The sequence below is a fragment of the Drosophila ficusphila genome, unplaced genomic scaffold (genome assembly GCF_018152265.1).
Source record: "Drosophila ficusphila isolate 14025-0441.05 unplaced genomic scaffold, ASM1815226v1 contig_220, whole genome shotgun sequence".
Classification (NCBI taxonomy): Eukaryota; Metazoa; Arthropoda; class Insecta; order Diptera; family Drosophilidae; genus Drosophila; species Drosophila ficusphila.
Window position 1 is genome coordinate 299,015 of NW_025064118.1, and position 65,364 is coordinate 364,378.

Below are 65,364 nucleotides of genomic sequence, written 5' to 3' on the forward strand. Positions count from 1 at the left end.
TATTATTATTTGTAACATATTATCTATACTAATCTATACTAATATCTATACTAATCTATACTAATATTATATCTATACTAATAACTATACTATAACTATACTATACTAATACTAATATACTAATATACTAATAATATTATAATTATAATATTATAATTTATAATAATATTATAAAGAGGTAAAATTTGTTTGTTTGTTTGTTTGTTTGTTTGTTTGCAGGGAATAGGCTCCGGAACTACTGGTCCGATTTAAAAAATTCTTTCGCCGATAGAAAGCTATACTATAGTGGAGTTAAATAGGCTATAATTTATTTTGAAAAAAACTAGGGATCCGTAAGAAAATTGCAATATTGTCGCATATAAAGTGAGTTGCTACCTCATCATACTGACAAACACGCTCCCATAGCATTTTAACTCAATTTTTGTGTTCACTGTGAAATTGTGAAAAAAAAAGAATTTTTATTCAATTTAAGTTGAACTGTGAAAATTATGTGGATCGTGCATTTGAGGATAAATTCACCACTCTGTCCATAGTCCAAAATGCTTAGAGGACGACGTGCAAACATTGGCCGCAGACATCCAAGCCAGCAGCCAGTATATTCACAAAACTTAAGCGAAGAAAGACAAATGAGCACATGGAGATCATTGGCATCATGCAATCGCTTGGCATTCCAATATGACCCCACTGCGAACTACAGTGATAATGAAAATTTAGATATTGGACCAATGGCGACTATATACCGATATTGCAGTGCGTTAAAGTTTAAAAGAGAAACGGCTGGATTGTGCTGCGCAAGTGGAAAAGTAAAACTGGAAAAGTGTTAAATCACCATCTTTCTATACTTCCATATATTTGAAAAATGTTGCAACATTGACTTTTATGTTGTTAAATTGTGTTGACCAGCGAAGCGGACACAGGACCTCTAGTTTATTATATTTTGTTTGTTTTTTTATTTAATTTCAGGGTAAAGTGTTAAGTGTAAATGTTGCGAATAAAGTGGTTGCGGTGATTATCTTACTTCAAGAAGACGAAAGATTGCAGTGCAGATCAAGGAGCTAACTGAGTAAGTACCAATCTGAAAAGATTTATTTATGATAATCTCATAATTATTTAAGTAGTTGTTACATTAAGTTGGAAAATGCTTAACTTGGGAAGTATTTGGGAGAGTTAATATCTGTCTATTTAAATATAAACTGATTTAATTGGGCCGTGGTAAAGGCGGGATTTCTCTTCGTTTTTCTTCGATATACTCTATATGCAGGGCCGGAGAAACAGTTTTGAGTGGGGTGATGACCTCACAAATTTTCAATACCCCCAAAATCGGATTTTCTGTTTTTTCCCCCCTTTCGAAATTTGCACAAAATGGATTTGCAGAAAAATTATCAGATCCCAGCACTTTTAGGCGCATAACCTTTCTAATTTTTATTCGATTTACAAGTGGCATATCGCCCTTATGCATTTTGATCGACTACAAGGGTATATAAGCTTCGGCTTGCCGAAGCTAGCTTTCTTGTTTTTATTTATTTATTTATAAAGAGCTAACAAATGAAAATGATTTCTAAAGCCATTTATCACAAAGGACGTGATTTATATATTTTTTTTTCGATCTTTCCTATGGCAGCTATATGATAGAGTTATCCGATTTTGATAAAATTTAATTCGAAATTCGAAAGTAGTTAATAAACACCATATGAAAGAAACCAAGTCGATCCGATCAAAAACAACAGAGTAAGAATTTTATTTTATCAATCTCTCGTATGGGAGCTATCCGATATAGTCGGCCGATCCGGCTCGTTCCGACTTATATACTGCGTGCAATAACTACACAACTTTTGGGAAAGTTTCAGTAAGATAGCTTTAAAACTGAGAGACAAGTAAACAAACAGACGGACCGCCGGACAGACGGACAGACGTACGGACGGATTTCGATTCAAATCGTGGTGCTGATCAAGAATTTGTATACTTTATAGGGTCTGAGGTGCCTCCTTCACTGCGTTGCAAACTTCTGACTGAAATTATAACACCCTTTGCTCTGCAAGGGTATAAATATAATATTAAAAAATATAAAGTTTTCTAATGACTCTTGAATTTCAAATTTAATTTTATCAAAACCAACGACTATATATATCTTTCGCATGAACAATCTTCGCAAATACAGAAACTTCATAGAAAAAACGACAGAGCTTCGATGTTGTAGTACTTGATTCGACATATTTGATTACTGCAAGGGTATATACGTATATAGCTCCTTTCTTGTTTTATAGTTGTTATTAGCTGTAAGCAATGGAGTAATCTCTTCAAACCTACCTATTCTGGCTATCCTTTTTATAAAGGCTTTATTAAATGATATATTTGGGTTATAAGAACATGAACATTTTTTGTTGTAGGGGATATTCAAATAAATTAATCATTTTACAGTAGTTATGTCACGAGTTAGTTTTAACCTGGTTTGAGAAAATAACGATTTAATTGGGCACTCATGTATTAAAGCACGTGCTCTGATATGCAATGCCAAATTCAATTAACATACATCAATTTTGGTGGAAAAGTTAATTTAATTAAAAGCAGCATTCAACAGTCAAATATTTTGAATAGCTTTACATTCTCGTGGAAATATTGGGGTGAATCTCTGACACAAGAACTACGCAGGCGTAGTGTGTTGGAAACGCCTCTTGGTATTGGGAAAGTTTTACCTCATTGGCCTGTTTCTACGTCAGTGTATATAAATTCTCGTTCTTTTGTGGTGTTTTCTTTGTCCTTGTTCCCTTATTGGCTGCCATTTGACTAAGGGTATTTGGTATTTAAGATGTTTCAAGTCTGCATCTGATTTGGTCTCTCACTACCGCGTTGTCAATATCAACAAAAAGTGTGCTTCATATTCAGTTTTCAAAGCTATTTCGTGATGCGATATTCTAGTCCTCAGAGAAAAACGCGCCAGTCTCACAATTTTAAATAATATTTTGTGAAAACCTCGTTACATCGGAGCAAAACAATGTCATTTCGAAGGACTATGAGTGTTATAAAAATATAGAAAACGATGATATGGAAAAATATCATACGCAAAATGTATGATCTAAGAATGTACCCTGTAGGACTTTAAAGCAAAAAACACCTAATCCTGAAGCAAGGTGTTTTCACGCAAACATAAACCATAAATTAAAATATAACAAATCGCAATAAAAGCGATTTTTATGTGACTTATTATTAAAAATCGTATATCTCCATACTTTATACCAACTCGATAAATTTCGCTTCAAGCTTTTCGCCCTGTTTTATGTAATAAGAAAGAGGTTACAAGCCCTAAAAGTAATCCTTACGTACAGGAAATTCAAATAAAAATGACATCGGTAAGTGACCAGAAGCAGAAGTCTAAGTAATAAAGAATTTCGAATCGAACCAAAAACGGCTTGAGTGTATACATATATAAATTGTCATAGTTTATAATTTTGGTTTGTGTACCTCTCATATTGCATTTATGTCACATCTTTACATCGCAGTAAAGAAGAAATTTTCAACCAAAAAGGCTTTCTTGAAATAATAATAATTTATTAAAAACAAGAAAGGGAGCTAGCCTCAGCCAGCCGAAGCTTATATACCCTACCTACGTCGAACAAAATACACAAAGGCTAAACAACATCGAAGTTATGACTATTATTATACCCTAGCAGAGCAAAGGGTATTATAATTTAGGCCAGAAGGCAGTGAAGTAGTAGACACCTCAGACCCCAGAAAGTACATATATTCTTGATCAGCATCACGATCTGAATCGAAATACGTCTGTCCGTCTGTGCGTCTGTCCATCTATCCTCCTGCCCGTTTCTATACAATCTGGATGAAACTTTCCCAAAAGTAGTTAGTTATTGCACGCAGTATATAAGTCGGAACGGCCGGATCGGCCGATTATGTCGGATAGCTCCCATACGAGAGAAAATAAAAAAACTTAATATTTTGAAAATCCTGCTTGTGGGATTAAATTATCCGATTTTGATAAAATTTAATCCAAAACTCAATAATAGTTAGAAAACGCAATCTGGAAAAAATCAAGTCAATCTGATCAAAAACAACGGCGTTTTGCAAAGCAAAAGGATATTCTAATTTCCGTCAGAAGTTTGCAACGCAGTGAAGGAGACACCTCAGACCCCATAAAGTATATATATTCTTGATCAGCGTCACCATCTGAATCGAAATATGTCTGAAAAAAAAACACCGGTAGCACTCCGGGAGTGCCGGCAGAAGTGAAAACTCTTCAATATTAACGTTGTGTTTAATTAGAAGTATAAAAGTACTATCATTTATGAGAGAGGTAGAATACAATGTTTATTTATTGCGCTATCGTACACAAATATGGCAATTTATATGTTGTTATTTATAATATTATATCGTTATTTATATATTACATTAAATTTTATATCTCAGAAAAATCAACTTCCATCCATAATTTCGACGACTTTTACACCATCGTTATTATCAGAATCATCATCGCAAATTTTTGCAACTGATACAATTGGTTTATGATAACTGAAGTAAGAAACAAGCAGTTTTGATTCGAACCTATTTAAGTGTAAGTACAAGCATGGTACAACTACACAAGGTAGTCCCGTCGGCTCGTTACTCCCCTATCGACACTACAATTAGAGCGAGAGAAAGAGTGTTTTCCTACGAAAACCAGAGCGTTCGGGTCGATAGGGGAGTGAACCCGAACAATTCTGCTGCCGACGGGACTACCTTGTATAATTGCACCATGAGTACAAGGTAGTCTCGTCGGCTTTTTTTTCCCCTATTGGGCACTACAATGAGTGCGAGTGAGAGGGTGTTTTCCCGTAAGTGCGAAAGAAACAGAACAAGATGATGTCGTTTACCCTTATGCTGTGCACGGGGCTTAAAAAGGACTGTTATATGACCATGAGTATTAATTTTTCCGAAATTTTCGGTTTTTACACAAAGCTGCCCTTCAGGACTCGCTCCCATATTGTTCACATTTCAAAATATTTTTCTGCAATATTACATGTTACTCCTTGTATGTGCTTGCTGCAATAATTGCAACAAGTATTTTTCACAAGCACACAAGGGTTAACATTTTGCAGCCGACGAGACTACCTTGTATAATTGTACCATGACTCAGGCACGGTAGAAAGAGTGGGAGATACTATTTCCTCTCCCTTCCCCTTGATCTTACGCTTTTTCGATCAGCATAACGGGACCCTGACGCGAGTTTGAAAGTTTTTACCCATACAAAAAAAGTGCTCAGCGCCGCTAAGAAAGTTTTCACTTCAAAAACGCCATCTGGAAGAAATCAAATCAATTCGACGAAAAACATCGTCTTCCTTTATTTTTTTGACCTCTTGTTTGGGAGCTGTCCGATATAGTCGGCCGATCCGGCTCGTTCCGACTTATATACTGCGTGCAATAACTACACACCTTTTGGTACAGTTTCAGCACGATAGCTTTAAAACTGAGAGACTAGTTTGCGTAGAAACGGACAGACGGACAGACAGACAGACGTACCTGCGTATTTGGATTCTGATCGTGATGCTGATCAAGAATATATATACTTTATCGGGCCTGAGGTGTCTCCTTCACTGCGTTGCAAACTTTTGACTGAAATTATAATACCCTATTGCTCTGCGAGGGTATACAAATAGTAATAGTTTCGATGTTGTTTGGCCCTTATGCATTTTGATCGACATATTTGATGACTGCAAGGGTATATAAGCTTCGGCTGGTCGAAGCTAGCTTCCTTTCTTGTTTTTCAAATTAAATACTGCGTGCAATGACTACGCACCTTTTGGTTAAGTTACAGAAAGAAAGTTTTAAAACTTTGAAACTAGCTTACATATAAATAGGCAGACGAACAGAGGAAAGATGTAAACGTTTAGATCGATTTAGATGCTGATTAGGAGTTATCGAGTCTTAAATTACTACATATATCCTTTCCAAGGGAATAATTTCAAATGGAAAACATAACTACTATACTGTATACATTATTGCTGCCGTCGTTAGAATCAAGCTTACAACAGAGAAAACTTGTGTTGCTTTAGAATACAAGTGTCATGCGTTTTATTATTGAAATCTAAATGGAAGTAGGAAAATATTTTGCGACATCTGACTAAAATATTTCTCCCCTTGGACAACATTTTTACATTGGGTGAAGCCGATGCAAGCTTTATTCTAGTTATTTGTGATCATCTAGCAGATTAGATTAAGGAACGTAGAATATAGAATTGTGGATAACCCATACATTATCCACTTACCTCTATACTTTGGAAACTAAATCAAAAAGAACGCCATTAGGGAATCGGCACTTGAAATCAGTTATTGTTTCTGTGACTGCGAGCTTTTAGTCTGAAAAGCAAAACTAATTAGACAAGGTAAACTCAATTATCCGCACATTTCATTTCCAAATGTTAATCGCCAAGCAATTTAACCCAATTAAATATACATGATGTTATACGTGTAAACAAAAGGCCAACGCTGAGCCCGGCACCGGCACCAGCAGCGACAAGCTGTGTAATAAAGTTTGTCCGCCCTTAAATAGAACACCTATTATTTGCCTGTTGACAGTAACCACTCAAGCGAATTATTGCCAACTCATCAGTGGGCATTTTAGTCTATTTTTTATCTACCCCAGCGCATCTACATTTGTATTCACGTTCGTCAAATGGCATATGCTTCTGAAATCCACCCCCGGGCCTTTCGAAACGTAATCGTTTTCGATTTTAATAGGCCCTCGTGCATGTACAATTGGATGACTGTAGACGAGTGTACTCTTCCCATTTGAAATATGAAACCTGTACAAGCAATAGAAGTGAAAGTCAATGGCACTCCCTGTCCAAACAAACACTCAAATTAATTAGGGATAATTGAATTTATGCTCAAAACGCGCTTTTATTGCCAAGTTTCGAGATTATAGTATTTTCTTTACCCTTTTTAATAAGCAAGTGTAATCGTTTAGTTTTCTCTATACCTCAATTCAATAACTTATCTTATGTTATACAAAATACAACTAAGCAAAACAAAGGATTTTAATATCCTTATAGAAATAAAATTTTAGGATTGCTACCACCCCATAAAGTGAATATATTTTCAATTAGCATCACCTTTCTTGTAGATATAGACATCTTAGACTAGAGATGTATAGTAATTCGCTTATTTATTAACAAGAAAGTTATCAAATATGTCGAACAAAATAAACAAAGGCTGAACAACATCGAATCTATGTCGGTGTTTCTATTAATTTTCCATATTTTCGAAAAATATTTATTATGGCAACTGTATGATATATTATATTCGTCCGATTTAAAAAAATTTTTGTTTTAATTCAAAAGTCTAATTTCCAAAAATCATGATTATCTGATGAAAAACAACATTTCATTTTATTCCCGTTAATTCTATATAGATTTATTCCACGAGATTTTTAGAACATAAGCTTTCTTAACTACCCTTGATTCGAGAAAAAAAATTTCATAAAAATCTGACAATTCTATAAGACAGCTACCATAGAAACGATCGAAAAATCTATATAGAATTAAAGGAAATAAAACTACTACATCGTTGTTTTTCATCAAACAAGCATATTTATTGAATTATAGTGTTTCCTAATGAATCTTTATTTTCGAATTAAATTTCATAAAAACCGAACGACAATATCTAAACTATATACTACTATATAAACTTGTTTCTTGTTTTCCATTATTTCTGTATACATTTTTCGATCTTTCCTATGGCAGTTATATGGTTTAGTTATTCAATTTTGATAACATTATAATACCCTCTGCAAGGGTATAAATATTATATAAATATAACATTGTTTAAGTATACTCCCAAAACAAAGTTTTAGTCTTGTATTTACAAACAACCCTGCAAAAAATGCGCTAACCTAAGGCTCTCGTTCCAGAATACTCATTTTCCGCCGAATGTCTGAGTACATCTGCCAGATTGTTAACAATCTGCCGTTTTTCTAAATACTAATATAATTTTGTCATTATTTACCTCACTGGTTTGTAATTCGTTCCACCCTCGGTTTCCCTTCCCGTTGAGGAATCCCTTAATCATTTGTTCCCTTTCTGTTGGCAATTTAAGCGTGGGCATGCCGTAACAAAGGCATTAAGCTTAACAATCTGTACTTTATAACTTTTTGCTAACCTTATTATCTCTAACGAAATGGTCTCTAGGGACAGGCTCCTTTCAATTATGCCATTCACACGCATTCTTTAATTGAATAAGGGAGTTTTCACATAAGAAGTGAGAGTTCTGATTCCAATTTATGTTGAATAAATTTGTAGTAAAAGGTAATACATATGTATATGTATATATAAGGCTAACATCACATTTTGATGTTGTTATTTTGTTAACGTGCTATAAAAACGAACGTTGAATCTTAAAAACAGTTAACAGTTATTTTCTAAAATCTTTGATATCAAAAGGTCTCCTGTTATTTGTTCAAGGCCACTATCTTACACTTCTCAAATTATTTATGTCTTGTATCGATTTTATTATGGAAGTTCAAATTTCCATTATACCTACGTTCTTACAAATATATTGTTGTAATATATCTGTATCTGTATATCTGTATCTACATTAACTAGTCTCTTACTTTTAACGCCATCTCTATCTTGCACGCAGCTTATAGGTCAGAACGGGGCGGATCGAGCGACTATATCGGATAGCTTCCATAAAAGAGATTGAAAAAACAAGAAAGGAAGCTAGCTTTGACGAGCCGAAGCTTATATACCCTTGCAGCCATCAAATATTTCCCACAAAATACATAAATTTTTACCAACATCATAGCTATGACGATTTGTTTATTAACTTTCTATATTTTCGGCGATTGTTCATATGGCAGCTATTTGATACAGTGGTCCGATTTTTATACCCTTGCAGAGGGTATTATAATTTCAGTCACCTCGCCCCATAAAGTACATAAATTCTGGATCAGCATACTAGCTTCCTTTCCTGTTTAATTATTTTATTTCTTTAAAATTATTTTAATATATTTCGTTCCTGATTTCTCATCAAAGTATTTCATTTTGTTTCTTCTAGTGCTTGCTAAACAAATTTCCTTTATCACTCCAACCGGAAGCATAGGGCCTCTACAACTTATAGTGGATTCAATAATCATTGGTATTTTCGATCGAACTGGTGATTAGCCAGAAGCGGCTTACCCTAGTGGTGGGGTTGCCTAATCTAATTTGTGTTGTTATTGTTAAGTGAGCGGTAGGGCATAGAAGTGATGGAGTTTGGAAAAGGAGACCGTTTCTTTTTGTCGGGGAGCCTGGGAATCGAACCCAGGTCTTCTCGGTTCGGAAAGCAGCGCTCTACTTGCTGGTCCACCGACTCCCCCAATATACCTACATATACAGGCGACAGCCTAATTTATTATATATAAGCACATCGGTTCTTGTCTGAAAAGATGGCTCGAATAAGTTTAAGGGCGCCAAACCACTTAAAGCAGGACAAATGTTTCCTCGGGGAATTAATTGCTACGTGCTCGGCTTTATTATTTGTATGTCTTTTAAGAAAAATTTCAATTGAGAAAAGAATCTAAGCCCTTTTCTAAAATAATCTTACCTAATATTCTATAAAATTGCACGATTTTATTTTTGAATTAAAAAAAAACAAGAAAGGAAGCTAGCTTCGGCAAGCCGAAGCTTATATACCCTTGCAGTCATTAAACATATCGAACAAAATACATAAAGGCTAACAACATCGAAGCTATGACGACTTTTCTATTAATTTTCCATATTTTCGACTATTGTTCATATGGCAGCTATATGATATAGTCGTCCGATTTTGATGAAATTTTTTTCTCGGTTCAAGGGTAGTTCATAAAGTCGATGTTGTAAAAATCATGCTCGTGGAATAAAAAACAACAACGTTGTGATTATTTTGCCATTATTTCTATATATATTTTTAGATCTTTCCTATGGCAGCTATATGATAGGGTTATTCGATTTTGATAAAATTTAATCCGAAATTTAATACCCGTTAGAAAACGCCATCTTGAAGAATTCAAGTCGATCTGATCAAAAACAACGGCGTAATAATTTTTTATCCTTTATTTTTTTTAACCTCTTGTATGGGAGCTATCCGATATAGTCGGCCGATCCGGCTCGTTCCGACTTATATACTGCGTGCAATAACTACACATCTTTTGGGAAAGTTTCAGCAATATAGCTTTAAAACTGAGAGACTAGTTTAGGCAGAAACGGACAGGAGGACAGACGGACAGACGGACAGACGGACAGACGGACAGACAGACAGACGGACAGACGTACAGATGTATTTCGACTCAGATCGTGATGCTGATCAAGAATATATATACTTTATGGGGTCTGAGGTGTCTCCTTCACTGCGTTGCAAACTTCTGGCCAAAATTATAATACCCTTTGCTCTGCAAGGGTATAAAAAACATTTTAATATAAAATCTAAGAGGTGTTTTATTTTTAGTTTGTCCAATTTTCGACGATTGTTCATATAACAGACATATGATAAAGTCGTCCGGTTTAAATGAAATTTAGTTCAAAATCCGCCAAAAAAAATTTGAAAATCTGAAAACATAATGGTTTTGATTTTGATTATTATAATAATGTTGAACATCGTGAAAAAATCTGGAATAATTAAAGTTAACTATTTCAGGTAAGCTCCGTTTTGCTGTACGGAGTGCCAATTGTGTCGTTGTACATCGAGAACCAGGAGCGCCTCTGCCTTGCACAGATCTCGAATACTTTACTAAAGCAATTCAGTTACAATGAGATACATAACAGAAGGGTTGCGCTTGGCATCACATGTGTCCAGTGTACCCCCGTGCAATTGGAGATTTTAAGAAGAGCTGGTGCCATGCCAGTGAGTTCCCGACGCTGTGGAATGATAACGCGAAGAGAAGCGGAGCGACTGTGTAAGAGTTTCCTGGGCGATAACACACCGCCGCGACTTCCAGACGATTTCGCATTCAACGTCCAGCACAAATGTGCTTGGGGCTGCCGCGGATCATTCCTACCTTCTCGATACAACTCGTCAAGGGCAAAGTGTATAAAATGTTCATATTGCGGAATGTTTTTCTCGCCAAATAAGTTTATTTTCCATTCGCATCGCATAACAACTAATGACCGGTATGTTCAGCCCGATGCGGCGAACTTCAATTCCTGGCGTCGGCACATGACACTAAGTGGAAATGCCTACGATGAGAAAATTATTCATGCCTGGGAAGATGTCAAGGCAATGTTTAATGGTGGCACTAGAAAACGACTTGTTAGCAGCACCATTAGTAATATAAACCAAGGCTCGCCAACGTCACCATCGTCCGTTCCTGGAATTGGCGGAAGTTCCTGCAGTTCACCAACGAACTTCGAAAAAGATGTCAAGGACAGTGAATGCGAAAGGTGAGAATCAAAAAGTTTATAGAAACAAAGTGCCTACATCAAATGTGCGATCGTTGATATTTGTGTAGAAACTCATATTGGTCATCAGATGATTTTTTACTGGTCCGTCCGTCTGTGTTTATTTTCAATAAATATATGAAATTTTCAGAAATTCTTTTTTAAAACAAGAAAGGAAGCTAGATTCAGCGAGTTGAAGGTTATATACCTACCCTTGCAGTCATCAATTATATCTAGCAAAATACACAAAAGCTAAACAGCATTGAAGCTATGACGATTTTTCTGTTGATTTTCTATATTTTCGATGATTGCACATATGACAGCTACATATATGAGATATAGTCATCCGATTTTAATAAAATTTAATTCGAGATTCAAGAGTCATTAGAAAACTCTATATTCTAAAAATCATGATTGTCTGATAAAAAACAACGATGTTACAATTTTATTTTCGTTAATTCTATATAGATTTTTTGTTCTTTCCCATGACAGCTATGTGATATACATAGTTTTTCGATTTTTATGATTTTTTTTCCTTGTTTAAAGGGTAGGTAAACAACTTGAAATTCTAAAAATCATGTCAATATGATAGGAAACAACAACGTTATGGCAGTTATATGAAATTATCCGATTATCCGACGTACAGACGTACAAACGTATTTCGATGCAGATCGCGATGCAGATCGCGATGCTGATCAAGAAGATATATACTTTATGGGGTCTGAGGTGTCTCCTTCACTGCGTTGCAAACTTCTGACTGAAATTATAATATCCTCTGCAGGGCTATAAAAAATGACATCATCGTTGTTTTTCACTAGACTGTAAAGGTGCAGTCTGACCGCCATACTCATATTATTTACTCGTTGTCCTAGTTAAGCAACAGATCATCATCATTTAAGAAAATAAATTTTTTCGAAATTTTCATGGACTCCCCCTGTTGGGTCAGTAAGCTTTTTTACTAACCGTTACCTTGTGCCCAAGTAAATAAAAAACGCACAAATTTTAGATTTAAATTGCACTTATTTATTACTGGCACCAAGGCCTTAAATTCACAGAGTTATTGTTTGTTGGTTTGAATTAGGCAGGCAGACCGAATTGTCTGTGCCTTTTTCTCAACGAAAAGGGATTTGTAGCAGGCAGACCGATTTGTCTATGCCTTTAGCGAAAGTATATAGACGCGAGAGATTTTAGCAAGCGATCAGCGTTCGTGCCTTCTTGTAAGCGAGTACAAATCGAATTAGTAAAGATATGTTGGGCAGGCAGACCGATTTGTCTGTGCCTTAAACGTCGCGAAGAGTATACAGCCGAAGAGAATATAGGCAGGCGATCAGCGACCGTGCCTTCTATGAGCGTGTACAAATTCGAACTGGGATGAAGCTTGCCGTGGACTAAGGCCAGGAAGCGATAAGCGAAAGAGTGCAAAAGTAGTTAGAAATGACGATTAGAACAGTGTTGCCGCGCAGGGCAAATAGCAAAGGAGAACATCGAGAATTTCGTTTTACGTTACGATTTGAAATTAGTGGTTTGATTTAGGCTGCGGCATGACCGAACATACCCCCCCTGTTGGAAGACCAGGGCTTTCAACCAGATCCAGCTTCGGCAGCACGCACAGCTTGCGGACAGCCCTTCGAGAGATTCGAGCCACACGAGCAACTCCATCAGATCCAGGCACCAATTCCATGATCCTGGCTAATGGCCATTTAAATGGAGGCAGAGTGAAGACGACCTCGTTGATTTGTAGCACAGGTTTGGGAGTGCGCCACTTTGACCGTTGCTGTAACAGGGTCAAGTACTCTTCACGACACCGTGACCAGAAGATTTGTTGGAAGTAGGAAATTCTCTGCCAGCGGTCCAAACGATTGAAGTTCAGCTTTGTGACGTCAGGCTCAGAGTACAACACCAGTGGAACTGTGCCAAGAAAGTGTGCAGAAGTTAGCGCCTCAAGATCTGCCGGATTCTCTGAAAGAGGGAGTAAAGGCCGTGGATGAGTTTACAATCGCCGCAATGTGGCAAATGAGAGTGCGCAATTCATCGAACGATAATAACGATGGGCCAACAGAACGGTAGAAATGAAATTTGGCCGTTTTTACTGCAGCCTCCCAGAGACCTCCAAAGTGAGGTGAACGAGGGGAAATAAAACGCCACTCAATCGAATCTTCAATCGCTCGAATGTGGGGGCTCGATAAGAACAGATTCTTCAGCTCAGTTAGCTCGTTCTTGGCTCCAACGAAGTTCGTGGCATTATCCGACCACATTCGGACAGGTTTGCCTCTAGTGAGAATAAACCGCTTCAGTGCTCCCAAAAATGCTTGTGTCGAAAGATCCTGGACAAGCTCTAGATGGATCGCTTTCGTCGCGAAACAGATGAAAACGCAGACGTACGTTTTCACAGGCACCTTGCTTCGAACTCCGGTTTTGTAATAAAATGGACCGCAGAAGTCCAGACCAGTAACCATGAACGTAGACGTGGCGTTTACACGATCCTTGGGCAAGTCAGCCATTATGTGTTGAGAAAGCTGTGGTTTGGCACGAAAGCAAATGACGCATTTTGACGTTGCAGCTGACACTGTTTTCCGGCCACCTATCGGCCAAAACTGAAGGCGCATGTGAGCGAGCAGAGCTCGTGGACCAGAATGCAAGTTCCTCCGATGCAAGTCCAGTATAATGGCACGTGTAACTGGATGCTGGCGTGGCAGTATGACAGGATGCTGCGCATTGTAATCCAAGGACGAATTCTGTAGACGGCCACCAACTCGGATCAGACCGAGGCTATCGATGAATGGCAATAGAGAGGACAACGGGCTGGATGATGAAATTTGCTGCTTAGAATGCAGTCTCCAGTAGTCATCAGCCAGGTTGCTCATTTGGATACATCTGATGAGCATCTGAGTGCCCATTTTGACATCTTCGACGGCAAGACCAGGACGTCTTATACGGTGTGCAAATTTGTATACATATCCAAAGGTGTGGGTCATCTTTTGCCAGGAATTCAAAACCTTGCGCCTTTAAGTCAGATCCACTTCGGTAGAGACGCCAATCAAAATGCGCTTTCTGAGCTCGGGCAGAGTCTTCACAGGCAAACAAGATTCAGGCCAATCGTGCTGATTATTGAGAAGAAAAGCTGGGCCTCTGAACCAAAGGGCAGATTCGAGAAGCTCAGTCGGGGAAGCACCTCTTGACAAGATGTCGGCAGGATTACAGTCAGTCGGTACATAGCGCCAATTCATGCCACTGGATAGCTCTTGAATTAAGGAAATTCGATTAGCAATAAATACTTGGAAACGTGAAGGTTCATCGCTTATCCATGATAAAGCTACAGCAGAAACGATGAGCTTCATGTTGCGTACGTCCCGCATCAGTTGCGCTAGTATCAAAGCAGTGCAGAACTCCAATAGCAAAGCCTATAGCATATGCAATGAACCCGCGCACAAACGATTTGTCGCCGCTGCAAAACGTTCAAAGCGGGAACGAAGGCACAAAGCGAAAACGAAAATGCACTTTACGATGCGCGGGGGCGGGCGTGTGCGAGACTCTAGCGAAGTTTATGTTGCGCTTATGTTCTGCTGTTATGTAAATGGTTCGAATTTCTATTGGTGGGTCAGTAAGCTTTTTTACTAACCGTTACCTTGTGCCCAAGTAAATAAAAAACGCACAAATTTTAGATTTAAATTGCACTTATTTATTACTGGCACCAAGGCCTTAAATTCACAGAGTTATTGTTTGTTGGTTTGAATTAGGCAGGCAGACCTAATTGTCTGTGCCTTTTTCTCAGCGAAAAGGTATTGTAGCAGGCAGACCGATTTGTCTATGCCTTTAGCGAAAGTTTATAGACGCGAGAGATTTTAGCAAGCGATCAGCGTTCGTGCCTTCTTGTAAGCGAGTACAAATCGAATTAGTAAAGATATGTTGGGCAGGCAGACCTTAAACGTCGCGAAGAGTATACAGCCGAAGAGAATATAGGCAGGCGATCAGCGACCGTGCCTTCTATGAGCGTGTACAAATTCGAACTGGGATGAAGCTTGCCGTGGACTAAGGCCAGGAAGCGATAAGCGAAAGAGTGCAAAAGTAGTTAGAAATGACAATTAGAACAGTGTTGCCGCGCAGGGCAAATAGCAAAGGAGAACATCGAGAATTTGGTTTTACGTTACGATTTGAAATTAGTGGTTTGATTTAGGCTGCGGCATGACCGAACACCCCCCTTACACTTTTTGCAAAATCGGATTTTCCATTTTTTCGTACCTTTTTTTCGGTAAAACCTGCATAAAATGGCCAAAAACGATTTTATCTTGACGGAGAAGGTGTTTTCTTTCATGTTTCTAGAGCTATAACAAAGTTGCATACCAGCTTTTTAAATTTCAGAAAATAAATTGTTTCGAAATTTTTTAATGGACTCCCCTCCTTACACTTTTTGCAAAATCGGATTTTCTATTTTTCCGCCCCATTCAAAATTTGTGCAAAATGGATTTGCAGAAAAAGTATCAGATCCCAGCACTTTTAGGCGCATAACTTTTCTAATTTTTATTCGATTTACAAGTGGCATATCGCCCTTATGCCCTTATCCTTTCTTGTTAATATAGACGTTTATTATAATTAAGCTTTCTTAATGCCGATTTTCAGAAATCCAGAGTCCCCGCAACCAAAGAGATCAATAGATAGTCAGTATAACTACAGTACTGTGGCTGCAGCTGCAGCTGTGGTCGGAGTGACGGCGGTGGCAGCTGCAACAGTGGGTGTACCTTTTAATTTGCATGGCTCTACCGTCTTGTCACCTTTGCATTCTCTTCGCAACGAGCGGGAGCTATCCATAATGCCAATTTCTAGAAACTTTGTAGTGGACTACATGTGGCAGCAGAAGGATCAACATTACCAAGAACAGTATTCGAAAAAACTCATCAGTGGCGACAACAACGAACAAAGCCAGGATTTTGGCTCTTGCCCACGATCGTGGTCTCGACCCGACGCGAATCTCTCATTGTCGACTGTTAATGCGGTTCGACTCTCCGATGAAAGTCCAATCAATATAAAAAACGAGTCCCGTTCATCGCTATGTGGCGTTATGAAAAGCCGTAAGCTGTCTGGAGTTGCAAACAAGGGGCTAACCCTCGCCGAATACAACATTCCTTCGATAATAAACTGCTCTGCATTTAAGCCAGTCGTCGCTTCAACAGCAATTGTATCCACATCTTTATACACGAGATCTAGTGATTCAAAAAGATGCCATTATATTCACCCTGCACAATCAACAAGAACAACAACGGTTCTTACTCATAATAGTATATCGGGTTCTACTCACCAGATAGTGGGTCATGAGGCTTTTTCGCCACTCCTAGAAACAGTGGAATCTAGTTTTGAAAGTAAGTATAATAATAACTTTACGCTGCTTATAATAAAAAATATCGTTTTCAGAAAAGTCTTTAAGTGTAGTCAGAAGTACAGACGATAACGACGATGACGACGAACTGGTGGACATCGAGACAACGGAAGACGAAGGTAAACTTTTAAATCAACATGTTGATGTTCCCCAAACACTTGGCAACACTGTGTCTGAAAGCGAAAGCAGTATTCTTTCCCAGTCAAGCAGTACAAATATTGATGAAGAAGCAGACATCGATATAGATGTCATTTCCACAGATGCCGAAGATCAACTAGATTTTAATGACAATGAATGCTCAACTAAAAATACGAATTCTGTCTCAATGTTTCAATTTGAAAAAAAGAAAACGTCAGGTGTATCTCCAATAAGCAAGCCGTTATTGTGCGAAAACAAATTAAAAAATCCAGAGGTAAGAGAACTACTGAAGGGCTTAATTAAAATAAGTTTATTCTTTTCTTATTCCGAATAAAGATTGTCTCCTTAAAAAAATTTGACAAAAAATATTTATCAACATTTTTTGTTTCAGGATTCAAAAGGATTTAATCAAAAACTTTTAACTCGTCGGAAAAACGATAACACTCAACTGGAGCGAAACCTTTTAAAAAAAGGTGTTCCGAAATTAATTGGCGAGAAATCAAAGTGCTTAGCTGCAAAAGATGTATCCTCCAGCCTGCAAATACAGCAACGGGTTGCCTTTCCAGTATTCTTGAAGTCTCACTTGCACTCGTTCTGTCCACAACAATCTCGGCAGGCAACCTTTAGTCCCAACTCTTTGACGGAGCCCAGCACATGGAGCTATCCAATCGGCAACATTGGACCACTATGTTGTTACGAAACAGCCACAAGTGAAAATTGTCTAGACCTTAAGTAAATTTTTAAAATATAGAAAATCTGAAATGTATTTTAGTTTAAACGCATTTGAGAATATTTTATTATGTACTTTAAAGCTGTTATAAGTTCCGATTTTTTTATGGGTGCCTAAAAATAATTCTAGAACTTGAAAATAAATTTCTTAACAAAATGTGCAAATACTGATTAACAAAAGGTAAGGCTTCAGGGCTACTGGATGTATAGTCAACTTTGATAACATGAAACTTAATTTTTTTATTTTAAGAAATGACAAAGATTAGGTTTCGGTTTAGCAAAAGGGGTTGAATTTATTGATTTAGGTTTTTGTATTTTACTGCTGTTCTCCGCGTCGAAGTTAATGCTCTCCTCGGAGAAAAGAAACTAGGATTGGTTCCGGTCCTGTCTCGAACTAAATCTCTCTAACGAACGAAGGTTCATTCAGACATTCTTTAGAATTATATCATGCAGTGGGTAACCTCTGTGAGGACAGTTGCCCTCTTGGCAGACAGAAAAGAGAACGCCAACATGGAACGGCTCCGCATCTCCACCGCCGACTCTTCAATAGAGCAGAAATGAGCGAGGAATAAGAAGTAACGAAACAAAATTACGATTTATAAGAGGTTCAATATTCTTTGCTTCAAAACAGGCAATTGAAAATATAAATGCAAACAAGTCAGCTGTTGAAACGATGTGGGAAACGATGAAAAAATGAAACGTTCCGATAACGAAACGATGTCAAAGAAATTGTGAAAAACGGAGCACCTAAAACGAAAACGTACGTTTTCGCCCAAAAACGAAAACGAAAAAAAAACTGAAAACCGGAGCCTGCCTGATAATTTCAAATTTGACTAAAATGTGTTTTTACGGATGGACTGTGTGGGAATAAACTGTTAATGACTATGTTAAACATTTCGTTTATTTTTCAACGTTCCAAAATCAGTGTTAACTCCGTAAAACCTGGTAGCTCGATAAGAACCGATTATTTTCACTGTCAATAAAATCCCGGAAACAATTTCTCTGATTGTCATAAAACATGAAATTAAACGAATATATTAGTAAATGATTTTTGACATACTTTTTGTCAGAACTCAAAAACTATCTGCAGTTATTTAAAAGATAAAATTGTATATTAAAATCTATAGATATACAAATTAAAGTGTTTTTGTGTGTTTGCGTAAGTGGTGCGCAAAACTCTTGTGTTCATCACAAACATACACAAAAATTAATATATCTTTAAAGAAACAAGTTTTTTGATTTGTTTTTCGTTAATTTTGGAGTAAAACCTTAGATTACTGATTACTGATAATATTAAAGAAATTATATTCAGAAATGGATGTAACGAAATCGAAATCAAGGTATGTGTGTGAAACTTTGATGTGTTTTTAATTTTTAAAAACTTATAAATATATCAACCACGTATTTCCGAAGGCATACCTTCTTGTGAAAATTTTTTTAAGGTTTATTAAAACTGGTTTTCTTTGACTTTAAGGTACACAAGAGCAGATCTGTTGGCTCTGCGATATGAAAGTAAAAGTCGACAGCGCCCGCAATGTACAAATCGAACTGAACTTCACACATTGGGCTTTTGGAAAATTAATTTTAACGCAGCTTCGTTAAATGTCGTAAACAACTTTTTAAATCAAAACAAACATCGGCTGTCCCCTGAAGCAGATAACTCGACTCTGAACTGTTCCAACAACGGATCAATAAGCTCTCGTCGCGCCCTGAGAAATCGTGAACGGGCGAATAACTACTACCAACGTTTTATACCTGCGGATTCTCTCCAAGCAGGAGGGGGTGAGGAGAAGGATAAGGATTCACAGGCAGATAGGCAGTCGTTTAAATTACCCGTCATTGATCATCGGAGCATATCATCGTCACACCTGATGCCGGCGTTTGCCAAGAAGCGTTTTGCAGCAGTGACCGGTGGCAATGGCGTGGAGAACAGTGAGGCGACAGTAGACACAAGTGCATCCTACAGAAGGGAAAGCAAGGGGACACCCGTATCTCCTAGTCGAAAAACAATCGAGTTGGATAGTTTTGAAACACGTTTAAATTACACTCCTGATCACGACGTGGGCTCATCATCTTCCCCAACATTCTCGACAACCAGACAGGAAAGGAGGATTGGCAGTGGTCGCCTTTTGCCCAGGAATGACAATTGGGAATATAAAGGTCAAAAGTCAAAGGAAATAACCCTTGATGCTGAAAATGACAGTGCACCCATTGAAAGCGGAGGAGGAAGTGGAGTCAATCAAACTAATCAAAGCCAACACCGCCATCGCACGTTTAGTGGACGATTGGTTGATCGTGTTCCTGAACCTACAGACCGTCGTTTTCAATATGACACCAAAAGGACACTTGATCGACAGGGAGTTAGTGGTCGACGCTTGTCAAATAAGGAGTCCAACAATAATCAAAGTCGTGGGAAGCGCGGTAACTCGTATCAGATCCTCGAAGAACCAGAATGGTTTAGCGGCGGGCCAACATCACAGCTTGAAACCATTGACCTGCACGGCTTTGATGAGCTGGAAAACACTGAAGAATGCTCCGGTGAAAAAGATTACGATCAATTTTCTCACAAAGATAAAAAGTTGAATGTGCAGGCAACCAACGATAAAAGTTCGAGGCGAAGTAGTAATGCCAGTTTGAACGACCCAAGTCCATTGGACGATATGAAACATATTGGTGAAAACAAATTGACATTTACTCAAAATTTATCAGAAGCGACAAATCAGAATAACCATTCGAGTCAGTTGCACTACAACCAAAGTTCTGAAAGTGAATTTAATTTCGACGCCTTTCTCAACATACATCCTTTGGATCATTCCCTTATGGTAAATATGCAAATAATTTATTAATTTGTATGAATTTGCAAAACGGTGGGGTAAGGTTTTAATGGCAAAAAAGGGTTATAGTTGTGTTTTCTTTTTTTGCGGCGATACGAGTAATATATTTGTTTTAAATTTAATGACATAGTCTACAACTTCTGAAGTATAAGTATTATAAAAAATTTTTGATATTTTTTTTTTATTGTAGGTCATTGTGTAGAAAATATTATATAGTTTAACGAGATTTTTTTTTAATTTCATCCACGGAGAAGGCCGGAATCACTGCAGCAGTTAAGAACCTTTTTTTTAGCACCGTTGAAGATCGGCTCTAACTTAAAAAATATTTAATTTTTTTCTTTACAAATTTCACTGTATATTCTTAAAACATGTATAAATATCTTCTGAAAACTTTGAAATAATTGATCAAGAAGTTTTTTTTAATAAAAATTCCCAAAAAGCACCTTTTTTTTTGGCGGCACACTAGTTGTGCCCCTTAATAAATATTTTATATCCGTTGGGACTGTTTTGTGGTTTATTTCTATCTATATCTGCTGGTCTTCTCTATTGCAGTCCTCCGCAGAGGATTAAGCTTGTTATAAATACAATATATATGATTGTACACTTTTTAATGTCTTATTAATGTGTATAGGTAAAAAGAAAATTTACCTCTGCGCATTTAATTATTAAGTCAGTGATTAATTTATTCATTTATCCGCTTTATTTCATGTCTATCACTTATATAGATAAATGATGGAGTTGAAAAGGGCGAAACGAAAGGAACATCCCGTTTTACACGATGGTTTCGAAATAAGGAAGCTGCAAATAATCACGAGCTTTCAGGATTGCGGGAATCACAAGCCCAAGAAAAATTAGGTAAGTGAAGTTCTTTACATATAACAAATTTGATTACCTGGCTGGATTTATTGAGCGAAGAAAAACTTCTGTGCGAAATGAACAACATAAATAAATATCTTCAATTTGTATCTGAAATCTGGGTTGAGAAATGAATCTTATAAAAAGTGATTGCCATATATTTGTTTGATGTGAATACGAGATCTGTCAAAACGCCGTACGAGAATATGAAGCAGAAATCCTAACTGAAACCCGAAATAAATCCAGTCAGCTTGAATTATTTTAATATTTTAGTGTTACGTCTATTCAAATAACTAACATGTACCATTATTTTGAAGGTATTCCAAGTGTCAAAGATTTGGAAGCACAAATGACTAAGGTGGAAATGGCGACAGAAAGTGCGAGTCCAATGGCAGGACCATTCCCTAATATGGTGCACGTTGAAACCCCCATTGCCCGAGATACTGAGGCGTTCAAGAAGTTGCTGCAACAGTTGGGCTCTCAAGCAAGGCAGCCCAATTCTGGCAATGATGTATATCATATGATAAACCATTCAAATGTGGCAAAGCCAGACCAGTTTGAGTCAAGTCAACAAAATAAGCTGAACGACGGCCATCAGCAGGAAACTGGTTTGAATGTCCGCGCGCCAAACATTGCGAACAGTAATCACATCTTTACGCAAAAACAACATCTAATTCAAAGTAAGATATTAAAACAAATTCGGGGTTTTTTATTTTTTTTTAAGTAAATAATTTCCACTTAAAAAATGTTTTTTTATAACTATTAGGCCTTCTTTGCGGAGAAGTTTCTATGGACTTTCTGGAAAAAGAGTTTGGCAATCCTAGCACTCCAGCACCCACAAGGGAGGCTATTGCAGCCGTCCTTCGTGATTATTCTCAAACGAAAAGGAACCCTGTTTCTCCTGCCGATCATCAGATTAGCACACATGCATCGTTTCTTCAAGCTCCACCGGTTCATCAGCATTATTCTGAAGGTTTGTATTTTCAGAAGAGAACAATTTACAATTGACTGTTTTTAAACTAAAACTGGATGCATAGACTTGTAGACTTGTGATTTTTTGAAAATGACTGGAGATACGCATTTAAGCCATATTTTTCTCTTTTCCAAACAAATCTTTTCCGACTTTGAAAAATCATAAAAAATAGAAGAAAAATTATTTTTGAAAAATTGTTTTTGCATTTACTATTATTTTTGTTTGAACAACCTTTTTGCTTCAAAATATTTAAATTTTGAATTATAAAATACTAAATTGTAAACTTCTAAAGACTAAATATGTTTATATTTTCCAATTTTTTTCAGAATTGATTTCGCAAAATTGTGCCAACCAAGCTTTTAATCAGCATATTGGCCACGGTAATTGCCCAACTCCTCTCGCATTTACGCCTACATCAGTTCTTAGGAAAATGACTGCTGATAAAGATACAACTCAAACCCCGAGCACATCTCACAGCCAATATCAAATGCACCTACAGCACACTAAACAACATGGTACGAACTCAAACATGGGGCCTGATACGCAACCGACGGCAGCTATGGCCGCACAGCCCCGAATGATATTAGGCGGAGGCAACTTTACTATAAACCCGAATGCCCAGCAAATGTCTTCTAATCTGCCGCAGTGTCGTAGCCATCCGGTGGTAAAATGGACCTCTGGTAATATGCAAATGCCGCAGGGAAAATCATTTGGTAAGTATATTTGTGGATTTATCAAAAATTTAATTAGAAATACTTATACTCTTACGGCCTTATTTAAAGGCAACCAAATATTTAAAGTGAGAGTTACACAAACAACAAGTGCAAGTGGGTTTCTATTGTGTTTTTTCTTTATATGGAAATTGCATAAAATGATCAAATTCGCGTGAAGTTTCCCGCGACGTGTGATGTTGTTAAAATTTTCAAGGTTATCCTTATCTGGTACGCAGCCTTGCATTTTTAAAAAGTATTTTGTTTTTTATTTGTATAAAAAGTATAGAAAAATCGTCGTACCTTAAATGTTGTTTATCAATGAAAAAGTTGCAAAATGTAAAAAGGTTTTATGAATTGTAAACCAATTTTTTTGCTTTTATTATAGGTCGACCTATTCTAAAAGGAGGACTAAATTCACTGCCTCAACAAAATCCAGCAGCTTCTTTTACGCCCCATAAAATCGAAATGCAGCCAGTGCTGCAACAGATGCCGCAGCAACAACTTCGATTCAAATCCACCCAACCTGCGGAATCAATTTTAAGTACTGAAAATGTGCATCAGGACATTCATTCTCCTGCGGGATGGCATCAACTTTTTTTGCAACAACAGCAGCAACAGGCACGTCAACAACCTAGACACAGGGTTATTTATGGGGAAATGCATCGCCAAGCAAATCTACCAATGTCGTCACCCATACCAGGTAAAAAGACGGACTCTTCATTTCTGACGTAATACATTTTCTTATATAACTTGTAGGTTATTGTGACAGCCCAGAATCTGTAAATGGAATTAAAAGTAATAGCATCGCAGCTTCCGGCTACCACAGAGAGGACCAAGTGCCGTCCCCAACCACTAATCAATTGGCACAGTGGTTTTCTCCGGAACTTCTTGCTAGAGCTTCAGCTGGAAAACTTCCTCTCTTAAATATGAGCCAAGCGCTTAGCTTAGAAGAATTTGAGCGTAGTATTCAGCATTCCTCAGCCGTTGTGCACAATTAATTCTTTAAGAAGTATTTAAGTTTAAAGCAGTGTAATAAGAAATTTAATTAAATCCAATTTTTAAATGTTCAAAATAAATGTTTGGTTTATGCTTAGGAAAGTTCTGGTGTATTGGCCCGATCACTATTTTAAAATGGAGTTTTGAGCAAATTACAATTTAATAAAGTTTTCAATAATATTTATTAACATAGCTCTACCATTTCCAGCAGCTTATTATCCCTCGTAGTTGGAAAAGCACTCACAATTCTCACTAAGGTTTGTGCAAATATTCCATGTTTTACATCAAAACAATTTCTTTATGGAAGGACGATTTCAAATAGGAATTTTAGTTCGTCGCAATTTGCTTGCAGAAAATGTTATTCTTTTTATCAGGGGCGGACGAAAGGAGGTGAGCCAGGATGTCCGGACTCCCCCCAAAATCTCTGACTTCTTCAAAACCTCTTTCAGCCCACGGTCCGTCAACCATGTCTTAATATATATAAATCTCCTGTCACGATGTTTGTCCGCGATGGACTCCTAAACTACTTAACCGATTTTAAATTAAATTGGCACACCATGAGCAGTCGGATCCAACTTGAGAGATAGGACAGCTTAGATCTTTAATTATAGTCGCAATTTTATATTATTGCAAATTATTTGTCTAATTTGTAATTTCACAACCAATTTCACACCAATTGGCCGCAGACATCCAAGCCAGCAACAAGTATATTCAGCACCTTATGACCACAGTTAACGAGCCCAATCACTTTTTGGACGATTAAAAAAAAAAAATGATTTTTGGCCATTTTTCAAAATTTTCTTAAGGGGTAACATCGTCATTTTTTGCGAAAATTGTGCTTACTGACAGAAGCTTTCTGCTACAATTAGGAGACTGCATTTTCAGCCAAAATCAATACCAAAATAATTGCTTACTGACAGAAGCTGTCTGCTACAATTAGGGGGCTGCTTTTTCAGCCAAAATCAATACCAAATAATTGTTTACTGACAGAAGCTGTCTGCTACAATTAGGGGGCTGCATTTTTAGCCAAAATCAATACCAAATAATTGCTTACTGACAGAAGCTGTCTGCCACAATTAGGGGGCTGCCTGGTATTTCATTTTCAGCCAAAATCAATACCAAATAATTGCTTACTGACAGAAGCTTTCTGCTACAATTAGGGGGCTGCCTGGTATTTCATTTTCAGCCAAAATCAATACCAAATAATTGCTTACTGACAGAAGTTTTCTGCTACAATTAGGGGGCTGCATTTTCAGCCAAAATCAATACCAAATAATTGCTTACTGACAGAAGCTGTCTGCTACAATTAGGGGGCTGCATTTTCAGCGAAAATCAATACCAAATAATTGCTTACTGACAGAAGCTGTCTGCTACAATTAGGGGGCTGCATTTTCAGCCAAAATCAATACCAAATAATTGCTTACTGACAGAAGCTTTCTGCTACAATTAGGGGGCTGCATTTTCAGCCAAAATCAATACCAAATAATTGCTTACTGACAGAAGCTTTCTGCTACAATTAGGGGGCTGCCTGGTATTTCATTTTCAGCCAAAATCAATACCAAATAATTGCTTACTAACAGAAGCTTTCGGCTACAATTAGGGGGCTGCCTGGTATTTCATTTTCAGCCAAAATCAATACCAAATAATTGCTTACTGACAGAAGCTTTCTGCTACAATTAGGGGGCTGCCTGGTATTTCATTTTCAGCCAAAATCAATACCAAATAATTGCTTACTAACAGAAGCTTTCGGCTACAATTAGGGGGCTGCCTGGTATTTCAAATTCCCCACCCGCCTACCACATTAAAACAGTCAATAATTTCATTAGTTAGTTTTTATTATATTCAATAATTCAGACATAATATAATAATAGCTAAGTTTCCTACTATAAGTTTATCTTAACTTATAGTATAGTTTTTATTATTATAAGTAAGCTATTTATGCAGGGGCGGATTAAGACAATTTGCCGCCCTAGGCAGTTTTGATTTTGCCGCCCTAGACTGGAGCCTAATTTTCAAAAGTAGTATTTTATGTAGTGTTAACAGTCGAAATTTGCCGCCCCTAAAAATTTGCCGCCCTAGGCAGCTGCCTATGTTGCCTATATGGTAAATCCGCCACTGTATTTATGTGACTATTCCATCTTACTATTATTTTATATTATGATTAAACATTATGCTTTTAGGTTTGTACAATTCAAATAAATTTTCTTATCATAAAACTAATATCTGCTCCTCGCTCTGCTCGTCCAGTAATAATCGTCCGCGAATAAGTTCCGGAAAGAGAGTAGTGGAGAAGTAGAAGCCCTCGCTGACCTGCTCTGCTGTGGATCTGGCCCAAACTTGGTTTTATGTGCCAGGGAGGCAGGGAAGGCGCCCAGGCTCCAGCTGCTCTCGTTGATTCCTGAAAAGAAAAAGCATAGTTTTTATAACTCTTGTTCGGTCGGGGTTTCTTTTGCCGCACAAGTGTGCAACATGTTCAGCAATTACGGAGGAATTTAATTGGACTCCCAGGCCAAACTAAAAAATTGTTCGATCGGATCCCCCCAATTTTTTTTGCATCCGCCCCTGCCTTATACATAAAGGCTGCTGCTGAGCACCCACCTACTAAGCCTTTCTGTTTGCCTGGTGTTTGGGATCTTGAAACCAGCCAATTTCAATATGAAATTCGATTTCTGACACCAGGCCAACATAATCAATAGCAGGTTGCAGCTGGTACAACTGAATTTACTTAAGTAACGGTTCTTTTTTAAGTTAACTGTCCTTGGCACACTTTCCCTCACTGTTTCCACCAATCAGAACGCCGCATCACTCGAAAGAACCGTTATTTCCAATTAAACATCAGATCAGAGATGCGAAACCACGCTGATTCTTTGTGCGTGTCACGAAATAGCACGCCGCGCACAAGTAATTAATTAATTTCCATGTGGTTGTTGTTGGCGTGACAAGAATAATTTGTCACGAGCTCAACACTGAACAAGCCAATTTTAAGCTGATCAGCTGATCGATTTACACCTGCTAAGCGGTTATGTTGGCCTGGTGTTTAAAATTTAGAATTTTAATCTGGTGGGGGGGTTTTCGATTGAAAAAAAATACGATATTTTTACGGCTCTGCGGGGCTTTTTGGTAGGGGTTTGAACCCCTAAAACCACTCCCGTAAATCCGCCACTGGCAAGATAACTTTAAAACTGAGAGACTTGTTTACATAGAAACAGACAGGAGGACATACGGACAGACATGCAGACGTATTTCGATTCAGATCGTGATGCTGATCAAGAATATATACTTTATGGGGTCTGAGGTGTCTCCTTCACTGCGTCGCAAACTTCTAACTGAAATTATAATACCCTTTGCTCTGCAAGGGTATAAAAAGGGAACCAAAGAAAACAACACCCGAATAAAACACAGTAAACGAGGGACTTATTTAATATATACATATAAATATATATATATATAGGGGAATGTTGTCAGGGTTGGGCCATATTTTGACCTATGTCCATAAGTTCTGAACGAATGACAATTTAGATTAAGTTTACACATTTTTGGAAAGGTACAAGCAAGACAAAGTGTTCACCAAAAATAGAAAATAAAAAAACAAAAACAAAAAAAAGTTATAGGCGTTTGAAAAAAAAAAAAAATGTAGTCAGCGTTGGGCCATGTAGTCAGGGTTGGGCCACCTTCAGAAAATCGTTGACAATATCGTAACGTGGTGGAATAAAATTGAATTCAGGTAAATCTGACATTATTTTGTTCATTTATTTAATTATTTGGGATTTTACTGTAAATATCAAATTATTCAGAGTTCTTTTTCGTTGGTAGAGAGGAACACTAAAGAAAAAGATAAAAATGATTCATCTTCATTCAATCCATCAAAATATTTTTTTAAGGAAATCTATTTAATTTATTTTGCATATTTTTGCTACAAAAAACTTAAATATTACAACAAAAATCGAAAATACACGAATAAAATGTAAAAGTTATGATGACCCAAGCCTGACTACAAAAGTGGCCTAACCCTGACGACATGCGGTATTAATCTTTTATGGTATGATATAGCCAAACTATATCTATCAATGAAACTATATCTTAGTATTTTGTTATATAGCAACTATATAACGTATTTTTATGCTCACTTTGCGGATGACGTGTTGTAATCTTGTGTTATTCCACATTTTCGGGCAGGTTAAAAAAACCTTTTCGAGCCTTTTGTTTTTCACAGAACAACGACACGTAGAAAAATTAAATCCCGAAATAAGTAGTCACGTGGAAAGTTTCGAGTGACCGATAGAAGTTTCTAGACACCCACTAACAGATGGTACTAGAACGAATATTCAAAATATTGAGATGGCCCAAGCCTGACAACATTCCCCTATATATATATATATATATTATATATGTTATTTGTTGTATATATACATATGGTTATTCATTTTTATGTTGATAGGTCCATTTATTTTGTCTATAGAAACTGAAAAATAGAAAACCACTATGTACACCTCACGATAACGGGCTTTATACGATAAGCAAAATCCATTTATAAGTCTAAATGTCCTTTAGGTTCGCTTTATTTTACATTTGTTATACACTTTTAAATCGTTGCATATACTTTTAATGTGTGAACCAGAATATCTTTTGAATAAGTCCATATCGAAATCTACATATAGTGTCAATGAACATTCTTTATCCACCAACTTTCATTTTAATTAATTTTATTACAAAAGGTAAAAGTTTGCTGTCTAGGGCAGCTACTTTGCGATTTTAGTTGGCTTCATCGTTAAATAATGAGTTAATGAAAGGATTAAGACTTTTCACGGCAACACCTGTAATTGAGAAATAAAAAAGTAGATTTTAATATGTACAACACAAGAATATGTTTTAGAATTTACCCTTTCCAGCTGATTGATCCTTTGAATCTCGCCACTTACACAGCGATTCCTTTTGTATTACATACGCATCATAAAGCTCGCCAATAAGTTCACTTAGCAATCCTAAAAAAACCAAATATTGTTATATAAGTTACCATAGCCAGATGTTTACAATGCTTACCTCTGGGATGCTCTAAGCCATGCACTAATAGTTGCAGAGCATATAAGCATTCTAGTTGATGATCTTCTTTAGAATCTATATATCGCTGCAAAACTGGTATGCATAACTTTTGAAAGATTTCGGACTCAAGTTTATAACTATGATCCTTGTAGAGAATCGAGAAATTACTCAAGGCTTCGGTCAATCCCCGTATAAACAACTTGTCAACCACCAATATGTTTCCCTAAAAAGCAAAAGTCATATATTATTAACATAATATTATATACGAAAGGGCATAACTTACGTTGCTATAATCAATAATGCAATCTGCTGTCGTTCCTTCCTTCAGCAAGTGCTCAATATGGTCTATCACATTTTTTACGTGCTTTTCTGGAGACTCTCTTCGCTCAATTACTGGCGATTTTGACACGTCTTCAACATACTCCAGTCTCTGTAATTATATCAGTTAAATATAAATTATATAACATAGGTATATATGAAATATTTCATACTTAAAAAATATTCAGTCTGCAATTAAACATATGTAGCTATCAAATTTTTTAAGGATTTGCCTGCTGAAATACTAAATCCTTGAATTTTTAATTAAATTTTAATAGAACAGAATATTCTAAATATCTTTGTTTCAATATATGTACATTTAAAAGTAATTTATGCACAGATCGAAATACTATAATTAGAAAATAATAAACAAGAAAGTGGAAAACTTTTTAAATGGACAGATTAATGTTTTATTCCTACTGCAAGGGTTTCACCGAGTCTTTGTTACTTTCTTGTTTTATTAATATTTTTTAAAGTTTGTCAAAAATAAAAAAAAATGTAAAAAGGAAATATAATTTTTCGAGCCTTTCTCCAATTATGTAAGTTTCAGCTGCAGTATTGCCTTCAATAAATGTTGCATACCTCAATGCGTATATTTTATTTATAATTTTGAGCTTATCTTTGTGCAAACTTGAGACATAAAATAATTTAAAAAAAAAAAAATAGATTTAGAAACTTACATTGTCTTTTATAAAGTCAGCGACTTCATTTTCAGGCATAAAATCAGACCACTTTAAGTTGAACTTGGTCCACATGCTGCGAGTGAAGTTCGGTCCAACTTCCTGTGTGCAATATATCAAGTAGGTTTTAAGGAACTTTTTCGCCATGCGGGATGGGCTGTTGTCTTTTAAGTATTTGTTCCACAAATCCGATACAGTCAAGATTTTCTTCACAATTAATGGCCCTGTAGGTTAGCAATATTTGTATTAAATACATATACGATAAATAGAATGTTATTAGCAGGTCACCAGCAAACGATAATTAATGACTATTCAAAATGACTTTAAACAATTTTTCAATTGAAAGTATACGTTATCATGATTGAATGATTGAATTGTTGATATAGCACTAACACAATGCTGGTGAACACAACTATGACTGTTGGCAATATTACCGGCAAATTGAAGAATATATAGCCAGAGCTCTGGAATATCAACAAATAAATCGTTTGCGTACTCGCTAAATTCGTTGTACGCCAGTCTGAAGTGATCCACAGAGATGTAATTTTGCTGAATAAGTTGGGAAACCGCAATGGCCAAATATCGCCTGTACTGTTTGCCGACATTTGCTAAATGCAAATAATCTGTTAATATGTAATATAAAAAACTACAGCGCAGCTCCTCTGGTACTCGTTTAATGCACAAAACCACGCCGGGCGTTACTGCTTTGGAGGCTGCGGCCAGCTCAATCATTTCTGAGACAACCGATTTAATGGCTTTAAGTTCTGTTTCACTGGCCTGATTTAGCACAGCCAAAGGTGCCACAGATCGAGCACCCTCTGGTGACGTGGAACTAAATGTGGATGAAGACGCAGTTGCCGGTTGTTCACTGCCGCGGTAGAGTACTCCCGCGTTCATGTTCGAATTTCCCAGCGATGACTGTGCCTAGAAGGAAGCGAAGATAATGTATTAATAGGTATATATTGTAGTTCCTACAAGTAAGCTTGGTTTTTGAATGTGTATGAAAAATGATTACGAATTATTACTCACTTTTCCAGTATGTCGTGCTGGCGGTGCCTGTTGTATGTATTTCGAATGACTAGCAGATTTTTGAACTGACGAACTCAATAAAGTGCGGGCTTGGCCGCGGGATGTCGAATTTTCTCGGGACCCCTGTGATGATCCAGTTCTCGAATGTATACCTTTTTTAAAAGATCTCAGTATATTTTTCAAAACAATTTAGTTATAAACAAGTAATTACCTCTATCATAACGATCGCGCTCCATAGATCCTTTGTTATATGAGCCTTTGTTTCTTGGTCCACTGCGATCTCTATCGCGATCCCTCTCAGTGTTGTTTTTATCAATTAACGAGGACAGCACAGCGAAGGGATTGGAAGGGGTTGATGTGGGCGCAGATGATTGTTGTGTGATTTTGTTATTCCAAATAAATTGCGTTAGGCCTCCCATCTTTTTATTTTCTAAGTTTTGGTCAGAAAGTTTCGACTGAAAAATAAAAAATGGTTAGCCAAACTGTTCGTATGTTTTTACAACAAATAACAGAAAAACTAATAAATAATAAAGCATTTAAAAATAGTTTTTTTTTAAGTGTTAAGCAAATATAGGGTAGGATAGGGATGTAAAAATAAATAATTCTTACCAAACCTTCAAGTTTATTACTGTCAACTGCCTGAGAGCGGCTACCTTTGCTGGTCTGAACGTGCCAAGTATTATCATCGTTGTTTCCGTTAGAGTGACCAGCTCCGCCAGAGCCACTGCCTCCGCTGGTGTTGCTCTGCTGTTGGTGTCGCAGATTTCCGTTGTCACCGCGCTGACTGTGACTGCCACCATAACCGCTTCCCGAACGAGATTCGCCGTATCGGGTATTGACACGTTCATCTCTCTTACCAGAGCCGACCTGAGATCCCACGTTTGTCGATCCAGAGAGTGTGCCAAAATACTGCGCAGACAGCTGTTCGGTTTTCGCCTCCTTTTCTATTTGCCCCATCGTCTTGGGTGCCTCGTTGCGCGAAGTTTGCCACTTGTTCTTACGCAAATCAATGACATCTTGAAGCATGAAACGCACTCGAGAGCTCACTTTGGCACCATCCTTGTCGGTTTTCGAGGCGATTGCCTGCATCCTGATAATGGATTTTTCCAATGAATAACAGCGTCCTGGTTCCTTCGAGTTGACTGGGGTCTGCTCAAACTTGGCACCCACAGTGGTGAGCAGCTTGCACAGGCATTCAAGCATGTCCTCAGAATGGGGATTAAGAAGTGTATCAATGCAAGAGTATATTATCTTTCCAGTTAACATTGATATTTTAAATAGTTCGCCGATAAACCGCACTGTGCCCCCAGAGCGGCGACGTATCTTTCGTTCCTCTTCCTCTAAAAATGCCTCAAGTTCTGCCTTTTCGTTGGCATCAGTACATTTCTTTATTTTGTCAACAATTGGCTGTAATTTCTTCTCCTTTGCGGTGCTCTGGGAAACGTTCTGGGTGAATTCCCGTTCGGTTTTATCTAACAAAGCATTCCTGAAGTGCGCCAAATTGGATTTGGTGCCACTTTCCATGCGTTCATCGCGCGCCTTCACTTCGGAAATCAGACGATGGCATAGTCTGGCGTACGACACAGAGAAATTTGGCTCATCAATCGCCTTTTCAAATACCAACACTATTACTTCGTCCATTTTTTCTGGCGTATCAATTTTCAATTTAATGATTTCCTCCACAAGCGTGTCAAACCTTTCGGGTGTTAACTTGTTCAAAATACCCCGAACTCGACGTATTAATTCATCCTTTTCCTGTGTTGCCTTTGTGTCACTGTCAGCATCCGACCTATTTAGGGCTCGTGGACGCCACGCGTTCTCGTTTTCACTTAGTTTCACATCCTGGTTCAGAGATAGGTTTACGTGGATCATGCCCTTCATACTGCTCCTTCCGCCGCCACCCTGCACACCTGACATCGATATCTGCTTGCCAACATAATTTCCTCCTCCGGATTCGCTGTTTCGATTGCCAATCATACCGACCATTGATTGTACGCGCTTATTGTTATTGTTATTCCGGATAAATGATGGCATTAAATTCGGTTGGGGAAGAATAGACAAATTTTTCACCTCTGGCTGCATTCGCGAGGCCTTCACCTCCCGCAATTGCAATAATTGATCTCGATCGTATTGTTTCTTACCGTTTGGGTTGCTCGGAGACCACTGACCTTCGTTATAGTTTATAAAAGAGGAAACTGTCGTTCCTACTCCTTCAAGTTTAGTATTAGCGGACATTCTTTTCTCGTCAACGTTGTCCTCAGGCTTTGGCTCTGGATTTACATCAGCCTGAGGATCTACGTCATCGTTATTCGGTTTGAGAGACTCTGTTGCTTGTTCGCCTGTAGAGTCATTATTTGAAACATCTACATCATTTATATCCGTTGCTTCATTTTGACTATATTCTAAACAAGTATTTTCCTTCATTACCATTGTTGATAAACTAGCCACATTAGGGACATCCCCTGAAGTAAGTTCCGACTGAATATGTTGCTCTTTACTTTGGACATCAAAATCATCTTCTGAAGGCTTATCTAATGTTTCAGTCAACGGGCTGGGTTCAGATTTTTGTATATCTGTGTGCATATTGGGCAAATTTGCGTTCAATTCGAAAGGTGAAGCTTCGTCAATGCAATCACTTTCGGCAACATTCGATAATCGTTGACTGTTCTTGACATCAACAACCGAATAGTCTGTTGAAGGACTTTCAGAGGATACACCAGAATCTAAATCACTGACTTTAGTTCCCTCTGGTGCAATTGGCTTCTCCTTTGTAATCTCAGTGGTTGGTACAGTGGGTTTCTGTTGCGGTGATGCGGAATTGAGTAATTTTTCATCCGACAGATTTGGCAGTAAAGATTCCTTGGTGATTGCGGCAATCGGATTTGACACTGCATCATCAGTTTCATCTGAAAGTATTGAAATAAAATTAATCATTTAAATTGTTAATATCAATAAAATTGTTTGCCAATATAAAAATTAATAAAAATAACAATTTCGGGATGTTATAACTTTAGAAACTACAAAGACCCATCAAAAATATATATTATTAACAATGGTTTCTTTCTATTGTTAGTCCGATCCCTACATCGTCAACAATTAAGTGTATTATTATTTTTTTTTTCCTTTCACCAATATTAAGTATTATGTTAACTATTCCTGTTATTGTTGCAAATGAATGCTTGACAGTATTACAGGTATGTATAAGGATTCTTGTATAATTTATCCGATTGTTCCTACGGAATTGCATTTTAATTCTTTATGCATTATTCTTTAAAAAGCATGCATGTATGCATGTATTATTAAAAACAACTATGTTGTATTTTATACCAATTATTTTATATAGATTTTTGTTTAATTAGTAGAAGATTTCATGTGGATCAGGAAAATATGCGTTGACAACTTTTGAATGAAATTTTAATAGCCGTCACAAGATGAGGAAAAAATTAATATATTTTTTTGTTCATCCAATTAAGTTATTTTTTCGGATAGACTAGTTTGCGTAGAAACAGACAACAGAATAGCCTGAACGTTCCTATATCATCCCGTATATCTACATAAACGGCTCGGCTTGTACTTTTTCGATAAAAAAAAAACGTATTTGGTGAATGATAATAAATTGTGCTTGGTTTTCTAACAAATTTTCTATTGCTCCTACATCAATATGGAAAAATAAAGAGTAATTCTATGTATCATATTGAAGATGGAGAAACCACAATAGTTCTCAGTTTTGTTAGGCCAACAATTAAGTTAATCACTGAATAAATGTTCAAGTACATACATATATTTATATATAACACTTTTTAATCTTGTCCATTTTTTGAGCTGTAAAGCTTTTATTTTTTTTTTATAGATTTTACTATTATATTCTTAGTAATTCACATTCAATGAAATCGTTTGCAATTATTTTATTAAGCACATTTTTTTTTATATATGTAAGACGCACGTTTCTTTTACTTGTATGTATATTTATTTATTAAACATCAACGCAAGATATCTCACCGACCACCTTTCGCGCTGTTGCCTAGTTGCTATAGATAGATTCTGTTGATGTTGAACAACACTAATACAAACACATGATCAAGTTGAGCTACCATATATATTCTACAAGCAACAAAACGAACAGATTTATCCCACCCGTCAACCGAAAGCCACACAAGCAAATAAATTTAAAGAAAACAATAAATAAAGCTATTTCGTTGGCAAGAAAGTAATGTCGTTTTTTTAGTAATCGTTTTTAATCTAATTTATTTACGACTAATCGAGCACCAGGGTCACACTTTTTAGTATCTTTTTAAAGCTTATTGTCTTAGGTACTATCGACGAAAATTTGGTAATTATTCGATAACATTTGTGGAAGCTATAGCAAATTAAACATGGAGGACCAAAGTGAGCATTTTCGGCATATTTTGCTGTTTGACTTCCGAAAAGGAAAAAAAGCGGTCGAAGCTCGCGAAAAACTGTGCGAAGTGTATGGTAAACTAAACTAACTAAGCGTATCAACATCTGCTATTCTCTGCTGCAACGGATTAAAAACGATCCTTTTTTGAAGCGGATCATTACTGGCGACGAAAAGTGGGTTGTTTCAATAATGTCCAACGAAAAAGATCATGGAGCAAGAAAGATGAGCCAGCCTAAGCCACATCAAAGGCCGATATCCATCAGAGGAAAGTTATGCTGTCTGTTTGGTGGAATTGGAAGGGTGTAGTGCACTTTGAGCTGCTGGGACGGAATGAAACCATCAATTCAGATGTGTACTGTCGCCAGCTATTCAATTTGGCGGAAAAAATTAAAGAAAAGGAGCCGGCACTAGCTAATCGCAAGGGTATAGTCTTTCACCATGACAACGCTAGGACCCACACATATTTGGTCACTCGGCAAAAATTAACGGAGCTGAAGTGGGAAGTGCTACCACATCGACCTTATAGTCCGGACTTAGCACCTTCAGATTACCATTTGTTTCGCTCTCTTCAAAACTCTTTGAATGGTAAAAACTTTGATTCAGATGAGGCTGTCGAAAACCACTTGTCTCGATTCTTTGCTGGAAAAGACCAAAAGTTCTTCGAGCGCGGAATTATGCAGCTGCCCGAAAGATGGTCATTAGTGGTCGAACAAAACGGCCAATACATAATTGATTAATTACAGGGTCCGGCACTCGAAGTGTAACCAATAAAAATGGTTCTAAATTAAGTTTGGAAATTTTGTTTTATTTAATTCCCAGCTCAATATGTGTAAAAATAATCCTTAATTTAAGAAAAATTCATTTTTGCTCGATACGACCACCTTTTGCCTTAACTATAGCCTTGAGACGGTCGAAGAAAGAATCGCAACTGGCCGAACGTGACTTGCCGGTATTTTTGCCCACTCGCGGACAATAGCTTTTTTTAACGCCTCTAGACTGGTGTATTTTTAAGTTTAGACCTTGCTCTTCAAAATAGCCCAAAGAGAATAATCCAGCGGATTCGCAGCTGATGAATTCTAGGGCCATTGTGTGGACGTTATGAAGTTCGGAACATTGTTTTCCAGCCATTCTTGGTTCACTCTGGCTTTCTGAAACGGTGCTGAGTCCTGTTGAAATGTCCATGGTCTGCCATCGAAATGTTTGTCTGCCCACGGCTTCAAGGCAACCTGCAGAACACTTTCCTGATAAAATTTTGCATTTACCTTGACGCCAGGCTCGATAAAAACGAGTAGAGAGCGCACATCTGGGGTTACAGCGGCCCAAATCATTACCTGTGGCGGGTGGTGGCTCCTGGTTGCCAATCGATGGCTCAAATTCTCGTACGAACGGTCAGTTAAGTAAACCCTATCGTTTTGGGTGTTTGTCAATTGCTCAATTGTAAAAATTTTCTCATCAGAAAACACAATGTTCGGAAATTGCTCACTTGCGGGTCAGCGAAGCAACGTTCTTCGACCGTTTTAAGGCTATAGTCAAGGCAAAAGGTGGTCATATCGAGCAAAAATGAATTTTTCTTAAATTTAAGATTATTTTTACACATATTGAGCTGGGAAATAAATAAAACTAACTTTCCAAATTTAATTTATAACCTTTTTTATTGGTTACACTTCGAGTGCCGGACCCTGTATAAGTCCTGATGTAAATAAATCATCTTGCCAACCCAATATATATATTTTTCGAACTCTCCTATGCTATATGATAGAGATATAGCTATATGATAGAGTTATCCGATTTTGATCAAATTTAATCCGAAATTCAATAAGAGTTAGAAAACGCCATCTTGAAGAAATCAAGTCGATCTGATCAAAAACAACGGCGTGAGAATTTTTTATTTAATTCTTTCGTATGGGAGCTATCCAATATAGTCGCCCGATCCGGCCGTTCCGACTTACATACTGCGTGCAATCACTATACAACTTTTGGTAAAGTTTCAGCAAGACAGCTTTAACACTGAGAGACTAGTTTGAAAAGAAACGGACAGACGTATTTCGATTAAGATGGTGATGCTGATGAAAACAGATTCTTATATACCATATGGAAGAAGTATTCAGGAAATACATGAAAGGCATGACAGTCAGTGGTGAATGACACCAATTGTTATATTATTTTAAATGCACTTACCAGTGGATGGAGCAGCGGTAGAATCAGATACAACTTTGGGAGACACTATGGGTATTCTGAAACAATCAAAGTAGGTATAAAATTAATATAAGGACTAGATTATAAAAAATAACGTTATCATTTATTTTCTATTAATTATTTTCTTATTGCAGCTATATGATGTAACCACAGTTGTCGTGATAATGTGAGACCAGGACCAGTATGTTCAAAAACAAATATGAAGATAAATTGTGTACTTACTTTTTGCTTCTTCCTCGTGGAGGCGTGGGTAATATTTCAACCGAAGGAGCATCAGACATAGCGGATACAATGGGAGTCTGGCCAACATCTTGACGGCTTGCTGATATTGGTTCTGCAAACAGAACAAAAATGTAGTTGCATGATATTGGGAAATCTAACAAGAAACAGGATATATCGGGAATATTCCTGATATACCCTATGAGGCAGGTAGATAAAATTACTCGTTAATTTATTTAATATGTACCGTCTGTCTTTATTATCAGGTTAGTCGAATCAACCATGTCTGTCTAACAGCCCAGATGAACGTCGAGATCTAGACGCTGCCTAAGCATCGCACGGTTGTTTCATTTTTTTTTGCCACGCCTACCTAAAAGTTTCTGTGGAAACCGCAGTTTTTACAATACTACATTTGAATTGCGGCTTCCACAGTTTTTACAATACTACATTTGAATTGCTAATTTGAAAACCAGTAATAAAGCCCGAGCAAAAGGTGTTTTTAAAAAATGTCCCACGCCCACTTTCAGGCTTCAATGTTTTGAAACTCTTACTGCATTTTTAGCGGAAACTCATTATTAATTGAGCTGGCATCCGAAAACAGTACAGTGAAGAAAACGAACGAAAATGTCTATATTAACTTGGATACTGATGTTGATTAAGAAGTGTATACTTTAAAGAGTCTGAAATTGATCCTTATTTAATTACAAACTATACCCAATGACAAAAATTCCATAAAAATAACAATAAATAAAGATTTTTAAGTACATACCAACAGGGTTGTAAGGCGCATTGTTTCGTGACTCAGATCCTTGTAGTGGTATATTGCTTAAGTTATTTATTTCAACGATGTCCTGCTGTGGAGTACGTATTAGACCTTCTGAGAGTACTGCTCCGGATGTGTTGGTAACCTGCTCTGCGAAGTCGTTATCCGTGTTTGAGTTTGTCTTTAAAAATAGAATATAAAAAAATTAGTCTATTAAAGAGAAAAGGTAGTTTATTTATTTACCTTATCGAAATCGTCTAATATATTCTTCTTAGTTGTCGGATCGATAATCTGCAAACGATGTTGATGTCTACGTCTTCCGGTGGGCGGCACTTGCACAGCCTGCGGTTGTACACCTGCGGACATAACTCCAACCATTGGAGGCACACCCACCTGTCCCATGCCACTGCTAGGACCACCGACCCCCATAACACTGTTGGTTCCTGGCTGCACTGTACTTGTTAACAACTGAAGCTGCGACGAGGTTGTTCCGGGACCAGGCAACGAGCCATTCGGCCCGGACTGCACTGGTTGTAGAGAGTTTCCAACATTCACGTTCGCATTCACCGTGACGGCACTGCGAGTATGTGGCGGCGGCTGCTGCTGGAGAGCTGGCATGTATTGGTACTGGTAGTACGACATTGGGGCGGGTGCATATTGCAAGTGAGAGGATGGAAATGTCTGTTGTCGCGGGTTGTATTGTGTAAATGGTTGTATCACCATGTTCTGGTGAAGGGGCTGTGAATACATGGGTTGTACATGGACATGGCGTGTTGCCCCTCCACTGGCACCACGCGCTGCATTCGCCGTCGGCGGTGGTCCTCGAAATATTCCGCCACTTTGTGGATTAGATCTGGTATTTCCGGTACTGTTGTTTCCCGTTGAAATATACTAGAAACAGGTAAAGGGGAAAATTAGTTGTCAGTGGCAAGGGATCAGTGTTTAATCATTTTTAAAATTAAAGTTTATAAAAAAGAAGTAAACATTAAACATATAAGCCTAAGTCTTATTATTTGCTTAACATCAACAGTTTTAACCACAAAAGGGGGTTACTCATACGAATAAATTTACAAGTTTACATTATTATTTCCAATATACCCTTGTGATCTTTTTGAAAAAATCAATCTCATGAGTAATGTCTTCTATCCCAAAAAATGATCGCTCGACTTTAATAATACATTTTCTTACTCAACAAATGTTTAACTATTTTGAAGTAAAAGAAATAAAAAACTTAATAGATTGTAAATCTGTTCCTAAAATCACAGTATTTCCGATGGTTTACCTCTGCTGTCGACGCTTGAAAGCTATTATTTGATATCAAACTACTGCCTTTGAAATCGTACTTTCTACTAGTATCAACACAATTAACGCTGACGCCAACAATATTGCTGTCATGCATGTAGGGTGTTCCTGCCGTAGTCGTCCCCAGGGCGACTCCTATAGTGTTTCCTATGTGCGATTTGGGCATCGTTATTTGGCTATTGTTACTGCCTCCAGGGCAATTGTTCGTTCCAGTTCCGACTGCGTTATTAGCAATGTTGTTGCCATTCTTCGCAATATCCGTGACACTCAGAAAGCGAACATTTCCATCTAGGCTTCCGGATAGTGCGCGGTGACTGGATATGTTGTAAATTGCGGTCGAATTTAGATCACCAGAATTGAGTTGACAACTGTTCACGGTCATTATGTTGGAGCCGTTGCAAATAACCGTCGACTGCTGGGCCCCAACTGTTCCAGAGCCAGATGATATAGACCTATTTACAACGTTTGCATAGCTCTGTTGATGCTGCTGTGTTTGCTGGAGGTGATGTGATGGCTGTTGTTGTTGCTGATGCGTCAGGTGTTGGGGCTGTTGGGCATTTTGTGCTGTTGTCTTTAGAATGGAGACCACATTGTATGACTTGTTTATCTGAAACTGGGGCTGTGACGTGTGGCTATGCTGCTGTTGCTGCAGAGGCTGAAGGGACTGTGGCTTTGAAGATGGCACCTGTTGAGCATACTTTTTTGTCTTTTTATTAGCTGGCAAAATCTACAACAGATCACAAGAGTGAGGGTAGTTTCGTATTGTAGAATTTATTAGCAATTGTTTTTCAACTTAAAAACTTGGCAATTGGCACAAATCAAAAAACGGTCGAGCCCACAATTCTGTAAGAACCGATTAACCAAAGTAAAAGAAAATTGTTTAAAAACATGCAACGGTGTATAGGGGCTTCAAATATTCTGGGGAACTAGAAACTTTCGGAAATACTTTGCAAATTTCCGGAAATGTATGTAGGCTTTCCTCAGAAGCCACCCGGATGACTACACTTTAAAAAAATTAGAGAAGCAACCAAACTGCTATTTTTATGCTATTTTTCATGTTATAAAAATTAATCAAATCAAATCAAAACAAGCATTCAGATACCTTCATAATGACTGCGATTGTTTTCTAAGAACCTATTCAAACTTGTTTTTTTATGGAATTATTTATCTGCCCTTACACTGATTTATATAGTTCAAATAAATTTATATAAATTCAATATTCCCATTTGTAAAGCCTTGCATTGGCATACAAATTTCAGCAAAATGTTATCCCTGCATTGACGGAGACACCATACAAAAATTATTCTCCATACTCCGAATTTTGAAACTATATCTCTAAAAAGTCTTGTATCCATTTTTGGGTAGTAAACATATTTGTTAAGAAACACATGCATTACCAATGTAGTGGTTCTATGCCAGCAGGAAATTTAGATTCTCATAAGAATGCCCGGTAAAATTTTACCATTACCATAGAGAAGATCAATAAACGTATATAAAATTGAAAAAAATAATAAAGATATAGTATGCCGATCTTTATAAAAACAACTTCAGGAATATTATCTTTCAAAATGAATTTTCTATACATTTTCTGTTTGTATTTCTCCTATTGTTGCTATGGCAGATATATAACTATAACTATATTGATAATAATAGCTCAAGACTCGTTAAAAACTTAACAATCCAAAAATTGTATAAAATGACAAGAGCTCAGAATTCTCAGTTTATTATATCCGGAATATAAATGCGTTATCGTTGCAAGCTTCTAACAGAAATTATAATACCCTCTGATGGTAGTCTGCAAGTTACCATCGGAAAAGTTGTAGTAAATAAAATGAAAAATCGTGAATATTTTTTGTGAATAAAAGCTGATATAGGTAACTTTTTAGATACAAACAAAAAAGGAAGCTAGCCTTGCAATTATCCAATATGTCCAACCTAATGCACAGAGGCTATGTCAATTTTTCTATAAAGTTTCTATATTTTCGAAGATGTTCATATGACAGCTGCATTATATAGTGTTCTGATTTTTATGTAATTTAATTTGAAATTCAAGAGTCATTAGAAAACTCTATATTTCAAAAAATACCCTTTTTAGGTGAAAAACAACGAAGTTATCATTTCTCTTTTTTAGAGAAATAGTTGTCCGATTTTTATGAAATTTTTTCCTCGATTCAAGGGTTATTAAAAAACTCAATGTTCTAAAATTTATGGTTGTTATCAATTTTTTTTTCTATTATTTAGAGAAATTTTTTCTAACTATTGAATTTCGAATTAAATTTTATCAAAATTTGACGACTATATCATTTAGAAAAATCGTCATAGCTTCGAAGATATTGTTTAGCCTTTATGTATGTATTTTGTTCGACATATTTGATGACTGAAAGGGTATATAAGCCTCCGCTTGCCAAAGCTAGGTTCCTTTCTTGTTTTTCAGTTATGTTGTGTTCTATTTTTCTTCAGTCATTGACCTATCCATCTAGAATCGGTGAAAAACATTTTTTAAACAAATAAAACTAGTATTTACTACATATGTACATACTTCAGAAAACATATTTAACAAATAGGATTAGAAAATACGTAAGTATTGCAAAAAAAAAGGATGTGTTAATTTGTTGTTTGGCATCAAGATTGTAAACTTACCATATTTTGAGCTGAATGGGGCTGCATGACTTTGGCTATATCTGACTGTGATAGAGTTGGTATAGCTTGTTGCATTACGTAGGAAATTAATTGTATGGGATCGCCAGAACGGTTGGCCGTTTCATAGACGATTTTAGGGCGATTTTTGACCCACTAAGAAAGGTCGTCACACAACCATTTGATTCTGCAACAGATATTTATTTTATTGTTAAGATCTGCATTACGGTCACTTTTCGGTTGGCTTACCTGTAAATAGATTAATGCATCACTTCCAGAAACTTATTTAAATTGTTAAAAAGACGTTCAAATAAAACAACCACATTATTAATGTAAACTGGCCAAGCATAAAATACAAAATTATCAATTTAATATAAGAATTGCTTTTTTATACTCGTAAAGGATATTATTAAACCTATTATTTTGACTATTATTTTCCTAAATTTGCAGTCTTAAAATCGACGATGGCAGTAGTTACCATTATATATTTGCCGACGTTGCTATTGTGGCGACGTGAAAGCAAAATTATTCCCAAGGTGCAAACAGTAAAAACGTGCCACTGACTTTAACCATCTCCAAAATGATTCTGGCTTTTCAATAACAATCACTTGTTTGTAGTTAAAACAGTATTTAATTTGCAATACGGTTAAGACAGCCAGCACAAAATGTCATCATGTAATATTTGATTTGTTGCCCACTCCTTATTATGTCTCCTCCATTTACCTGAGCAAAAGTGCCTTTGCAAAGAAATTATGTACAAAAAATAACGACTTTAATCGATTCCACTTTAAGTGCAATGTTAAAAGAAACAAATCAAGCTGTAATTCTAGCTTTATATTTTACAATCAAAAAATATTTTTCTTTGCTAATTTCCACATGCAATGTGTTCTGTTCATAGGCAGAGTTGTAGTAACTATTCGATACATCGATACATCGATAGCAATTTACCAATGCAAGACCAAAATCGATTAGAGACGGTCACGGTTTTCTTCACATTTAAAAATATCACAGATATTTTCAGGGTATTTCGAAATTGTTTAATAACTAACAGTTTTTTTAATTGTTAATAACAAAAAAACGGTGCAAAATTTTTATTCTCCGCCAACGGATTTCGAAGTTTTAGAAAAAAACACATCGTTTCCATATTTTATTTATTTTTTTAAGCTGTATTTACCGTGCACCGCACTTGTAAACAATTACCCTTAAGTCTCTTAAATAATAATCTGCAGGTTTTTCTGTTAGCCAATTTTGTTTTAAGCCCTTAGATAAAAAAAATATAAATTCACGAGCGGAAAAATGTTATGTATTGTGACTGACTAATTATAAGGTATTCATACTGTAATTTATATGGTTTTTTGAAACCAATCAAATCACTTAAATCATTTAAAAACAAACAAAGGGATAAGTATGGGTGCAATAAGATATAAATTGTATAGTTTTTATTTTAAGAAATTAAAAGTTTTAGGTCCTGCTTGTTCATTGCTTTGAATTTAACTCATACACAATGAAATGCTGTTTACACTAGGGTTGATTTATCGAATTATCCGCTTAGAGCGTTTCCGCTTTTAGCGACAAACCGCTTAAACGAACGAAATTTTTCAAGAAAATTGAACAATTTAACCGGATATTGCGTCGTGCAGAAAAAAATACATTGCAATAGTGCCAAATTTAAGCATCAAAACACGCTGTTAGAAATTTATGTATTTATTAGAGATCGGCACCTTTGCTTGTGTGCGTGGCAGTGACACGAAGGATCTTACACTGCCACTACTCCCTGTTAGTCTTAGCTGACGCCTTAACAACGTTGCTGCAGAGAGAGAGAGAGAGAGAGAGTCGAAGTGCAATGCCGACGTCACACTGCGTGTGCAGACCTCATAGCCTATTCCATGAGATGTCCCGTTATAATTCTAGTTTTTTCTGCTTTTCTCCGAGTAAAACTAAAAGCGTAAATTCGGCAAATGCAAAATACCGATTTCTAAACATATGAAATTTGTATATTGTAATGATAGTAGTTGCGAGAAGAGACTCTTTTTTAGTTGCGGAAATACATATCGCCAGAAAATATACCCCTAGCTTGCTGTGTAAACATTTTTTGTTGTTCTAAAAGTGCTCAAATTGATTTAATTAATAATTGTCAAGGAATCCAGCTGATTGTTAATTTATCTTCGGACGATCTCCTTAAACTTCGTTCATAATACAAATCATAACATTTTTCCGCAAGCGAACTTGTTTTTCAATCAATATAATCGATTATACTTTGTTCAGAGGACCAAACTATTTTGATAAGAAACCTTTTCAGTTCGAAAATGCTTATGTAGTCTTAAGACGGACACTATTTATATTTGTTGAAAAATATCAAACAGATCCAAGAAAGCACTTACAGTAGAATCCGGTTATAGCGACTTTCAAGGGACCGGCGGTTTTTCGTCGTTATACCCGGAAGACGCACTAAGCAAAAGGAGCAAACAAAAAATTTTTTTTTGATTATTTTATGGTTTTTGTGTTTGTAATAGGTTTTTAAAATAAATCAAATTAATTTTTTAATTAAATCGAAAAATTTAATTAATTAAATTCAAAAACATAGGTTTTTTTTAATACTGAAAACTAAATGAGCTTATTATTATTGGACATTTTGCGTTTGGCGAATTTACGAATTCAGTTTTACTCAGAAAAAAGCAGAAAAAATTATAATTATAACGGGACATCTCATGAAATGAGATAAGCTCATAGGCTATGAGGTCTGCTCACGCAGTGTGACGTCGGCATTGCACTTCGACTCTCTCTCTTTCCCGGCAACGTTGTTTAGGCGACAGCTAAAACTAACAAAGAGTAGTGACAGTGTAAGATCCTTTGTGTCGCTGCTACGCACACAAGCAAGGGTGCCGATCACTAATAAATACATACATTTCTCACAGCGTGTTTTGATGCTTAAATTTGGCACTATTGCAATGTATTTTTTCTGCACGACGTAATATCCGGTTAAAATGTTCAATTTTCTTGAAAAATTTCGTTCTTATAAGCGGTTTGTCGCTTAAAGCGGAAACGCTCTAAGCGGAGGCCATTTCATATAAGTTAGTATGGGGACCAACCAAACCATTGAGTTTTCGTCGCACAACCCGGACGGACACTATAAGCGGAGTCGGTATAACAGGATTCTACTGTACTTGCTATGCATTTATATCATTTGAATAACGATATCGATAGAAATTCACGTTAGTGTGCCTGCATGTAAAACTGGAATAGTAGTAATTCAATCGAAAAGAGAGACACAAAAAGGAGTGAGCAAAAGAGTAATGTCTTAGGCACAATGCTCTCTTGAATAAATCGTTTTACCGTTATCAAACTTTGAAGGAGAGCTCTTAATTTTTTGTTTCTTTTTGTATTCTCTTAGGTATGCTGCTGATGAGGCGCATTTGCTCTTTCGTGAGAGATGGACAGTTAGAAGGATTGTTGTAGAGTGCTGCTGCTATTGTTGTTCTTTTCCTTGGCCACCGCTGCTGGTACTGATTTCCTTGTTGTTGTTGTGCTGCTGCTGCCCCTACAAGAACTGAAATTGCGTTGGCTTATCATGGATATATCAGTCAACATACTGAGAATGCTAAGACAAGACGTACGCGTATCACAAATTAGAACAATTTTCGGTCAAAGTTGTATAATAATTTTCTAGTTTCTATCCAAAGAGGTAAAAGGTAATTTAATTTACTAAATAGCAGTAAAAACGATTCCTTAAATAAGTGATAAAGTACATTTAAAATTCGCAATCTCTTGGGTTTTTGGACTATTCAATGTTGAAAATCTATATTTATAAAAACATTTTCTCTGATATGGAACCGTTTTTAAGAAGACTTAACAATAACGTCGGGCATATATAAATTTATATAAATATGTGTATAAGTGTAATTTTTCTTTTAGGGCTTTCGCTAATACATTGCTTCCACAGCTTCAAAGCAACGCCATCATCATTTTACCATTCTTGTTGGTACTTCTTTAAGCTCTTGAGAGCAAAGCTCCTTCTCTTTCGTTTAACGTGTCCCGTAAGCTTCTGTTAAAAAAGGTCCATTTCGCGCTTTTAGCACAGACACGAACCGAGGGTAAAGGATATAAGTAACAGAATGTTAATATATTTTAAAAATATAAATAGCTGAAACTAAAACCCTTGAGCAGTATAAATGATAGCAACACCGTATAAATTACAGAATGTAATTTAATATTAAAAATATAAATCGCCGAAACTAAGACATTCGAAACTTCTGTCGCTATTAAAAATATAATTAATTTTATATATAGTCAGAAGACGAAATCAATGTTGAAATGTTTGTGATCACCAGGGAGTTAATCTTTTTGATTTGTTAGTCTTTTTTTTAACAACGTTTAATAAATTGAGTTTAATTGAGTTTTCCCAGTACAATATTGAGGAAATTAAATTTAAATTAGTAGCAAACACAAAGGCAAGCGAGAACTAAATGACATAGGTCATGACATAGTGACATGACATAGTGGAAAAATGTGCAAACTTAGTCTCCGCAGACGAAACTGATATTATTAAAAGTTTAAGGTAAAATTTGTTGCCCATAATTAGGTATTAAATGTAATAAAATTATGCAAGGTCAACTTTAATTGATGACAAGTGGTATTTTTCTTCTATATTTTCAGCATAAACTCAAATAAGTTCTTCGATGATGGCATTTTTCTTTGGGGCTTAAGAAAAATTACAAAAAAAAAACATCAAGTGCTTTTGCTAAGATGAATCGAAAAACTACTATAATTGTAGTAGTCGGAATTGTTTTGTCCTGGAGCCGAATGGTCGATTTAAGAAGTCCAAGTAACGCACATTCTCAGGATACTGTATCCGTTTCCCTGCCTGGAGACATAATACTCGGAGGGTTATTTCCCGTTCACGAGAAAGGCGAAGGTTCTCCATGTGGACCAAAGGTATATAATAGAGGAGTTCAACGCCTGGAGGCAATGCTGTACGCCATTGATCGCGTCAACAACGACTCCGATATACTGCCTGGCATAACGATAGGGGTCCATATACTCGACACCTGCTCCAGAGATACATATGCTTTGAATCAGTCGCTGCAGTTCGTTCGAGCATCTCTCAATAACCTCGACACGTCGGTATTCGAGTGCTCGGATTCGTCAAGCCCACAGCTGAGAAAAAACGCTTCGTCGGGCCCCGTTTTCGGAGTTATTGGCGGATCATATAGTTCTGTGTCCTTGCAAGTTGCCAACTTGCTGCGTTTGTTTCACATTCCTCAAATTTCACCAGCTTCAACCGCCAAAACGCTTTCGGATAAATCACGCTTTGATCTGTTCGCCAGAACTGTACCGCCAGACACATTTCAATCCGTAGCCCTTGTAGATATACTCAAAAACTTTAACTGGACATATGTTTCAACGATACATTCCGAGGGATCTTACGGTAAGTTTTGAGAATAAGGTTGGCAAGACTAATGAAAACAAGAAATGAAGCTAGCTTTGGCAAACCAAAGCTTATTTACCCTTGCAGTTATTAAATATGTCTAACAAAATTCATAAAGGCTAAAAAACATCAAAGCTATGACGATTTTTCTATGGTAGCCATATGAAATAGTTGTCCGATTTTGATAAACTTTAATTCGTTATTTGAGAGTCGTTAGAAAACTCTATATTCCAAAAATCATGCTTGCCTGATAAAAAACAACTATATTATAATTTTAATATTGTTATTTCTATATAGATTTTTCGATCTTTCCTATTGCAGCTATATGATAATGTTGTCGGATTTTAATGAAGTTTTTTTTCTCGATTCAAGGGTTGTTAAAAAATCCCATATTTTGAAACTCATGCTCGTGGGATTCAATAATTTTTGAAAAAACACAAAATTCGCGATACTTTTTGAACGCACCTCGCAGTTTGCTCGCTTGGAGGAACCTTGTCCTGTCCATTTCCTTTGCTGGACGGCGGTAATTTTAATTTTTCGAGGTCATCCGTGACCTTCCCAACTAAGGGTTCGGACATTCCAGGTGCATATCCTGAGATAGCATATTCTACATATATCTGTAAAATACATTTTCTACATGTAAATAACTCCAACGATGTAGAGCACCCCGAAATCAACTGAAATATTTATATATATAATATATTAAATAATTACATATATAATTATTTTTATTGCAATTCGGGTTCATACCAGTTCTCTTTCTATGGGTATTCCATTCTCTACATCATTATTATCGTTATTGGATGTTTCAAATTCATTCAAATATATCATCGAGCAGGTTCCTTATTATCTCCACCAAATTCTGACTACAAATTTCTGCAGGTTTATTTTATGGGTGATTCACAGCACGAAGTAGACCAGCGTTGTTCAGAGAACTATTAAGTGCACAGACCAATTGTAAAACATGAGAGCTAATAAAACTGCTGTGGGAGAACGTGCGAGACGTTTTAGTGCACCGACAATTGATGATGAGGCTATCGTAGTCGTTGGTGACAATTTGGATTCTCGTGACAAACAAATTGCAGCATGTGCTCGAAACACATCGATTATATAATGCACTACAATATCCTATTATTTTTTGGCAAAGTGAAGATGGTTATCATTTTGTAATCAACATGATAATCCCTGTTACAGGTATTATTATACATATTTTATATCCACGCTCCGCAATACATATACGTACTATATATTATTTTATAAAAATTAGTAAATTATTTACCTGTCTTAATTAATTTCTAGGTGAATATGGAATTGAAGCTTTTCACAAGGAAGCCACCGAGCGGCATGTCTGCATAGCGGTGGCAGAGAAAGTGCCAAGTGCAGCAGACGAAAAGGTTTTTGACTCAATTATAAGTAAACTTCGAAAGAAGCCCAACGCTCGCGGAGTCGTCCTCTTCACAAGAGCCGAAGACGCGCGCAGTATTCTTCAGGCAGCTAAGCGTGCCAACTTATCACAGCCGTTTCATTGGATAGCAAGTGACGGTTGGGGGAAGCAACAAAAACTGCTGGAGGGACTGGAGGATATTGCCGAGGGCGCCATAACAGTGGAACTGCAGTCGGAGATAATCGAGGACTTTGATCGCTATATGATGCAGCTGACGCCAGGGACAAATCAAAGGAATCCCTGGTTTGCTGAGTACTGGGAAGACACATTTAATTGCATACTCTCACCTGTTTTGAAACAGACTAACGAATCGAGCTCGGTTGATTCTGATGACCTAAGGGTCGGTATTAAAACTAAAACTACATGCGACGATAGTTTTCGGCTGTCAGAAAAAGTTGGGTAAGTTTTCGAATTATAAGCCAATCTGACGAGAATTTCATATTTCGAACATGGTTAATAAAGCTAGGGGAATGCTTGGATTTATTGGTCCAAGGAATTTGAGGATCCTTACGTTACCAAGACTTTATTTATATCATTGGTCCGGCCAATCCTTGAGTATGGGGCACTTGTTTGGAGTCCCCGATACGGAGTACATGCTGATCGCATAGAATCAGTACAAAAAAGCTTTTTAATTTTTGCCCTACGCCGCCTAAACTGGAATGCAAACCTAATGTTTAATTAGAACACCGACACTTTGTGTGGACTTTGCCGGATGATTGCGCCAAAGGATGCACTGAATTTTTCCTTCGACTTTTTCTGGCACTGGCGTAGCAAAAGTTTTCATACTGCCACCCTACACAACATTAGGTTATTGCCCGGAGAAGTTTACGTAAAGTTTGCATAAAGGACCAAGATGCAAATAGAATTAAATATAAATTTCCATTGTTTCGCTTTGCACTCGCTCATTGCGCTCATTAATAACTGACGTGGTTCAAATTGTGGGAGAGCAGTGGCTGTCTTCTCTCTTGCTCTTGCTGTGCTCTCTCGCACTCTCAATGCGATAACTGCATGATCTCTGTTTCCGTTTCCTGCTGTTTAAGTATTAGTGGTACTCAACAGAAATTATTACCACAATTAAAGGGCCTTAAAGTTTTAATACATGCATAGCGTGCTAAGATACTTGCCTTACATAAATGTATTAGGTATTTATAAAGTACTAGAGGTCCTGTGTCCGCTTCGCTGGTCAACACAATTCAACAACATAAAAGTCAATGTTGCAACATTTTTCAAATATTATATATGGAAGTATAGAAAGATGGTTGTGTAGGGTGGCAGTTTGAAAACTTTTGCTACGCCAGTGCCAGAAAAAGTCGAAGGAAAAATTCAGTGCATCCTTTGGCGCAATCATCCGGCAAAGTCTACACAAAGTGAATTCTCTATCACTCGCCTTCTCACTCACTCTTTCACTCTATCCCTATCACTTTCCGGCTTTCCATTCGTGGGTGTGAGCCGCTTGTGTTTATATATTTACAGATACGAGCAAGAGTCAAAGACTCAATTTGTTGTGGATGCTGTATACGCATTTGCCTACGCACTGCATAACTTGCATAACGATCGCTGTAATATACCAAGCGATCAAACGATGGAACAACGAAAGCATCACCATAGTGAGTCTGTGTGGTATCGAAAACCTTTGACTGATAGCAAGTCGCAAGCTTGTCCCGATATGGCTAACTACGACGGAAAGGATTTCTACAACAATTACCTTCTGAACGTCTCATTCATAGGTTGAGTACACTTATTCAATACGTTCGATATCTTATTTATTCCACATTGGATTTTATCTGAAAGATCTGGCGGGCAGTGAAGTCAAATTTGATCGTCAAGGGGATGGATTGGCTAGATATGACATTTTAAACTATCAACGTCTTGAGAATTCTTCAGGATACCAGTACAAGGTACGGCACTAATGTATATTTATCCTTTTGAAATTTTTAAAAACCGTCTACATTGTAACCACTACCACCCTAAAAATGTTCCCATTTTTATAACCTTGCAGAGCAAAGGGTATTATAATTTAGGCACAGGACAGGAGGACAGACGGACAAACGGACAAACGGACAAACGGACAGACGTACAGACGTACAGACGTATTTTGATTCAGAAGGTGATGCTGATCAAGAATATATATACTTTATGGGGCCTGAGGTGTCTCCTTCACTGCGTTGCAAACTTCTGACTGAAATTATAATACCCTTTGCTCTGCAAGGGTATAAATATACAATAAGTAGATAAGAATTTAGTACGAAGCAAGCATACCCACGCAGTCCGTGTAAAACTTTTCAGCTAATTGGCAAATGGTTTAATGGATTGCAACTAAATTCCGAAACAGTTGTGTGGAACAAGGAAACCGAACAACCGACATCGGCTTGCTCACTGCCCTGTGAGGTGGGAATGATTAAGAAGCAACAGGTATGAAGCATTTCATCTGCATGGTGGCTATGTTTTGCAGCTCAAACCTTGTTCTTATAGGGGGACACTTGTTGCTGGATATGCGACAGCTGCGAGTCCTTTGAATACGTTTATGATGAGTTCACCTGCAAGGACTGTGGACCAGGGTTTTGGCCTTATGCCGACAAGCTTTCCTGTTATGCTCTGGATATTCAGTATATGCGACTAAACTCGTTATTTGCACTTATTCCGATGGCCATAGCAATATTTGGTATTATCGTGACAATTATTGTTATTGTTTTGTTTGCGAAAAACCATGATACTCCACTGGTGAGAGCTTCCGGTCGAGAGTTGAGCTATACGCTTCTCTTTGGCATCCTGGTGTGTTACTGCAACACTTTTGCGCTGATCGCTAAGCCAACAATTGCTTCCTGTGTGCTGCAGAGATTTGGCATTGGGGTTGGCTTTTCCATTATCTACAGTGCTCTACTAACAAAAACAAATCGAATTTCACGAATTTTTCACTCTGCGTCCAAGTCAGCCCAGCGCCTTAAATATATTAGTCCACAATCACAGGTGGTTATTACAGCATCCTTGATCGGTAAGAACTATTTACCTCAACACGTTTTCATAAAAACAATGATCTTATGACTCTCTAGCAATACAGGTACTAATCACAATGATTTGGATGGTAGTGGAACCACCTGGAACGCGATTCTACTACCCAGACAGAAAGGAGGTGATACTTAAGTGCAAAATTCAGGACATGTCCTTTCTCTTTTCTCAGCTGTATAATATGATTCTTATCACGATCTGCACTGTTTATGCAATAAAAACCAGGAAAATACCAGAAAACTTTAATGAATCAAAGTTTATTGGATTCACAATGTACACCACGTGTATTATCTGGCTAGCCTTTGTGCCAATATACTTTGGGACCGGAAATTCCTATGAGGTATGTACATATACATTATTTTGCGAACCACTATTTGTAGATTAAAAACTTGATTTCTATCACTCATCTTATCGTTTTGATACCCTTGTAGAGGGTATTATATTGTAATTACTTTCAACAATAACTCGTTCAAAAAGACTCCATAAATAATTTTGGTATTTATATTGATCACCCCCATCTGAATCGCTTTGGGCACTTGTCCGATCTATCCGTTGGTCACTTTCTCTGAAAGTCCCTCAGTTCAAAACCTATCTGCCTGAAAAGTTATTGCAGATAGTACACGGAAACTGATCGAATTGAGTATTCTCTGCTAACTCCTGAATTACCAGTTTTATTTTTTGAAAATCGGTGACTATATGATATAGAAGTCGATTCTGGTATAGGATGATGACCTAACTTGCAGAGAAGATTGGGAATAGGGCAGGGATTATAACGTGTTCTTATTGATATTGGACAACACATGAAACACTAACTGATATGCTCATGATCCTGATATATAAGCATATAACAAAATAGCAATGCGTAGGGGGTGGAGGGGCTTCAAATTTTTCTCTGCCGCAGTGAAATTGCTAAGGCACTTGCAAGGAACTTGACTATTGCATTTACTTTTCTTCAGCCTTAAGTTATGATTATATTTTTTTCAAAAACAACTAATGCAAAACAATTTGTTTCAGGTCCAAACTACTACATTGTGCATTTCCATAAGTTTAAGTGCTTCCGTTGCCCTTGTGTGCCTATATTCACCCAAGGTATACATACTCGTCTTTCATCCGGATAAAAATGTTCGAAAGCTGACCATGAACAGCACCGTCTATAGGAGATCGGCAGCAGGTGGAGCCGCGCCAACTAGCTCCGGAATTAGTCGAACGCAGGCAGGAGGTGCCACCGTGCCGACAAAAGAAGCTGCAGTTGCTACGGCGACTTCAAGTGTTCCTCCAATACAAAACAGTCCAAACCTTGAAGGCCAAAAACCGGTCATCCACAAAAGTAATGAATATATTAACGGAGAATTCGTGCCCGAAGAATGTGAATATGTTGAGTCAGTTTGTAATCAAACAAAGAATTAGGTCTCCACCAATATATATATCATACTTCAATGTTAACTAAGAACCGACGCTTTTGGAAAGACTAGTTATCTTATGGAAATTTACATTTTAATTTAAAGGTTAAAGGTCTACGAAATGTAATTTTCTTATCTTTGGATATATATAGTTCGGAGAACCTATTTGATGCATCTAAAACCGATGTATCTTCGATACAAGGTTTTTATACCTTTGCAGAGGGCATTATAATTTCAATTAGAAGTTTACGCCTTGAAGGAGACACATCGGTCCCCGTAAAGCATATAAATTCTTAATCAGCATTGCCACCAGAGTTGATTGACGTTTACGTCTTTCTAATTTTATGTAAGTTTTGAAGTCGCTGCAGGTAGTCGGTAGGTGGTTAAATGGAACGTCCCGGATCGAACGACTATATCATATAGTTTCCATAGAAAATTTAAAAAAAAAATCGAAGGCCAATTATTTTTATCGTATAAGCATGCTTTTCATTAGATCATGTTTTCCAAAGACTCTTGAATTACGAGAAAAATTTTATAGAAACCGACTCGATTATTTAGCTGCCACAGAAAATATTGAAAAACTCTATACAAAATTAATAAAAAATTCTAACCTGGTTTTTTTTTCTATCTCAGAAGATCCTAGACGTAACAATCCTATAGCTATAGCAACCATAGGAAATATAGATAAATATAAAATAAATAGAAATAAAAATCACCGGTGTTTTTATAATGAAAGCATGATTTTTGGAACATACAGTTTTCTAACAGCTCTTATCTTACGAATTTAATTTTATAGAAACAATCGGAGAAGTTGTAGGAAATTAGTAGAAAAGTCTTTTTAGCTTTGATGTTGTTAAGCATTCGTGCATTTAGCTCGAATTGTAGCAATTCGATACGGTAATAGATATGAAACAATTTTATCTATAAAACTCGGACTAATATATCATAAAGCTATAAAGAGGACTTTATCGCTGACGTAATAAGGATCGAACTAACAATAGAAAAAAATCTTGCCACCGTAGATTTTTGATTTAGGTTCGGTTGTGAAAGTTTCAGTTCGCCGAAGCTAGCTTCCTTTGTGGTTTTTAAATTTGGAAAGTAATTTGGGTTTTATTGGTTAACCCATGCGTATCTAATACGTATCTAATCATATCTGACAGTATATAAGTGAAACCGCTTTGTTGCAGTAACCTGTAAATCCAAAAACATCGATGTTTGTGTTGTTTAGATTTTAATAAGAAATTGTCACTAATATATAATAGGTATAATAATTTTACAACTTTTAGCTTTAACCATTTCGTTGCACCAGAAATATTATATATAAAAGCCTTCTGATCGGTTTGTAATCAAATTATATAATACATACAATAAAGACAAATAAATTAAAAATCAATCAAACCAAAATATTATCTGTTGTATAGTTACTATCTAATTTAAGGATGGCTTAGTTATCCTGATTGTACAAACATTACCTTACTTCACGTTTTTAAGAGATATGCTATACTATGTAAAAGTAATTTAATTAGATGTTATACATATAAAATTAAGTAAGTAGTGTATTTCAGTTTCAGTATTTAGTTTTTAACTTTTTTTAAATGAATAAAAAACTAGGGAAATCCGACAAGAAATGGAAAAAATCAATCTTGTACGAACTTATTTATTAAGACAGCGATTTGATTTCAAAATATCCGTTGCTATCATCAAGGAGGTTCAAGGTTCAAGGAGGTGATAAATAAATATGTACTTTAATAAGTAAATTTAATAAGTAAGATTAAGTACAAATAAGTTGTTCTATTAGCAGTATTGGAAGCAAACTTATATATTTTACACAGGCTTAATTTAAACTAAAAGTTATAATTACAAAAACAAAAAGAAAAAAAATTAATAAATGAAAATTAATAATAAAAGAAACGAAGCTAGCTTCATTCAGTAGTAGCTTTTGTAACAGCAATATACAATAGCCGATAACAGATTTTAATTTGAAAAAAATCTTAATTCAGGGGTCGTTTAAAAAATGTTATTATAGGTATCAGAAACTTTTTTATTTTTTTCATTATTTTATTTTCATTTTTTTTCCCAAAATGTTGCTTGTGAGAGTAGAACAACGACTTTATACTTTGTGTTTAACCAATTGTATATAGTTTTTCGATCTTTTCTGTGTCAGCTACATGATATAGTAGTCAAATTTTTAAAAAAAATTCTTATCTAAAAAGTTGCTATAAAACAATATATAAAATAATATAAAAACAATAGTCTAATATTTGTTTTCCTGGTAGGGCTATACAATTTTAGTGACAATGTGATAAATTAAACTTTTCCAACAGTTTTCTGCATTACAGACGAATAGCTTAGAAGTGGCCAACGCAATGAAGGAGACGATCTCAGAACCTCGGAAAAAAAAAATTTTAAATCATGCATGTTTGATAAAACAGCGAAGTTTTCATTAAGATTGCCAAATAATTTTGGCAGCGCACAGTGGTCGTGATGGTGGCCAAAAATACTTCTATTGGGTTGGCAAGAAAGTCACGTCGTTTTTTTTCAATATTTTCAAAGATGATTTATTTATATCAGGACTTATAATTAATCAATTATGTATTGGCCGTTTTGTTCGACCATTAATAACCATCTTTCGGGCAGCTGCATAATTCCGCGCTCGAAGAACTTTTGGTCTTTTCCAGCAAAGAATCGAGACTAGTGGTTTTCGACAGCCTCATCTGAATCAAAGTTTTTACCATTCAAAGAGTTTTGAAGAGAGCGAAAAAAATGGTAATCTGAAGGTGCTAAGTCCGGACTAAAAGGTGGATGTGGTAGCACTTCCCAATTCAGCTCCGTTAATTTTTGCCGAGTGACCAAAGATGTGTGGGGCCTAGCGTTGTCATGGTGAAAGACTATACCCTTGCGATTAGCTAGTGCCGGCTCCTTTTCTTTATTTTTTTTCCGCCAAATTGAATAGCTGGCGACAGTACACATCTGAATTGATGGTTTCATTCCGTCCCAGCAGCTTAAAGTGCACTACACCCTTCCAATTCCACCAAACAGACAGCATAACTTTCCTCTGATGGATATTGGCCTTTGGGCTGGCTCCTTGCTCCATGATCTTTTTCGTTGGACATTATTGTAAACAACCCACTTTTCGTCGCCAGTAATGATCCGCTTCAAAAAAAGGATCGTTTTTAATCCGTTGCAGCAGAGAATAGCAGATGTTGATACGCTTAGTTAGATGAATTTCCTTTAAGTTATGCGGAACCCAAACATCGAGCTTGCCTACGTAGCCAAGTTTCTTCAAATGGTTTTCAACCGTTGTATGCGACACACTGAGCTTCTCTGACATCTCCCCTGTTAAATAACGCCGGTTTTCATCCAGCAAAGCCTGAATTTGTCCGTCAAAAAGGGCCGATGGTCGACCAGAACGTGGGGCGTCTTTAACTCCAAAATCTCCAAGCCTGAATTTGGCAAACCAGCGCTGACATTGGCGATCACTCATGGCATCTTTACCATACACTTCGCACAAAGCAAAAAGCAATATATGCCGAAAATGCTCACTTTGGTCCTCCATGTTTAATTTGCTTTAGTTTTCACAAATTTTATCGAATAATTACCAAATTTTCGTCGATAGTACCTAAGATAGTAAGCTTTAAAAAGATACTAAAAAGTGTGACCCTGGTGCTCGATTAGTCGTAAATAAATTAGATTAAAAACGATTACTAAAAAAAACGACATTACTTTCTTGCCAACCCAATATAAAATAAGTATTTTTTTAGTTTTTAAATAAGTGCTTTAAGTTGGTAGTCCCACATAGCACAAACTAGCGTAATGATTGGGATCTTTAATAAATGTGAAGCTCTAACTTCCACAAGGCATCAACCTCAACTCAATACATCTCACATAAACGGTTTTCATACTGCCAACAGCAGATTATGTATATTTTCTTTTCTATAAAACTGCATCGGCGCTTTATCATTTTTTTTTTAACGAACTGCTAACAAACTTATTAAAAAAAATACATACAGGAGTGTTTTGAGGAATACCAATTATGCAGTGCAATTTGAACATATTCGTGTGTAGAACATTTGCGTCTGTTTCGACTACTTTTCACGTGATGTTCTTGAGTCATTTTTTAATTTCATACCAATTTGATACCCAATAAAAGCTTTCCAAATATTGTAAAAATGGTAATTAAAATGCTGACGGGTAAGAAAAAATTGAGCCCTTTGCAATAAATAGGAAAACTTTCAAATTTTTTGAGCAGAGTTCCAGCTGTTTTCTGTAATGTGGTTTCAATGTGTTTCAATGGAGTTGGTATATTGTCTTTCACATCTGTACTAAGTGGAATTCACCACGTGAATTCACCACTCCGTGAGTGTTATCTTCTCTGCGTTTTGCGCATGTCCCGTTATTTTCGTTGAATTGAAATTATACAATACTAAATAATCTTTTTCAGTTACTGTGTACTAAGTCTAAGAGAAGTTAAAAGTTATTTACTCAATTGATAGCAATCTTAACAAAGAAAAAAATGTGAATATTTAATGGGGAAAACATTACTATGCTTAAGGAAACCTTTAAGATTTCAAACTTAAGTCTTATGAGGTGAAAACAATTAGACTCATTTTCTGATACATCGGTACAATTCAGGGATATGCTATTGAAACCCAATTTTTACATATGCATAATTGCATTCTTATAAATAATCTTGTATGCGTAAACTATGATTACATTTACTGGCTTTAAACTATTAAATTTATTCCATTTTTTTTAGTTCTACAAAAAGCAAATGCATTCGAATCTACACCTTACTGCTTTGTATTTACATAGTATATAAACGTAAAATTGAAAACATCGGGCTATTTAACAAAATGCTGGCTTTTAAAATTGGTGCATATATGCATTTATTTACATTAACATAAGTGCGAAAGTTTGATGTGTATAAATAAATTATATCAGAATATATAAATTATATCAGAAAAAGCATAACTTTTAGTTGTTCCATGTGTAGGAATTTTATCGCTTAGCGCTTAAGCATTTATGTTATGTTATTTGGGCCTAAACCAGTTTTATTGGAAAAAGTTTATTAAAGTTTGTTTACGCAATACCGCAGTTTACAATAATTTTTTACAAGGCATATATAAATTTCAGGTGTTTTGGATGGAATCCGGTGTCTGGCAAAAGCTACCATGTCACAAGATTACTTTATGAGTATTAAACAAGATCGAACAAAACGAATAAATTCCAGATAACAGTCGAGCCAAAAACATTTAAAAAAATATGACGGCAAGTATTTATGTTTGTATTATTAGTATAAAGTTAATAAATCTGTCGTCTCTTTTAGCACTACGCAAGGCATGATTATTTTCATAATACACAAAACGGTGCCTTATCCTCTGACACCGGTCGGTCAACCTACACCCATATTCCTTATGGATCACAGAATAGCACCACAGAGTATTTTAGCGGATCACATGATTTTTCGAATCCAGGACCAGATGAGTACCACCACCTCACCAGTGATACAGTACTTACAAACGTAGATAAAATTAACAATAGTTATGGGTACGACCACTTAGAATGTTATGAAATTCAAGAGCAGCGCGATTTTGAAATGAAATCCGTTGACAATTGGAATGAGAATAGTACGGGTGTCACATCTGAAGAAGGATTTGATTATGGAAATCAAAAATATGGCTCGTCAAAAATATTGCCTAGGCTGCCAATTATTAAAAGCGGAAGCGGAATGGATCCAAAGTTTGGCGCAGAAGGTATGTGCGTAGAACGAGACCAACAATACCATGGAATCTGCATGGCCGAAGCACACGAAGATGACAGTCAGCATTCGCTTGTTAATTACCAGCATATCCGTGCCAATAGTTTTAAGGGATATGCCGGTTTTGCCGGCTCATCGACATTAACAAGCAATGCCACCAACATTCCATCGCGTGCTTTGCCGCAAACAGATCGAGCCAGCATTTATTTTAGTCAAGATTTATTTGGATTAAATGCAGACGCCGCTCACAGGGAAGATCTATCACAAAATCTCTATCTGAACAAAAACTTTACGATGGACCCTGCTGCATCCAGTACATATGATGTTGTGGAACAAATGTCTAGACCATACACTTCCATGTTGCCCATAGATTACTACAGCGACTACCAAGGATGTAATTACAATGCGGACAATCTTTCAACGTATAGCGACACACCACCCTCGAATAATGCGCAACTAAAGCTGCAAAATCAGAGAAAAATCTCGTTGATGATGGCGATGACAACTGCTTCTGTGATAGCATCTGGTGAGACTAGAGTGCCGGTAGTACACTCAAAGCATTTTAAGAAATCAACTGATCCCATCCAAACAGACTCGACAACATCAGGAAACAGCATCATCAATACCAACACTGTTATTAAAAGTTCAGATAATTCCCTTAAGCCAGATTACTGTGGAGGAATTGTCATTTCTTCAAGTGATGCTGGCACCCAAGCTACTACTACAACGTTTTCAAAAACTAGAAAATTGCCAAAAGTTCTCCCAACGCCACAATACAAACCAGTGCATACCTTAAGTAATACAGGCTCCGATACATTAAGCTCGCCATTATACAATTCAGATTCGATAGCAGAGAAAAGTCATCGAGGCAAGCAGCTCCCAAAGTTGCCAATATCATCTCAAACCAAACCATATTCAACGCCCAATCCAAATTCGGTGTCATACTCCGCCCCCGTAACATTATCATCAAATTCTTTGGATGAAAAATCGGCAAAAACAGCTGCAACAACATCATCAACATCGTTTATAACAACATCTAGTGTAGACAGTCATACAACATTTGTTTATCCCAGCGATAGTAACAAACCAGTTGAAGTATTTTCACCGAAATCCATCATCGCTGATATTTCGTCGCCATGGACATCCTCCTCACCTCCTATAGCATCGCAAAAAAATCTCAAGTCTGTGGAGCTTCCATACGATACTATTCAACCGTATTTTTTTAACTCTTTCTTGTCTGAAGAAAACCCCAAGTCAGACATTAAGGCAGACCCACATGAAGCTTTAATCGAACCGATTTCAGAAAGTGAAGAGCCACCCCAGCCATCAAGCAAGCAGGAATCAGCCTTATTTAACATATCTGATTATATGAAGCCTTATACATTAAACCTAAACGATGATAAAGAAAATCATATCACCAATGCTGCCAGTACATCAACTACAAAACATTTCAACTACGGCAACGGGGAGCCCACTAGTGAATTAAGTAATTTACAATCGCTTGTGTCATCAGGTGGTGACGGACAGTTTCCTTGTATTACCACGTGTTCATCCAGTTTTGTCGATAATGAACCCAGCACAAATTCGATTCAAACCATGCTAAAACAATCACCAAAGAGTACTTATTCTCCTCCTTTAGTAAACACTTCTAATTCCACTTCCGATAACTATAAGGAAGCGATCTTATTTTCAATGAAAGGTTCTCTTCCCGACACAAGCACAACGCCTTTAAACGACGCGTTCACAACAACTGTTTCCGTAAATGTTCTAGAAGAACTGCCGGTTACTACCGCAAGTCAGGACGATACACCGTCGCCGTCATCTGAAGCGTTAAGATCTCCGTTGTCAATAACTCCACTACCATCGTACACAGATTACATGAAGCAATTTGTCCTACCCGACTTGCCACAGCCAATTATGGACCTATCAGAAAACTATCCTGTTACTGATCATTTTTCTGATGTTCAAACCGATCCACTTTGCAATGACTTCATAGTTGAAAGCAAATGTAGTGATCCAATAATAACTTCTTACTTAACAGAACCTATTGATTCATACAACGTGTCTGCTTTTCTATTTGGGAATCAACAATTTCCCAGCCAAGAGAAAATAGAAACGTCATCGGAAATTGTCACTTTATCGCCAGAACCAATTACCACCATAGTATGTTCAGTAGATTCTCCGAATCGCTATAAATGTACGCCAAATGAAGAGGCCATAGAGAGCAATGCTGTATCGTTTGATGACACTTTTTACGATAGTTTTAATGTTGACATACAACAGCTCACGGCAACTGTTGCACCGGTTAGCGAACCACCAACCGTATTAAGCAATGTTCCAATTTCAAGTGGAGATGAGTGTATGAGCATCAATATGAAGTCCTCTAACGAATTAAGTATTGAAAAGCCCGTAGACACAAAAGATATGAATCAAAATTTAAGTTCTGGATCAGGTGGTTATTACAAGCCGTCTCAAACACAGCAAAAGTCAAATGTGGTTGCATCTGCCGCAACAAGTGTTTTGGGCGGCCTTTCGAAAGGCTTAAAAGGAGGACTAGATGGCGTTTTTAGTGGTGTTAGTTCAACAACTGAAGTCAGTGAAGCAAATAACACGACAAAAAAAGGTTTTGGTTTTAATTTGGCATCTAAGCTTGTGCCAAATGTTGGTGGATTGCTTACCAGTTCAAGTTCGATCTCTAGCAAACCAACAGCACCAACGACAAAAACAGACACGGCTTCTACTTTAATAACGTCGTCAGCTGAAAATGTTTTAAGTGATACTAAAACGACATCTTCATCCAGTCTTTTCAAGAATACGGAGAACAATTTGTATATGGAAACAGTTCCAGACATTTCCGAGTGTTCAGATTTTTATAATAAGGCAATGGCAATGGAAAACAGTTCGCCAATGGTAAGAAATATATGTAACATTTACGACGAAAGCTATGATGAAATGATTTTAAACGAACAAATTATGAATGAATCGGAATCTGACTATGGCTTGCAAGAAAACCATTATTCGTATCACGAATCGAATGATAGACAAGGCGGGACTATAAGCCCAATCAAAATATCGCTAACGGATAATTTAAATGAATCAAGCTTTGTTGATGAGGTACAAGAAAAAATACAAATTGAGTCGGCGAAAAATTTGCCTAAATCTACAACCAAAAAAGGGAATACAACTTCTGGTGGTATGTTTGGTTCCATTCTAGGAAAAGCAGCTGCTGCTGTTCAATCAGCAACACAAGCTGTCAATCAAGGTGCATCCTCTGTGGCATCTGTTGTTGCGCCATTATCCACCACAATGTCTGGATCATCTTCGGAAAAACCATCGAATCGTAATGTTGATGCAGATCCACTTCGTTTCGATGAAATGAATGTCGATTACGGTTATCAACTAACCAATGATGAGTCTGAGTCAGGCCGTTTTGCAAATATTGGCGATGATTATCAAAACAGCAATATCAAAATGAATGAATATAATACATGCTTTAATAACACAACATTCCCTGATTACCACTCAAATGGTAATCAGAGCAGGCTTAAAGATGACACAATAATTTCCTTGCAATCTCATGTAATTGGAAATGGCACAAAAATACTACCGACGGTGCCGCCGGCAGGATCCACCGGCAAAAAACTGCCCACCGTCAATGGTAAATCGGGATTGTTGATAAAACAAATGCCAACGGAAATCTATGACGATGAATCAGAGTTAGATGACTTTGATATCAGTCCGTCAATCGGAAAAGAACCGAATTATCATATTGATAGTGAGCAGGATGATTACTACATGGATCTTCAGCAGACGACACCGTCGAATCATCGGACGAACGGTTATTATGAACACGACAGAAATTGTTATGATTATCGAGAAGACTACTTTAACGAGGAGGATGAATACAAGTACTTGGAGCAGCAGAGGGAACAAGAGCAAAATCAGCCGAACAACAAGAAATATCCAAAGCAAACAAAGGATATGTCATCCTCCCATCAACCTCAAGCCTCACTAGACTTCATTGACGAGGGCCTGGACGATGACTCTGTTTACGAGAACTATCACAGCGAAGAGGACAGTTGCAATTTTATAGATGAGAGCTCTAGTGGTAGCGTGGGTCCCATCGTAGGGCAGAAAGTTGATGGAACGTGTTTAAGGCTAAGCAAAGACTTAATTGGGGAGGTACCATTGGCCTCTATCAACAATCAGCTGAAAGGGGAATCCCTTACTGCAAAAAAGATGTCCCCTGAAAAGCATGATAGTGCTGTTGGTGAATCGACGACTATAATTGAAGATTATAACGAAGAAGAAATATATTTAGCGAAGGAAAGAGATGAGGACATCAATGATCAACTATCGGAGCTCACTGAGGCAAATAAACTGACGAAAAAAAAGAAACAGCTCTTGAGAGGCGAAACCGAAGAGGTTGTGGGTGGTCACATGCAGATGATAAGGCAGCCGGAAATCACAGCCAGGCACCGATGGCACTGGGCGTACAATAAAATTATAATGCAGCTAAATGTGAGTATAGAACATCAAATCTTATAACGTTAACAATCAAAGCTCTATTAATTTACAATCTATTTTAAATATTAAGATAAACGTATATCCTATCTTAGAGTTATACATTTTACAATACATTTTCAGGGTTTTGAGATACTAATAATTTTACGTATTTTTATAAAACGTTATTTGAATAATGATAAGCTGTTGGACAGGCAATCCACTTCTTTAAGAGATGAAGTACATCCCCCCACTATTATATCGAAACTGTTTTCTTGCTGAACCTGGTGGCCTTTTGAGTGTAACCTATTTATATTTATTAAAACCCCATAAAGTACACACATTTTTGGTCAGGATCTTTAGACGGGTCGATCTAGCTAATTATATTTGTCCGTCTGGCAAATGGCGTTTTTAAGACGCATTTAAGCGGGGCTGTTTGTAGGAACATTGGATTTTCAGTATTCAAGTTGGAGATAACTATAGTGATAACTAGCTGTGCATGCGAATTCATCCGCGTGGATTAGCGATTTTCTTTTTTGCCGCAGCTAGCTTCATTTCTTGTTTTTTTTTTGAAAGCTATCCGATACAGTCGTCCGATTCGGTCGACTCAGACACCATATACCATACAATTGAATTAGTTGGTAATGTTGATCATGAATATATACACTAAATGGGGTTTAACTGACTTTATAATGCCCTCTGTCAGGGTATATAGACGTCAAACCGAGTAGGCGAACAGTTGTTTTCATAATAACCCTCTTAAAAGCTATTTTAACCGGGGTTATCACTTTGTCAGCTCATTTACATGCGGGCAATCCAACACTTGAATATCAGAGTGAGCTCTTGTACATGCAAATTTGCAAATTTTCATTGCGCATTACAAACAACATAAGGTATCTTGCTTACCCTATACGGTAGGACTAATGCTAATGAATCGAACTAATGCTAATAACTAGAAGGAAATATTTTCAAACCTTATTAAATATAAATATATTTTGTTATTTAGGAATAAAATTGAAATCGGTAGTTGAGATTCTCGCTTCAGTAAAGTTGCTTACAGACTTTGAGGGTAGAATACTTGTAACTGAACTTGATATATTTTTATGTTTATTAACCAATTCACCTTCAGGTCAGGTAATTGTACCTTATCTATTCACTTCCGTACAGGTACACCTATTTCCCCTTTAATGGATTTCAATTTAAATTTCAAACTTGGGTAACTTATCGTCTAGAGAACTAATTCGGCTAATCTATTTTTCAT

General features: G+C 36.9%; 4 protein-coding genes and 3 long non-coding RNA genes across 14 annotated transcripts; 5 read left to right on the forward strand and 2 right to left on the reverse strand.

Annotated features, from left to right (window-relative positions):
• Positions 1 to 3,028: 3,028 nt before the first annotated feature.
• Positions 3,029 to 17,650, forward strand: LOC108095055. 2 transcript variants are annotated; one of them, XM_017195961.1, is made up of 5 exons: positions 3,029 to 3,347; positions 10,636 to 11,378; positions 15,993 to 16,729; positions 16,782 to 17,158; positions 17,276 to 17,650. In XM_017195961.1, the coding sequence occupies exons 1-5, from the start codon at positions 3,339 to 3,341 to the stop codon at positions 17,618 to 17,620; spliced, it is 2,211 nt and encodes a 736-aa protein (XP_017051450.1). In that variant the 5' UTR covers positions 3,029 to 3,338; the 3' UTR covers positions 17,621 to 17,650. The 2 variants fall into 2 exon arrangements, with proteins under 2 accessions (XP_017051450.1, XP_017051451.1); XM_017195962.1 differs by having other exon boundaries at positions 16,782 to 16,865; positions 17,276 to 17,393.
• Positions 17,651 to 18,598: 948 nt separating this feature from the next.
• Positions 18,599 to 24,064, forward strand: LOC108095048 (eukaryotic translation initiation factor 4E transporter). Its single transcript, XM_017195950.1, has 8 exons — positions 18,599 to 18,953; positions 19,088 to 20,435; positions 21,173 to 21,302; positions 21,620 to 21,982; positions 22,069 to 22,275; positions 22,602 to 22,988; positions 23,374 to 23,688; positions 23,745 to 24,064. Exons 1-8 carry the CDS (start codon positions 18,928 to 18,930, stop codon positions 23,984 to 23,986), a joined length of 3,018 nt encoding a protein of 1,005 aa, XP_017051439.1. The 5' UTR covers positions 18,599 to 18,927; the 3' UTR covers positions 23,987 to 24,064.
• Positions 24,065 to 26,123: 2,059 nt separating this feature from the next.
• On the reverse strand, positions 26,124 to 27,221 carry LOC108095001. Its single transcript, XR_006245345.1, has 2 exons — positions 26,583 to 27,221; positions 26,124 to 26,382 (listed from the first exon to the last, which is right to left on the reverse strand). It is a non-coding gene; the product is annotated as an uncharacterized LOC108095001 (long non-coding RNA).
• Positions 27,222 to 28,527: 1,306 nt separating this feature from the next.
• On the reverse strand, positions 28,528 to 43,471 carry LOC108095006 (eukaryotic translation initiation factor 4 gamma 3). Of its 5 annotated transcripts, none has more exons than XM_017195848.2 (17): positions 43,291 to 43,471; positions 42,817 to 42,848; positions 42,571 to 42,754; positions 39,911 to 40,627; positions 38,872 to 39,519; positions 38,635 to 38,809; positions 37,869 to 37,980; positions 37,629 to 37,684; positions 31,661 to 33,957; positions 31,263 to 31,506; positions 31,052 to 31,203; positions 30,457 to 30,946; positions 30,023 to 30,246; positions 29,308 to 29,454; positions 29,025 to 29,247; positions 28,865 to 28,966; positions 28,528 to 28,798 (listed from the first exon to the last, which is right to left on the reverse strand). In XM_017195848.2, exons 3-17 carry the CDS (start codon positions 42,643 to 42,645, stop codon positions 28,737 to 28,739), a joined length of 5,724 nt encoding a protein of 1,907 aa, XP_017051337.1. In that variant the 5' UTR covers positions 42,646 to 42,754; positions 42,817 to 42,848; positions 43,291 to 43,471; the 3' UTR covers positions 28,528 to 28,736. The 5 variants fall into 5 exon arrangements, with proteins under 5 accessions (XP_017051337.1, XP_017051335.1, XP_017051336.1 ...); XM_017195846.2 differs by having other exon boundaries at positions 39,911 to 40,657; XM_017195847.2 differs by lacking the exon at positions 42,817 to 42,848 and having other exon boundaries at positions 39,911 to 40,657.
• LOC122319818 lies at positions 34,836 to 37,838 on the forward strand. Its single transcript, XR_006245344.1, has 3 exons — positions 34,836 to 35,258; positions 37,436 to 37,698; positions 37,781 to 37,838. It is a non-coding gene; the product is annotated as an uncharacterized LOC122319818 (long non-coding RNA).
• Positions 37,966 to 38,631, forward strand: LOC122319816. Its single transcript, XR_006245343.1, has 2 exons — positions 37,966 to 38,075; positions 38,132 to 38,631. It is a non-coding gene; the product is annotated as an uncharacterized LOC122319816 (long non-coding RNA).
• A 2,649-nt stretch (positions 43,472 to 46,120) lies between the features above and the next one.
• On the forward strand, positions 46,121 to 56,094 carry LOC108095007 (metabotropic glutamate receptor). Of its 3 annotated transcripts, none has more exons than XM_017195851.2 (9): positions 46,124 to 46,256; positions 47,221 to 47,992; positions 49,292 to 49,835; positions 50,910 to 51,163; positions 51,228 to 51,334; positions 51,723 to 51,848; positions 51,909 to 52,428; positions 52,487 to 52,782; positions 53,457 to 56,094. In XM_017195851.2, the coding sequence occupies exons 2-9, from the start codon at positions 47,311 to 47,313 to the stop codon at positions 53,847 to 53,849; spliced, it is 2,922 nt and encodes a 973-aa protein (XP_017051340.1). In that variant the 5' UTR covers positions 46,124 to 46,256; positions 47,221 to 47,310; the 3' UTR covers positions 53,850 to 56,094. The 3 variants fall into 3 exon arrangements, with proteins under 3 accessions (XP_017051341.1, XP_017051340.1, XP_017051339.1); XM_017195850.2 differs by having other exon boundaries at positions 46,124 to 46,249; XM_017195852.2 differs by lacking the exon at positions 53,457 to 56,094 and having other exon boundaries at positions 46,121 to 46,249; positions 52,495 to 52,669.
• The last annotated feature ends 9,270 nt before the right edge of the window (positions 56,095 to 65,364 follow it).

What these genes read in the sequence shown, in the direction of transcription:
- LOC108095055 (XM_017195961.1), top strand. An exon ending in AGTGGAATCTAGTTTTGAAA is followed by an intron (nt 16,730 to 16,781) that starts GTAAGTATAATA and finishes TATCGTTTTCAG; the next exon opens with AAAAGTCTTTAAGTGTAGTC. An exon ending in ACAAATTAAAAAATCCAGAG is followed by an intron (nt 17,159 to 17,275) that starts GTAAGAGAACTA and finishes TTTTTGTTTCAG; the next exon opens with GATTCAAAAGGATTTAATCA.
- LOC108095048 (XM_017195950.1), top strand. Translation starts at nt 18,928, where the DNA reads ATGGATGTAACGAAATCGAAATCAAG. An exon ending in CTTTGGATCATTCCCTTATG is followed by an intron (nt 20,436 to 21,172) that starts GTAAATATGCAA and finishes TCACTTATATAG; the next exon opens with ATAAATGATGGAGTTGAAAA. An exon ending in AAAACAACATCTAATTCAAA is followed by an intron (nt 21,983 to 22,068) that starts GTAAGATATTAA and finishes TATAACTATTAG; the next exon opens with GCCTTCTTTGCGGAGAAGTT.
- LOC108095006 (XM_017195847.2), bottom strand. Translation starts at nt 42,645, where the DNA reads ATGCAACAAGCTATACCAACTCTATCACAGTCAGATATAGCCAAAGTC. An exon ending in TATTAGACGATTTCGATAAG is followed by an intron (nt 38,810 to 38,871) that starts GTAAATAAATAA and finishes CTATTTTTAAAG; the next exon opens with ACAAACTCAAACACGGATAA. An exon ending in TGGCTTAGAGCATCCCAGAG is followed by an intron (nt 28,967 to 29,024) that starts GTAAGCATTGTA and finishes TGGTTTTTTTAG; the next exon opens with GATTGCTAAGTGAACTTATT.
- LOC108095007 (XM_017195851.2), top strand. Translation starts at nt 47,311, where the DNA reads ATGAATCGAAAAACTACTATAATTGTAGTAGTCGGAATTGTTTTGTCC. An exon ending in ACATTCCGAGGGATCTTACG is followed by an intron (nt 47,993 to 49,291) that starts GTAAGTTTTGAG and finishes ATTAATTTCTAG; the next exon opens with GTGAATATGGAATTGAAGCT. An exon ending in CTTCAGGATACCAGTACAAG is followed by an intron (nt 51,335 to 51,722) that starts GTACGGCACTAA and finishes AAAACTTTTCAG; the next exon opens with CTAATTGGCAAATGGTTTAA.